This window comes from Eleutherodactylus coqui, chromosome 6, assembly GCF_035609145.1.
Source record: "Eleutherodactylus coqui strain aEleCoq1 chromosome 6, aEleCoq1.hap1, whole genome shotgun sequence".
Lineage (NCBI taxonomy): Eukaryota > Metazoa > Chordata > Amphibia > Anura > Eleutherodactylidae > Eleutherodactylus > Eleutherodactylus coqui.
In genome coordinates, this window is record NC_089842.1 from 31567407 (window position 1) to 31639495 (window position 72089).

Below are 72089 nucleotides of genomic sequence, written 5' to 3' on the forward strand. Positions count from 1 at the left end.
GATAAAAACACTCAAATGTTTACACGTTTCAGATCTAAATTTGGTCCTTACTCATAGCAAACTGTAAAGCCCCATTTACACACAACAATTATCGCTAAAAATTCCTTCAAACGATGGCATATAAGCGATAATCATTGTGTGTAAATGCTACCATCGTTTACTCTTCGGCTGAACGATGATTTTAAGGTGAGCTTAAAATCCATCTTTCAGACAGAGAGTAAATAACACAGACCTTATGCTGAGTACTCAGTGTTGTCCATGGGCTGTAAGTGATTATATTTTATTTAGCTGACAGTCCTGTGCAAGAACAAGGGAGCTGACTGCACAGCTTGTGTTCTGCAAGCAGTTCCTGGAGGCTCATTTACATGCACATTAAGCTGATAAAGCGCTAATAAACATTAGTGTATATTAGCACCTTATGTAAAATGAATCACAGAAAATGGCCGCTACTTACTGACTGAGGAGTGCATATAGATGCATCCTCCTCTCACCATGCAGATAGCTGACTACCAAATGGAGGAGCCAATAACACCTGTGAGGGCACCGATAAAACACCCACTCACACTGCCTCCTAATAATGAGGGGGTGGATGTTTGGTGTACACTCCCACACATAGTGGATACAGGGTGCCAGACCATTCTGATATATGTAGTTCACCATGCAGACCAGCAACCTATTAATGACGCCATGATAATTCGGCGGGTTGCCCTGCATATCCATCAGTGAACCACATTGGTACTGCCACCCTGGGCTCCCCCTGGAGTCTTAATGCCACACTGCATGTGAATGATAGATAATAAATGTCTAAATAGATAGATAGATAGATAGTATATAGATAGATAGTATATAGATAGATGGATGGATAGAAAATATATAGATAGCAGATGGATAGATAGATTGTATATAGATAGCAGATAGATAGAAAATATATAGCACATGGATAGTATATAGATAGCAGAGAGATAGATGAATATATAGTATATAGATATGGGATGGATAGTATATAGATAGATATGAGATAGATATTAGATAGATAGATGAATGAATAGATAGATAGTATATAGATAGATATGAGATGCAGGTTTTTTATGTGTTTTACTTTATTGTGGTTCAAAGGGCAACAAAACCAAGCCCCCCCCCCCCCCTCCCCTAAGGCCACTCTCACACATGTGTTCAGAAAAAGCAGCTTGAAATTGTGGCATTTTTACCGGAATTTCGAGCAGCATTTTCGAACACAGATTACAGCGTTTGACAGCGTTTTTTAATGCACCCCATTGTAATGGGTGATGAGATGTGTTAAAAACCATGAAAATGCAAAAATAGAACAGACAGCTCGCGAAAATCACAGCGTTAGAAACATCGTGTTCAAGCGCAGATTTGAGTAAACTCATTAAAATCAATGGGAGTGTTGTACCGCGGTTAGTACGGCGCTCGGGGCACCGCGCTAATAGCAGTACAAAGCAGTGTGTGTGAGAGTGGCCTGCTGGGCTACAAACACATTTTCAGGTTCAGGAAATGCATCATGTTAGGAAAGATTACGCCAAGGTGCTTGATCATGTATGCAGCACGATCTAGGTATGGGTACGGGGGAGTGTGGGGTGGAGGCCCAGGGGGGGGGGGGGGGGGCCTGAGCTGAACTTTTGCACCCGGGCCCCTGAGCCCTTAGGTACTCCCCTGATTATAGGCCTAGCCATGTGTCCTTTAAGTAGATTAGGGCCAAAATGGGTATGTTTCTGAACACGGGACAAACAGGGGTATCCATTTTGGGGTGAATGTCTAAATTCATTTGTGTGCTGTACAAAAAAAACCTGTTTTTAATTTGATACAACTGCCAAAAAAAATGAAAATTGCAATTTTTCCTACTGCTTTGCTTAGATTTATTCAAAAATTGTAGGGTAAAAATACGCAGTACACCCCTAGATGAATTCGTTAAGGGGTCTAGTTTTCAAAATGCGATCACTTGTTTGGGTTCTCTGTCGTTTGGGCTGCTCAAGGGCTCCACAAGTGGGCAATGGGGCCTAAATCCCCTTCATGCTAAATTTCTGTTCTGAAAGCCACTTACTACTCCTTTCATTTTGGGCCCCGTTGTGCATCCAGACATAAGATCAGGGCCGCAATGGGTATGTCTCTGAACACAGGACAAACAGGGGTATCCATTTTGGGGTGCAAGTCTTCATTCATGTGTGTGCTGTACAAAAAAAGCTGTTTTTAAAATGACAGAATTGCCAAAAAAACAAAAATCACACTTTTTTCCTTTTGCTTTGCTTGAATTCATTCAAAAACTGTGGTGTGAAAATGGGCAGTACACCCCTAGATAAACTCGTTAAGCGGACTAGTTTTCAAAATTGGGTCATTTGTGGGGGTTATCTATGGTTTTGGCCACTCAAGAGTAGAGATGAGCGAGCACCAAAATGCTCGAGTGCTCGTTACTCGAGTCGAACTTTCTGCGATGCTCGAGGGTTCGTTTCGAGTAACGAACCCCATTGAAGTCAATGGGCGACTCGAGCATTTTTGTATATCGCCGATGCTCGCTAAGGTTTTCATTTGTGAAAATCTGGGAAATTCAAGAAAGTGATGGAAACGACACAGAAACGGATAGGGCAGGCGAGGGGCTACATGTTGGGCTGCATCTCAAGTTCTCAGGTCCCACTATTAAGCCACAATAGCGGCAAGAGTGCCCCCCCCCCTCCCAACAATTTTTACTTCAGAAAAACCCTCATTAGCAAGGCATACCTTAGCTAAGCACCACACTACCTCCAACAAAGCGCAATCACTACCTGCATGACACTCCGCTGCCACTTCTCCTGGGTTACATGCTGCCCAACCCCCCCCCCCCCCGCATGACCCAGTGCCCACAGCGCAGACCAAAGTGTCCCTGCACAGCCTTCAACTGCCCTCATGCCACACGCTGGCCTCATAGCCACACTACCCTCATGTCTATTTATAAGTGCGTCTGCCATGAGGAGGAACCTGAGGCACACACTGCAGAGGGTTGGCAGGGCCAGGCAGCGACTCTCTTTAAAAGGGGCGGGGTGATAGCCCACAATGCTGTACAGAAGCAATGAGAAATCCAATCCTGTGCCACCTCCATCAGGAGCTGCACACGTGGGCATAGCAATGGGGAATCCATGTGCCACACACTATTCATTCTGTCAAGGTGTCGCATAGCTCAATGGACACTGCAAGGGGAAAGCCGTCTGCGCTCTGCCCCCTACCCAAGTCAGTCAGTGTCTTTGTGCCAGACAGGTCAAACACCGCGATGGGAGCTAAGTTTGCACCAACAGCATAGGTGGGTCCTAGGAAACCCAAGACCTGAACCAAAAATTGATCTGACCGGCCAAACATGGCAGACTTGCAACGCGCTCACGACATAGGCCTCGGCCCACAGCTTCAGCAATCCTAGGCAGGAAGCGGACTTTCATTGCACCCAGGACATAGGCCTCTGCACAAACCCTCAGCAATCGCGGGCCTACAGCGGACTCCAATGCTAGCGTAGCTGTGCACATCTCATTAGCGCTGTATTGCTCCTGAAGTTTTCCCAATGCAGTGCCCCGGATAGTAGAGCTAACGTCAGATTAAATACAGGTGGGCTTTGGTCCACACTGCATGCCCCAGTCAGACCGGGATTTTTTTTAAATAGTCACAGGCAGGTACAACTCCGCAATGGGAATTCCGTGTGCACCCACAGCATGGGTGGCTCCCTGGAACCCACCGGCGGTACATAAACAAATCCCATTGCAGTGACCGTCACAGCTGAGGTAACGTCAGATTAAATGCAGGTGGGCTTCGGCCCACACTGCATGCCCCAGTCAGACTGGGGTTCTTTATAAGTAGACACATGCAGTTACAACTCCGTGTGGACCGACAGCATAGGTAGGTCCCAGGAAGCCACTGGCGGTACATAAACAAATCCCATTGCAGTGCCCTGGACAGCAGAGCTAACGTCAGATACAATACAGGTGTGCTTCAGCCCACAGTGCATGCCCCAGTCAGACTGGTAATATGTACCTTAACAGTAACCGCGTTGGTGGGAATGTGGTGGCGACTGCGGACCTAGTAGCACGGTTTTATTTAGTTGGTTTTCGGAATGTGGCCAGGATTAAGTGGGCCGTGGCGGGGGGATGGTGGGGATGCTCTCTTGTTGTGTTGGTAAAGGTGAAATTCTTGGACTGCCACCAGACGGACCAATGCAAAGGTATTTGCCAAGAATGTTTTCATTGTTGGAGGAGGAGGGAAATGTTTTTGAGGCACTACGTGTCCTCTCACGTTTCCGTGGTTATATGCACCTTAACAGTAACCGCGTTGGTGGGAATGTGGTGGCGACTGCGGACCTAGTAGCGCGGTTTTATTTAGTTGGTTTTCAGAATGTGGCCAGGATTAAGTGGGCCGTGGCGGGGGGGATGGTGGGGGAGCGCTCTTGTTGTGTCGGTAAAGGTGAAATTCTTAGACTGCCACCAGACGGACCAATGCAAAGGTATTTGCCAAGAATGTTTTCATTGTTGGAGGAGGAGGGGGATGTTTTTGAGGCACTACGTGTCCTCTCCACGTGTCCGTGGTTTTATGCACCTTAACAGTAACCACATTGGTGGGAAATGGCCTTGCCACCATCACGTCTTTGGGAAGCCTCCGTTTCCACACCCCAGTGACATAGCATTAGCAGCGGTATAGTCAGAGCCCAGAATTAGTAACATTTCTGCGGTAGCATTAGGGACAGGCCCCAGTAACATATCACTAGCAGCATTATAGGGGGAGCACAGTATTAGTTCCATTTCAGTAGTAGTAGCAGTCCAGACAGGCCCCAGTAACAATTCCGAAGCAGCAGTATAGGGGGAGCACAGTCTTAGTTCCATTTCAGTAGTAGTAGCAGTCCAGACAGGCCCCAGTAACAATTCCGAAGCAGCAGTATAGGGGGAGCACAGTCTTAGTTCCATTTCAGTAATAGTAGCACTCAAGACAGGCCCCAGTAACAATTCCGAAGCAGCAGTATAGGGGGAGCACAGTTTTAGTTCCATTTCAGTAATAGTAGCAGTCTAGACAGGCCCCAGTTACAATTCCGAAGCAGCAGTATAGGGGGAGCACAGTATTAGTTCCATTTCAGTAGTAGTAGCAGTCAAGACAGGCCACAGTAACCTTCCCGTTGCAGCAGTTTAGGGAGATAACAGTCTCTTTCACATTTCAGTAGTTGCAGTATAGACAAGGCCCAAGTTACATTTATGTAGCAAAAGTGTAGGCCAACCCCACACACCTTGGTGTAGCATGAGTGAAGGCGAAGCCCATAAAAATTACTAGGATTACACTGTTGGCGAGGGCCCCAAAAAATTGGTGTACCAACATTACTAATGTACATCAGAAAAATTGCCCATGCCCAACCAAGAGGGCAGGTGAAACCCATTAATCGCTTTGGTTACTGTGGCTTAATTTGTAACTAGGCCTGGAGGCAGCCCAGTTAAAATAAAAATTGGTTCAGGTGCAAGTTTCAACGCTTTGATGAGAATTGAAATGTATAAACATTGTTTACAAAAGTAATATGAGTGAGCCTTGTAGACCTAAGAAAAATTGCCCGTTCGGCGTGATTACGTGAGGTTTCAAGAGGAAGGGAAGGAGGAGGAGGATGAATATAATACACAGATTGATGAAGCTAAAAGGTCCCCGTTTTTGATGGTGATAGAGAACGATGCTTCCATCCGCGGGTGCAGCCTACGTATTGTTTAGGTACCGCTGCTGTCCGCTGGTGGAGAAGAGAAGTCTGGGGTAATCCAGGCTTTGTTCATCTTGATGAGTGTAAGCCTGTCGGCACTGTCGGTTGACAGGCGGGTACGCTTATCTGTGATGATTCTCCCAGCCACACTAAACACCCTCTCTGACAAGACGCTAGCCGCAGGACAAGCAAACACCTCCAGGGCATACAGTGCGAGTTCAGGCCACGTGTCCAGCTTCGACACCCAGTAGTTGTAGGGGACAGAGGCGTCACAGAGGACGGTCGTGCGATCGGCTACGTACTCCCTCACCATCCTTTTACAGTGCTCCCGCCGACTCAGCCTTGACTGGGGAGCGGTGACACAGTCTTGCTGGGGAACCATAAAGCTGTCAAGGGCCTTAAAGAGTGTTGGCCTGCTGCCTGATCTCCGCGCCTCCCCTGGTACCTGGCCCTCGGAACTGCGCCTTCGGCCACTAGCGCTGTCGGATGGGAATTTTACCATCAGTTTGTCCGCCAGGGTCCTGTGGTATAGCATCACTCTCAAACCCCTTTCCTCTTCGGGTATGAGAGTGGAAAGGTTCTCCTTATACCGTGGGTCAAGCAGTGTGTACACCCAGTAATCCGTAGTGGCCAGAATGCGTGTAACGCGAGGGTCACGAGAAAGGCATCCTAACATGAAGTCAGCCATGTGTGCCAGGGTACCTGTACGCAACACATGGCTGTCCTCACTAGGAAGATCACTTTCAGGATCCTCCTCCTCCTCCTCCTCCTCCTCCTCAGGCCATACATGCTGAAAGGATGAGAGGCAAGCAGCATGTGTACCCTCAGCAGTGGGCCAAGTTGTCTCTTCCCCCTCCTCCTCATCCTCCTCATGATCCTCCTCCTCCTCCTCAACGCGCTGAGATATAGACAGGAGGGTGCTCTGACTATCCAGCGATATACTGTCTTCCCCCGGCTCTGTTTCCAAGCGCAAAGCGTCTGCCTTTATGCTTTGCAGGGAACTTCTCAAGAGGCATAGCAGAGGAATGGTGACGCTAATGATTGCAGCATCGCCGCTCACCATCTGGGTAGACTCCTCAAATTTTCCAAGGACCTGGCAGATGTCTGCCAACCAGGCCCACTCTTCTGTAAAGAATTGAGGAGGCTGACTCCCACTGCGCCGCCCATGTTGGAGTTGGTATTCCACTACAGCTCTACGCTGCTCATAGAGCCTGGCCAACATGTGGAGCGTAGAGTTCCACCGTGTGGGCACGTCGCACAGCAGTCGGTGCACTGGCAGATGAAACCGATGTTGCAGGGTGCGCAGGGTGGCAGCGTCCGTGTGGGACTTGCGGAAATGTGCGCAGAGCCGGCGCATCTTTCCGAGCAGGTCTGTCAAGCGTGGGTAGCTTTTCAGAAAGCGCTGAACCACCAAATTAAAGACATGGGCCAGGCATGGCACGTGCGTGAGGCTGCCGAGCTGCAGAGCCGCTACCAGGTTACGGCCGTTGTCACACACGACCATGCCCGGTTGGAGGCTCAGCGGCGAAAGCCAGCGGTCGGTCTGCTCTGTCAGACCCTGCAGCAGTTCGTGGGCCGTGTGCCTCTTCTCTCCTAAGCTGAGTAGTTTCAGCACGGCCTGCTGACGCTTGCCCACCGCTGTGCTGCCACGCCGCGCGACACCGACTGCTGGCGACGTGCTGCTGCTGACACATCTTGATTGCGAGAAAGAGGTTGCGTTGGAGGAGGAGGAGGAGGAGGAGGAGGGTGCTTTAGTGGAGGAAGCATACACCGCCGCAGATACCACCACCGAGCTGGGGCCCGCAATTCTGGGGGTGGGTAGGACGTGAGCGGTCCCAGGCTCTGACTCTGTCCCAGCCTCCACTAAATTCACCCAATGTGCCGTCAGGGAGATATAGTGGACCTGCCCGCCTGTGCTTGTCCACGTGTCCGTTGTTAAGTGGACCTTGGCAGTAACCGCGTTGGTGAGGGCGCGTACAATGTTGCGGGAGACGTGGTCGTGCAGGGCTGGGACAGCACATCAGGAAAAGTAGTGACGACTGGGAACTGAGTAGCGCGGGGCCGCCGTTTAACGCTTGAGCGTGCGGGTGTGTGGCGGCGTACTTGCGCTTGCGCTCAAACACTTGCGCTAGCGACGGCTGGATGGTGCGCTGACAGACATTGGTGGATGGGGCCGAGGACAGCGGAGGTGAGGGTGTGGGTGCAGGCCAGGAGACGGTAGTGCCTGTTTCCAGAGAGGGGGGTTGGATCTCAGTGGCAGGTTGGGGCACAGGGGGAGAGGCAGCGGTGCAAACCGGAGGCGGTGAACGGCCTTCGTCCCACCTTGTGGGGTGCTTGGTCATCATATGTCTGCGCATGCTGGTGGTGGTGGCTCCCCGGCTGAGCTTTGCGCGACAAAGGTTGCACACCACTGTTCGTCGGTCGTCAGGCATCTCTGTGAAAAACTGCCAGACCTTAGAGCACCTCGGCCTCTGCAGGGTGGCATGGCGCGAGGGGGCGCTTTGGGAAACAGTTGGTGGATTATTCGGTCTGGCCCTGCCTCTACCCCTGGCCACCGCACTGCCTCTTGCAACCTGCCCTGCTGCTGCCCTTGCCTCCCCCTCTGAAGACCTGTCCTCAGTAGGCATAGCAAACCAGGTGGGGTCAGTCACCTCATTGTCCTGCTGCTCTTCCTCCGAATCCTCTGTGCGCTCCTCCCTCGGACTTACTGCCCTTACTACTACCTCACTGATAGGCAACTGTGTCTCATCGTCATCGGCCTCCTCACCCACTGAAAGGTCTTGAGACAGTTGCCGGAAGTCCCCAGCCTCATCCCCCGGACCCCGGGAACTTTCCAATGGTTGGGCATCAGTCACGATAAACTCCTCTGGTGGGAGAGGAACCACTGCTGCCCAATCTGAGCAGGGGCCCGAGAACAGTTCCTGGGAGTCTGCCCGCTCCTCAGAATGTGTCATTGTAATGGAGTGAGGAGGCTGGGAGGAAGGAGGAGCAGCAGACAGAGGATTCTGAGTTGCAGCAGTGGATGGCGCAGAACTGTGGGTGGACGATAGATTGCTGGATGCACTTTCTGCCATCCACGACAGGACGTGCTCACACTGCTCATTTTCTAATAAAGGTCTACCGCGTGGACCAATTAATTTTGCGATGAATGAGGGGACGCCAGAAACGTGCCTCTCTCCTAATCCCGCAGCAGTCGGCTGCGATACACCTGGATCAGGAGCTCGGCCTGTGCCCACACCCTGACTTGGGCCTCCGCATCCTCGGCCGCGTCCACGTCCTCTAGGCCTACCCCTACCCCTCAGCATGGTGTATTACCAGTAGTGCAGAAACAGAACGCTGTAATTAAATGTGCCGCTTATTGGCCTGTGGTTGGAGGCTGACTACGCTTACGGAACGCCAGGAAATAATTTTGCGCAAGCCTGCTGTAACACTTAGCTGGCTGTGTATGAATTAGGAGGACTACTACACGCAGCAGAGACCCAGATCACTGAGGACAGTGACAGGCAGCCCAAATAGATTTTTTTCCCCAAATGTTTTTGCAAAGGCCCACTGCCTATATTCAATCAATATGTCTTCTGTCCCTGCCTCACCGCTACTGGCCCTGGAGTATGTCAAAGAACTGCAGAGTGTTGCACTGTGGACTGCAATACAGCGGTGATTTAACAGCCCAGACAGAGCCAGGAAATAATTTTGCGCAAGCCTGCTGTAACACTTAGCTGGCTGCGTATGAATTTGGAGGACTACTACACCCAGCAGAGACCCAGAACACTGAGGACAGTGACAGGCAGCCCAAATAGATTTTTTTCCCCAAATGTTTTTGCAAAGGCCCACTGCCTATATTCAATCAATATGTCTTCTGTCCCTGCCTAACCACCACTTCTGGCCCTGGAGTATTACTGCAGGGCGCAATGCTCTGCACGGCCGATATACCAAAAAAAAAAAAAGTGCAACACTGCAAAAAGCAGGCTCCACAGTACTGCACACGGTTAGATGTGGCCCTAAGAAGGACCGTTGGGGTTCTTGAAGCCTAAAATACTCCTAACGCTCTCCCTATAGCAGCTCCACCAAGACAGCACTTTGCCTCCTCTATGTCAGAACGCATCTGTGGCGAGCCGCGGGAGGGACCGATTTTTATACTCAGGTGACACCTGATCTCGCCAGCCACTCACTGCAGGGGGGTGGTATAGGGCTTGAACGTCGCAGGGGGAAGTTGTAATGCCTTCCCTGTCTTTGTATTGACCAGAAAAGCACGCTAACGTCTCAGAGATGAAAGTGAAAGTAACTCGAACATCGCATGATACTCGTCACGAGTAATGAGCATCTCGAGCACGCTAATACTCGAACGAGTATCAAGCTTGGACGAGTACGTTCGCTCATCTCTACTACTAATCCCTCCTGCAGGGGACCCCTGGAATTGTTACCTACTGACCGTGCTAAGTGGCTTGCGTGATTTCTTACCTTTATGGACAGGTGCTGGCCTTGATAAACCCTGTCTGGGAGAGAGACGATCCTGTGGTCAATAGCCTAGGTATGTTTGTGGAAATGTTCCGGAGGGTTTTAGATAAGCCCTGTCGTACAACTCTGGCTGCCTCCTCCCTACTGTGTCTACATCAGGACAGTCTCACTGTGGGCCAATATGCCAATCGATTTCGAACCCTGGCCTCAGAAATGAACTAAAACAATGAGGCCCTGGTAGTGGCATTTTGGGAGGGCCTGGCAAGTCGCATTAAGTATGAATTGGTGGGTTGTGAGAGTCCGTCTTCCCTGGACAGCTTGATGTCTTTGGCTAAAAGAATTGATCTTCAATTTCAGGAAAGGATCAAAGAGGTGGCCCAGGAAAAGATATCTATTTGACTGGCACCCAAGTTCCAGGCACCAATTTGTACCTCTCCGATTACCCCCTTGGCTACTGATCCAGAGGCCATGCAGGTCAATAGCCTCAAGCTAACAGAGAGGAAGCATATGCTCAGACATTCCAATAATCTCTGTATGTACTATGGGATATTACATCCGTACCTGTCCTCTTAAGAAATATTCAAGCCTAGGGTCAGTAGGAAAGGCTACCCTAGGTGAAGAGCAGTCCTCTCCAAGATTGAATTTATTTGTGACTTTGTCCATCTTCGGTACTAGGGTCACTGTGTTGGCTTTCCTAAATTGTGGTTCATCAGGAAACTATTTGCATCAGGCTGTGGTAGGCCACTACCAAATTCCTATTTGAGACCTTTTGTGGTGACAACTGTGAATGGAAGTACCCTTTCTGAGACCATTCAGTTTGTCACAGAGCCACTGGGTCTGAAAATAGGCATTCTCCACTCAGAGAAGCTTTCCTTACTGATCCTTCCGAGGTTCACCAATTTCCTGTTGTTCAGTCTACCTTGGCTTTGTCTATATAGTCCCATCTTGAATTGGAGGTCTGGGGAGATTTTACATTGGGGAAAATTCTGTTATTCCAAGTGCATGATTCTAATACAGCTGGTTTGATGCCTTCCGGTGCCTCAGGATCTCCATGGTCTGATGGAAGTCTACTACGTTTTTTATGATTTCTTCAACGAGGAGGCTAAATATCTGCGACCGTATCATCCCTATGACTATTCTGTTGATCTGCTGCCAAGTACCTTACCTCCTCGAGACCCAAGCTATGGCAAAATGCATCAAAGATAATCTTGACAGACGATTCATTCACAAATCTTCGTCTCCTGCTAGGACTGGATTCCTCTTCATTAAAAAGAAAGATTAGTCATCCTGGCTCTGCATAGGCTATCAGGGCTTGGACGCTATTACAATTAAAAAAATATTTGTTACTAGAGATGAGTGAGTATACTCGCTAAGGACAATTGCTCGATCGAGCATTGTCCTTAGCGAGTATCTCCCCGCTCGGGAGAAAAGGTTCGGCTGCCGGTACGGGTGACAGGTGAGTTGTGGCAGTCAGCAGGGGGGAGTGGGGGGGGGAGAGAGCGATCTCCCCTCTGTTCCTCCCCGCTCTCCCCCGCAGCTCCCCGCCCGCCGCCGGCAGCCGAATCTTTGGTCCCGAGCAGGCAGGTACTTGCTAAGGGCAATGCTCGCTTGAGCAATTGCCTTTAGCGAGTATACTCGTTCATCTCTATTCGTTACCCTTAATTTCTGAACTATTTGACCGCTTGGGCGGTGCATGTATCTTCATTAAACTTGACCTATGAGGAGCTTACAAACTAATCTGCAAAGGGGACAAGTGGAAGACTGCCTTTAACACTCTGTATGGGCACTATGAGTATTAAGTAATTCCTTTCAGTCGGAGTAATGCTCTAGTCGTCTTCTAGGAATTTGCGAATGACCTATTTGGATCTTCCCTTTATGCGTGTGGTGTCATGCATCTGGATAATATTCTGAACTTCTCGCTAGATATCCACTCACATCGCAGACACGATCGTACAGTACTCCAGCAATTAAGGGAGAACATATCAAGTTAAAAATGGCCTCCTATAAACTAGCTCCTCTATTTTTCGGACCATTCGAGGTATCCAAAAAGGTGAACCCCCGTATGCTACAAGTTGCCACTTCCTGCCTCCTTGCGCATACCCAATTCCCTCTACGTCTCACTTCTCAAACCTCTGCTTCTTTACAAATATTTAAAATGGATGACCTTACTTCAAGGAGATTCTTTGATATGATTGGCTGTACAAAAAGAAGACTCCAATGCCTTTGCAGTATCTCCTTCATGTCCCTCCATTGAGAATTGAACTGAGAGATATATCTCACCTGCTCCTCTTTAATGCTTTTCTGTTTCTTTATCTGTATTAACCATTCTCTGCATTTCTTTTATTGGGCCCTATTGTAGCCTTTAGTGATGGTTCCATCCCTGTATCCACCATTTCTAAATCTCCAACTCGGCTCTAAAGCTCCTTTTTTCAAAAACATCCTCATTAGAACAGATGCATTTTAATCTTAGAAACTGCTCAACATGAATGTTCTTATTTAAATGTACAGGATGCGAGGAGATAGCGTGCAGAACTGAGTTGACTTTAGTATTCTTTCGAAAGATATCAGACTCAATAAAAAAACCTTCATCATTGGTCCTAACAGATACATCTAAGAAGTCAACATCGGACAGACCATATTTATATGTCAGCCTGATATTGTATGTGTTATTCAAAGTAATCATAAACCAATCCAGTTCTACTTTGGTACCCTGCCATATAAAAAAAATGGCATTGATATAGCGGGTCCACAGGTGGATTCTGTCAATAAAAGGGAAGGGATCTATCAAAAAATGTGTCTTTCCTATAGTCCCAGGAACAGATTTGTATAGGAATATGCACAAGGTCTCCCCATCGCTGCACCCTGGAGCTGTAGGCTGTACCTTTAAAGAAGAAATTATACCCCAGGACAAAATCCAACAAGGACAGGATACAGTGGCCAAATTTTCTATTCAAGTTTGAACACCAGAGAAAAAAACTCTACTGCTTCCAATCCATGTTGATGAGAAATGGAAGTATATAAAGATTCTACATCACATACAACTAGAATCATGCTCGGCTCAATCTGTATGCCTTCCAATTTGTTCAAAAAGTCAGTTGTATCTTTAGTGTATGAGGGAAATGTCCCAAATAGAGGATGAAGAACATGCTCCACCAATTTACCAATAGGTTCACATAGGCCATTTATCCCAGACAATGATCTGTCCTGGTGGATTGGCACTGTCTTTATGTATTTTTGGGAGCACGTTAATGACTGGTACTGTGGGGGAATTCAAGATAAGACCGTTAGCTTCATGTTGATTAATCACAATACTTTTTTTAAATTATTCCCACAAATTCTTGCTTGTAGGAGAGAAGAGATTAAACGTTAGATGCTTATATTTGTTACTGTCTCGTGGCTGTCTAAACATTTCTCTTTCATACATTGTTGTTGGCCACAGAACTAAATTTCCTTCCTTGTCCGCTGGCTTACTGATAACATCATCCATTTTCAGTTGTTTTAAAGCTGCTCTCTGTTTGTGCCTCAAATTACACCGTGCAATACATTTTAAAAAAATTTTCATAAATGAAAGTAATTGATATGTTTCTGTAAAATGAAAACATACTGATTACATCGGTACAACTAAATAATAGCAGCACGTCTCATTTTCAAGTTATTTTACACTTTCGTGACTAAGGGCGCCCACCCACTGGCGTTTGCGATTTTCGTGCGTGAAAAACGCAGCGTTTTCGGCGTGTTTTTGCCGCGTTTTCCGTGCGTTTTTTGCGGCGTTTTTTGCGGCGTTTTCGCGGCTTTTTCGCGCCTTTTCCATTAATTTCCATTGACATTCATGGGTGCATTAGGAGAAAAATAAGGACACATATGCAACTGACAGTTCCTATGTTAAAAATCGCAACGCACCGCAAAAAAAAACGCCAGTGGACAGGAGTACATTCAATTCTAATTGCTCTTGAGAAAAAACGCAAAACGCAAAGAAAAAAAAATCGCCAGTGGGTGGGCGCCCTAAGCCTTTTCTTTTCGTATTAAAAAATCGTAACTCCTTTATTTATCCATCGACGTAGCTATATGAGGGCTTGTTTTTTGTGGGATGGGTTGTATTTTTCAATGTTACTATTTAATGTACCAAATAATGCACTTAAAAGTTTAAAGTGAAGTAAAATGAAACAAAAAAAACCCAAAATTCCAATTGCGTCTTGTTTCTGCGACTCGAGCATTTTTGTATGGGACCGATGCTCCGCATAGCTGATGACTTGTCAGACACTAGAAAACATCAGAAAGTCATGGAAACACCACAGAAACGGATAGGGAAGGGCAGGGGCAGCATTCATGGCTGCATCTGAGTCTCCCAGGTCCCACTATTAAGCCACAATAGGGCCAAGAGTCTGGCGTCACCCCCCTAACAATTTTTACTTCGGACAAACGCTCATTAGCAAGGCACACCTTAGCTAAACACCACACTACCTGCAACCAAGGACAATCACTGCCTGCGGGTGACACCGCTGCCTCTTCTCCTGGGTTACATGTTGGGATTGCTGTCCAACCCCCTCGCACGATCCTGCGTCCACAGCGCACCCAAAAATTTCCCTGTGCAGCATTGATCTGCCCTCATGCCACATGCACGCTTCATAGCCACACCACCCTCATGTCTATTTATAAGCGCATACTAGATGAGGAGGAACCGGAGGCACACACTGCAGAGGGTTGGCAGGGCCAAGCAGCGACGCTCTTTGAAAGTGGGGGCGATAGTCCACAATGCTCGTGTTAATTGATGATAAATTGACATACGATCCTCATTCGATTCCGTGCCACCCCTGTCACAAAATTTTCAGGAGCCGCAAACATGGGCATAAAGGGGACTCAGGTGCCAGCACTTCTACACATCTCCACAATGCAGCAATACTCCGTGTGGGAAGCACATGAGAGGGCCCAGGGTCAGGCTCGGTCCCAGCCTCCATCTTGTGTGACCCAAGGTGCCGCGAGTTATATAGCATTGGAAAATCAATGTATTCCCACATAATTCATTCTGTGTAGGTGTTAGATAGCTCAGCACCGCAATGGAAAGTCTTTGAGTTCCTTGGGCTTGCCTATGCTGTCGGTGCACAAAGATGGTATTACACAAGAAGAAATCAGAGCGCCCAAACATGGCAGAGTTTCACCCCGCCAAGGACATTTCTACCTGAGTCAGTCAGTGTATTTGTGCCAGACAGGTAAAGCAATGCAATGGGAAGTCATTGTGCACTCACAGCATAGGCGAGCCCAAGAAACTCAAGCATGGTATTACATATGAGGAAGTCAGAGTGCCCAAATATGGCAGAGTTTCATCCTGCGAAGGGCCTTGGCCTACTTTTCTGCCCTAATCAGTCAGTGTATTAGTGTCAGACAGGTAAAACACCACAATGGGAAGTCTTTGTGCATTTACAGCATAAGCTAGCCAAAGGAACCCAAGGAAAGTATTAAACATGAAGCAATTACAGTGCCCAAACATGGCAGACTTTCACTCCGCTGAGGACCTCGGCCTCTGCACACACCCTCAGCAATCGTGGGCATAAAGCGGACTCCGATGCTAGTACAGCTGTGAAGGTCTCATTAAATCAGTTACGTTTGCTTTCACCGCTCCAAAGACTGGATTAACCAGGAACAAGTTCCACGGGCCCAACCTGGCGCAGTTGCATTTCCCCCAGGACCTCGACCTCTGCACAGACCCTCAGCAATCGTGGGCATAGAGCGGACTCCGATGCTAGTACAGCTGTGAACGTCTCATGAATGCAGTAACACTCCTTTTGTTTGGCCCAAGCCAGTGCCGTGAATAACTGAGGTAACACGAGAGAAAATACATGTTGCCCAGTGCTGATCCCATGACCCCAAGTAGGAGAAGGAGGTGGCATTATAAGGCCAAGAAACCAGGACCCGCTATAGCCTGTGTGGGAAGTATGTGAGCGGGCCCAGGGTCAGGCTCGGTCCCATCAAACATCTTGTGTGACCCAAGGTGCCACGAGTTACATAGCAATGGAGAAATCCATGTGTCCACACACTATTCATTCTGTGTAGGTGTCGGATACCTCAATCAACACCGCAAGGGAAAAGCCATCTGCACTCTGCACACTACCCAAGTCAGTCAGTGTATTTGTGCCAGATAGGTAAAACACCGCGATGGAAAGTCTTTGTACACCCACAGTATAGGTAAACCCCTGTAACATTCCTGTAGCAGAAGTATAGGCAGACCCCAGTAACATTCCTGTAGCTAAGGTTTAGGCAGACCCCTGTAACATTTCTGTAGCAGAAGTATAGGCAGACCCCAGTAACATTTCTGTAGTAAAAGTAGAGGCGGACCCCAGTAGCATTTCTGTAGTAGACATAGAGGCAGACACCAGTAACATTTCTGTAGCAAAGATTTGGACAGACCTGTGTGCCATTTCTGTAGCAGAAGTAAAAGCAGACCCCAGTAACATTTCTGTAGTTAAAGTATAGGCAGACCCCTGTAACATTTCTGTAGCAGAAGTATAGGCAGACCTCTGTAACATTTCTGTAGCAGAAGTATACGCAGACCCTAGTAACATTTCTGAAGCAAAGGAATAGGCAGACCCCTGTAACATTTCTGTAGCAGAAGTATAGGTAGACCCCAGTAACATTTCTGTAGCAAGAGTATAGGCGAACTCCTGAAACATTGGTGTACCGTGAGTGTAGGCGAAGGCCGGAAAAATTAGTTAGATAAGAGTATAGGCGAGGGCCAGAAAAATTAGTGTACCAAGAGTATAAGTGTACCCCTGAAAAATTGCTCAACCGAGAGGGCAGGTGAAACCCATAAATTTTTTCTTGAAGATACAGCTCGCTGTTGCTTAATTTGTAACAGATCCTGGAGTCAGCCCTGTGGAAAAATTGGTTTATGTTAAAGTATCAATACTTTTGAAACAGAAAAATTGTTAAAAAATTGTAAGCAGAGCCTTGTGGGCCGCAGAAAAATTGGCAGTTCAGTGTGATGACATGATGTTTCAGGAGGAGGAGTAGGAGTACTAATATCCGAGAGGGATTGACAAAGCTAATTCCCCCTTTTTTTACGGTGATAGATAATGCTTTTTCCTGCAGTTGCAGCGTAAAGAATCTTTAGGTTCCGCTGCTCTCCGCCGGTGGAGAAGAGAAGTCTTGGGAAATCCAGGCTTTGTTCATCTTTATGAGTGTAAGCATGTCGGCACTGGCAGTTGACAGGTGGGAATGCTTATCCGTTATGATTCCCCCAGCTGCACTAAACACCCTTTCCGACAAGATGCTAACGGCAGGGCAAGCAAGCACCTCCAGGGCATACAGCGCAATTTCGTGCCACATATCTAGCTTTGACACCAATAGTTGTATGAAGCAGAGGCGTCATGGAGGACAGTGGTACGATCGGCTACATACTCCCTCACCATCTTTTTACAGTGCTCCCTCCGACTCAGCCTTGACTTGGGAGTGGTGATACAGTCTTGCTGGGGAGCCATAAAGCTGGCAAAGGCCTTGGAGAGTGTTTCCCTGCCTGCACTGAACATGCTGCCTAATCTCCGCTCCTCCGCTGCTACCTAGCCCGCAGAACTGCGCCTTCTGCCACTAGCGCTGTCAGATGGGAAGCTTAGCATCACTTTTTCCACCAGGGCCCTGTGGTATTGCATCACTCTCGTACCCCCTTCCTCTTCGGGAGTAAGAGTGGAAAGCTTCTCCTTATACTGTGGGTCGAGAAGGGTGTACACCCAGAAATCCGTAGTGGCCAGAATGCGTCTAACGCAAGGGTCACAAGAAAGGCAGCCTAAGCTGAAGTCAGCCATGTGTGCCAGGGTACCAATATGCAAGACATGGCTGTCCACACTAGGAAGATGACTTTCAGGATCCTCCTCCTCCTCCTGTCCCTCTTCCATAGCCCATACACGCTGAACAGATGAGAGGCAAGCAGCATGGGTACCCTCTGCAGTGTGCCCATCTGTCTCTTCCCCCTCCTCCTCCTGCTCCTCCGCTTCCTCCTCCTCCAAAACGCGCTGAGATATAGACATGAGGGTGGTCTGGCTGTCAAGCGACATACTCTCATCCCCTGTCTCCTGTTCCAACCGCAACTGCACGGAGGCTTGCCGTGAGGGGGTGCTTTGGGAAACAGTTGGCGGATTTTTCGCTCTGGCCCTACCTCCACCCCTGGCCACTCCACTGCCTCTTCCAATGTGTACTGCTGCTGCATTTGCCTCCCCCTCTGAAGCCCTGTCCTCAGTAGGCTTTGCAAACCAGGTGGGGTCAGTCACCTCATCGTCGTCGACCTGCTCTTCCTCCGAATCCTCTGTGTGCTCCTCCTCATCACCCGGACTCTGGGAACTTTCCAAAGGTTGGGCATTGGTCACGACAAACTCCTCAGGTGAGAGAGGAACCAGTTTTTCCCACTCATGGCAGGGACCCGAGAATAGTTCCTGGGAGTCTGCCTGCTCAGAATATGTCATTTTCATGGAGTGTGGAGGCTGGAAGGAAGGAGGAGCAGCAGTCGGAGGATTCAAAGTTGCAGTCCCTAAGCCGGGAGTAGTGGACTGCGTAGAAGACTGGGTGGTCGATACATTGCTGGATGCATTTTCTGCCATCCATGAAAGGAGCTGCTCACACTGCTCTGTTTGTAATAAAGGTCAACGACGTGGACCCATAAATTGTGATATGAAGCTGAGGACCCGAGAAACTTGCCTCTCTCCTAATCCCGCAGCAGCCGGCTGTGATTCACCTGGACCAGTAACTCGGCCTGTACCCACACCCTCAAAAGAAGGAGCTTTGGGGTTTTTGCACGGAGGATACGGACTGTATAGTGAATATTTCTTTCCCTATAGAAGTGGCTGTGCCCCAACAGTCTCAGTCTAATTCACTGCAGACAGAGAACGGTATAAAATTATTACTGAAAGGCTGCAAACAGGCCTAGCTGCATTATAAAAAAATGGAAGCACTACTACTACTTCCACCAGACCCCAAGTAAAGTGCACACGGTCAGATGTAACCCTAAGAAGGAGCTTTGGGGTTTTTGCACGGAGAATACGGACTGTATAGTGTATTTAACTTTCCCTATAGAAGTGGCTGTTGCCCCAGCAGTCTGCGTCTAATTCACTGCAGACAGAGAATGGTATAAATGAGGTAGTTCACAGCAGGCTAGGAATAATTGTAGTGCAATTTCACGAGGAGAATGGTATTGTACGGCACTGCAGCCAGAAAAAAGTATTACTGAATGGCTGCAAACAGGCCTAGCTGCGTTATACAAAAATGGAAGCACTACTAGGACTACTAATCCCACCAGGCCCCAAGTAAAGTGCACACAGTTAGATGTAGTCCTAAGAAGGAGCTTTGGGGTTTTTGCACGGAGGATACGGACTGTATAGTGTATATAACTTTCCCTATAGAAGTGTCTGTTGCCCCAAACACTGCGTCTAATTCACTGCAGACAGAGAACGGTATAAATGTGGTAGTTTGCAGCAGGCTAGTGTGAGACAGTGACTGACAAAGTGCTGGAGGGCAGATACGTGCCACCGAGCGGCCTGGGCTCGGTGGAGGAAGCCAGCATTTGTGTGTCAGTAACACTAAGTTACTGACACGTTTGTAGTTTTGTAAGTGGCTCCAAGCCGCATAGTCCGGGCCGGCTTTTCCTGGAGTGGTCAAAGCGAAGGGTGGGATGGCCACTCCCTCGTACCAGGTGAGGCTGGTACCAGGCCTTATAAAGCCTGGGCCTGCAGGTCTTGAGAGAGTGTCTAGCTGAGAGCCAGGAAAGACAGCTCGGTGGAGCTGCAAGGGCTGCTAGCCCAGGGTCTGGTGCAGACCAAGAAGTCCTGAGGTTTACAGGGAGACGCCCCTAACCTGCACACCTAGGAGAGGTGAGCTGAGACCTTTGCAGGTCTGAGAGCCTGGCTGGCTGTGTGCAGGAACCGTTTGTTTTTTCAAGTGTGTAGACAGGGACGATCCCTGTCTAGTAAGTGCTCAGACGAGCAGGTGTTATTTTGTGTTGGCCTGAAGTTAAGGCCTGTTTTGTTTTCTTTATGCTGCAATAAACCCAGGCGAAGCCTGGACTAAAGAACTTTGTTGCCCGGTGTCACTGTCTCTGGCCGCGGATGCCCCTGCTGCTACCGATCCTAAACGCTAATCCCCACACTAGGAATAATTGGAGTGCATTTTAACGATGAGAGCGGTATTGTACAGCACTGCAGCCGGAAAAAAGTATTACTGAAAGGCTGCAAACAGGCCTAGCTGCGTTATACTAAAATATTGAAGCACTAAAACTCCCATCAGGCCCCAAGTAAAATGCACGCGGTCAGATGTAGCCCAACGAAGGAGCTTTGGGGTTTTTGTACTGAGGATACGTACTGTATAGTGTATATTACTTTCCCTATAGAAGGGGCTGTTGCCCCAAACACTGCGTCTAATTCACTGCAGACAAAGAACGGTATAAATGAGGTAGTTCGCAGCAGGCTAGGAATAATTGGAGTGCACTTTCACAGTGAGAGCGGTATTGTACGGCACTGCAGCCAGAAAAAAAGTATTCCTGAAAGACTGCAAACAGGCCTAGCTGCGTTACACAAAAATCGAAGTACTACTACTCCCACCAGGCCGCAAGTAAAGTGAACACGGTCAGATGTAGCCCTAAGAAGGAGCTTTGGGGTTTTTACACAAAGGATACAGACTGTATAGTGTATATAAGTACGGCACTGCAGCCAGAAAAAACTATTACTGAATGGCTGCAAACAGGCCTAGCTGTGTTATACAAAAATGGAAGCACTACTAGTACTACTACTCCTAGCAGGCCCCAAGTAAAATGCACACGGTCAGATGTAGCCTTAAGAAGGACTGTTGGGGTTCTTGAAGACAGGACCTCTGCTAACACTTTCCCTATGTCAGCAGCAGCACTTTCCCTATACTTTGTATAATAGACTGCAGACTGAGAACGCTATAGCTGAAATGGCCTGCACAGCTGGAGATGAAAAAAAATAAAATTGTGCACTACTGGTCCCAGCCAGCCACAACAGTAATGCACACTATAAAGAGTAGCCCTAAGAAGGACCATTGGGGTTCTTGAAGACAGGACCTACGCTAACACTTTCCCTATATCAGCAGCAGCACTTTCCCTAATCTCTGACAGCGTGTGTCTAAGGCGAGCAGCGGGCGGGACCGCTTTAAGTACTCGGCGGTCACTTGATCTCACCAGCCACTCACTGCTGGGGGGTGGGATAGGGCTGGCACGTCACAGGAGGAAGTGGTAATGCCTTCACCGCATGTCTATTGGCTAGAAAATGGCGCTAAAGATGCGGGGTGGAAATGGAATTGACTCGAGTACCGCGTGGTGCTCGTCTCGAGTAACGAGCCTCTAGAGTTCCCTAATGCTCGAACGAGCATCAAGCTCGGACGAGTGCGCTCGCTCATCTCTATTTATTACCCACCACCAAGCTGAATTCTCATTATGTTTTAAAAACCCATTATTGGTATTTGACCTCTGCTTATTTCTCCTGGATCGCAGGCATTGTGCACTGCATCCTATATATTGCAGGCCACATGAGCATTCTAATAAATGAATAACATAGATTGTGGAACAAGTCATGAAGGATCTAATAGGGAATATTTTGTTTGTTTGGTTACTCTTGGACTCACTCTCTTATTTTTTTCATATTTCAACAGGACTTGCATCTCCCTATTCCGTATCTGTAGGACCCCACTAAATCGGGAATAAATAGAATTGTGTGCTCTAACTGTTTTTTATTACTATTTTTAAACTTGCTGGGGCAAAGAAGTTTTTAGCTTATGTGCTCTCTTGAAAGTTATTCTGGGGTTTTCTGGAATCTTGTCTTTTAAAAAAAGAGTCTTGTAGAAGGACATCTTAATATTTTTTTTTCAGATTTTTCCTGACAATGGAATAGGATGGACTAAATGTAGTGATGAAATTATGATGAAAGATCTGGGAGTCATCTTTTTGCCCTTTTATATGCCCCTTTTACCAGGGATTTAGGATAACCTTAATCTTTTAATCTGGTCTTGATGAAAGAGCTCTGCTTTTGAAAATAGTCTTTACTGCAATTTCATCTTAATCAGTGAAATTGTCTAAACGGAATATTACTTTTTCATTTTTTTATTTTGGGCACTTTTATAGTGCAGTAAGCACTTTTTAGAAAAATGTTTTTATAAAAATTCTGTCATGTTTGTGAGTTAAGGTGAGGTCCAAATAGTCAAGAGGGGATTAAGAATTATGCTCTATGAATGTCAGGTTCCAATGATTCTCAAAACTTTGAGAACTCATCAGAAGATCAAATCCTATATAAATAATTCATCAATGTTCCATTTATACAGGATAATATTTACTTACCACTAGTGTGTGGATATTATATATGTTTTCTTAAATTCACCAAACGTAATTTTGCGAAGTCGCATCCCCGTTGCAGTCCCTTTAATTTATCTGAATAATTGAGAATCAAAACAAAAGTAATTATTAGGGTGGGCTCACACGAGCTTGTTTTTGTGTGTACTTAGGTGCGTACATACGTGTGGACCTAGTACGAGCAAAAACACGCGTAAACACAGCTGCTTGCTTGTTGTCAATGGAGCCGCGACTGCTGCCAGTGGCTCCATTGAAAACAATGCTCTGCTGGCCCACTGAATTCTTTTTCAGGGAAGGGCTTTACATATAAGCCCTTCCCTGAAAAAGAAACATTTTAGTGTATTAAAAAAAAAAAGTAAAAAAAAAAACTTACCTCTCCGCCGTTGCCATGTCCCGCAGGGTTGCAGAACACATCTGCCGTGTGCGGCAGATGTTTCCTGCAAGAACGCAAGGAAAAAGAATTCCCTGCTGCACCTGCCACATCTGTGACAGATGCAGAGAAATTCTAAATCCCTGCGGGGAATAAAGGATTCCCTACTGCAGCTGTCACACATGACAGCTGCAGTGGAGAATCCAGCTGCCAGCACCCCTGAAATGTTTTTTCAGGAAAGGGCTTTAAATATAAGCCCTTACCTGAAAACAAAGAAAAGTGTAAAAAAAAAACTCCCAAAAAAACATACTCACTTTGGCTGCCGGGCTCGGACTTGTCTTCTCCTGGCTGTCCCCGGCTATTTAGATCTCAGCTATCAGCAGGCGGGGATTTAAAAAGTCACTTTATAAGCCCTTCCCTGAAAAGCCTTTTAAAATAGTGTTAAAAGATTTTTAAAAAAAGAATACTCACCTGCTGGAGCTCAGCGGCGACTTCAGCCACTATCCCTGGCTTATATGTAAAGCCCTTTCCTGAAAAAGATGGCAGGGGTGACGGCAGACCATTGTTTTCAATGGAGCCGCCGGCAGCAGCCGCAGGTCCATTGAAAACAATGCGTGCATTCCCTAAAAACACGCTCATGTGAACCCACCCTTAGTCAGGATGAACCTACTGGGGAAACATGGTATATACACATACTGAATATATACAAAAACATATTTAACTAGAGATGAGCGAGCACCAAAATGCTCAAGTGCTCGTTGCTTGAGTCAAACTTTCCGTGATGCTCGAGAGTTCGTTTCGAGTAACGAACACCATTGAAGTTAATGGGAGACTCAAGCATTTTTGTATATGACCCATGCTCCGCTAAGGTTTTCATTTGTGAAAATCTGGAAAACCCAAGAAAGTGATGGAAACGACACAGAAAGGGATAGGGCAGGCAAGGGCAACATGCAGGGCTGCAACTCAGGTCTCACTATTAAGCCACAACAGCGGCAAGAGTGCCCCCCCCCCTAACAATTTTTACTTCAGACAAACCCTCATTAGCAAGGCACACCTTAGCTAAGCACCACACTACCTCCAACCAAGCACAATCACTGCCTGCGGGACACACCGCTGCCTCTTCTCCTGGGTTACATGCTGCCCACCCCACCCCCCCCTCCCCCCACACGACCCTGCGTCCACAGCGCACACAAAAGTGTCCCTGCGCAGCCTTCAGCTGCCCTCATGCCACACGCTGGCTTCATAGCCACACCACCCTCATGTCTATTTATAAGTGCGTCTGCCATGAGGAGGAACCGGATGCACACACTGCAGAGGGTTGGCAGGGCCAGGCAGCGACCCTCTTTGAAAGTGGGGGCGATAGCCCACAATGCTGTTGAGAATTGATAATAGATTGACGTTCGATCTTCATTCCAATCCTGTGCCACCTCCGTCAGGAGCTGCAAACGTGGACATAAAAGGGGCTGAGCGGCCAGCCCAGCACTTCTACACATCTCCACAATGCAGCAATACTCTGTGTGGGAAGTATGTGAGCGGGCCCTGGGTCAGCCTGTGTCCCAGCAAACACCTTGTGTGGCCCAAGGTGCTGCGAGTGACATAGCAATGGGGAATCCATGTGTCCACACACTACTCATTCTGTTTGGGTGTCGGATACATCATCGACAACGCAAGGGGCAAACCAACTGCACTTTGCACCCAACCCAAGTCTGCCAGTGTTTTGGGGACAGACAAGTACAACTCCGCTATGGGAAGTCTGTGTGCACCCACAGCATGGGTGGCTAGCAGGAACCACAGACGGTACATAAAGAAATCCCATTGCAGTGCCCCGGAAAGCTGAGGTTACATGAGAGAAAATACATGTTGGCTTCGGCCCACTCTCCATGCCCTAGTCAGTCTGTTTTTTTTTTAAAGTACCAGGCAGGTACTCATAAAGATGAACAAAGCCTGGATTTCCCCAGACTTCTCTTCTCTATCGGCGGAGAGCAGCGGAACCTAAAGATTCTTTTCGCTGCAACCGCAGATAAAAGCACTCCTCTCTATCACCGGGAAAACAGGGCATTTCTTTTTGTCAATCTGTCTCTGACATTAGTCCTCCACCTGCTACTTCTCCTCCAGAAACAACATTTTTCTGCGGCCCAAAAGGCTCATCTACATCTACCAATGTTTTTACAATTTTTCAAAGTTTCAAAAGTATTGATACTTTAACATGAACCAATTCTTTCAACAGGGCTGCCTACAGGCTCTGTTACAAATTAAGCAACAGTGAGCTGTATCTTTCAAAAAATATTTATGGGTTTCACCTGCCCTCTCGGTTGATACATTTTTCAGAGGTACACTTGTACTCTTGGTACACTTATTTTTCGGGCCCATGCCTACACACTTATCCTACCAAATTTCCCAGCCTTCGCCAACTCTCATGGTACCCCAATGTTTCAGAGGTTGGCCTATACTATTACTACAGAAATTTTACAGTAACCGCGTTGGTGAGGGCACGATTGATGTTGCGGGAGACGTGCTGGTGTAGGGCTGGGACGGCACACCGTGAAAAATAGTGGCGACTCGGGACCGAGTAGCGTGGGACCACCACCGCCATCATGTTTTCGAAAGCCTCCGTTTCCACAAGCCTGTACGGCAGCATCTCCAGGCTGATCAATTTGGCAATGTGCACCTTTAAAGCTTGATCGTGCGGGTGCATGGCGACGTATTTGCGCTTTCGCTCCAACGCTTGCGCTAGCGACAGCTGGACGCTGCGCTGAGAGACATTGCTGGATGGGGCCGAGGACAGCGGAGATGAGGGTGTGGGTGCAGGCCGGGAGGCCCTCGTGCCTGTGTCCTGAGAGGGAGATTGGATCTGAGTGGCAGGTTGAGGCACAGGGGGAGAGACAGTGGTGCGACCCGGAGGCGGTGAACGGCCCTCGTCCCACCTTGTGGGGTGCTTGGCCATCATATGCCTGCGCATGCTGGTGGTGGTGGTGAGGCTGGTAGTGGTGGCTCCCCGGCTGATCTTCGCGCGACACAGGTTGCACATCACTGTTCGTCAGTCATCCGCGCTCTCACTGAAAAACATCCACACCTTTGAACACCTTGGCCTCTGCACGGTGGCTTGGCGCGAGGGGTGCTTTGGGAAACAGTTGGGGGATTCTTCGCTCTGGCCCTGCCTCTACCCCTAGCCACCCCACTGCCTCTTCCAACCTGTCCTGCTGCTGCATTTGCCTCCCCCTCTGAAGACCTGTCCTCAGTTGGCTTAGCAAACCAGGTGGGGTCAGTCACTTCATCGTCCAGCGGCTCTTCCTCCGAATCCTCTGCGCGCTCCTTCCTCAGACTTACTGCCCTTACTACTACCTCACTGACAGACAACTTTGTCTCATCATCATCTTCCTCCTCACCCACTGAAAGCTCTTGGCACAGTTGCCAGAAGTCCCCAGCCTCATCACCCGGACCCCGGGAACTTTCCAAAGGTTGGGCATCAGTCACGACAAACTCCTCAGGTGAGCGAGGAACCATTTTTTCCCAATCAAAGCAGGGGCACGAGAACAATTCCGAGGAGTCTGTCTGCTCATCAGAATGTGACATTTTCATGGAGTGAGGAGGCTGGGAGAAAGGAGGAACAGCAGCGAGAGGATTCAGAGTTGCAGCAGTGGACGGCGTAGAAGACAGGGTGGTCAATACATTGCTGGATGCAGTTTCTGCCATCCACGACAGTGCCTGCTCACACTGTTTTGTTTGTAATAAAGGTCTACCACGTGGACCCATAAATTGTGATATGAAGCTGGGGACCCCAGAAACTTGCCTCTCTCCTAATCCCGCGATTCGCCTGGACCAGGAACTCGGCCTGTGCCCACACCCTAACTTAGACATCCGCGTCCTCGCCTGCGTCCACGTCCACGTCCTGGAGCCCTACCCCTACCCCTCAGCATGGTGGATTACGAATAGAGCAGACACAGAGCGGTGTAAATAATTCTGAAATTATTGGCGTACAGTTGAAGGCTGACAGCGGTTTTGTAACACTAACTCCAGGCAGAAGCAAAAAATACGGAAGGCTGCAAAGTAGCCTAGCTGTGCAATACTGATGCACTGCAACTCCCACAAGACACCCAGTCAATTTCAGATGGTCAGGGGTAGCCCAACGAAGGAGCTTTTCTTGTAATGTTTTTGAAAAAGAATGCAGGCTATATAGCGTGTATATGACTTTCACTCTATCAGGGGCTGTCGCCGTACGCTGTGCGAGAAGTCGACGGCAGGCACAGAGCGGTGTAAATAATTATGGAATTATTGGCGTACAGTTGGAGGCTGACAGCGGTTATGTAACGTAAACTGCAGCCAGAAAAAAATTATACAGAAGGCTGGAAAATGGTCTGACTCTGCAATAGTGATGCACTACAACTCCCACCAGACAACCTGTAAAATGCACACGGTCAGGGGTAGCCCAACCAAGGAGCTTTTATTGTAATTTTTTGTAAAAAGAATACAGGCTATATAGCGTGTATATGACTTTCCCTCTATCAGTGGCTGTCGCCGTACGCTGTGCCTGAAGGTGACGGCAGACACAGAGCGGTGTAAAAAATTAGGTAATTATTAGCGTACAGTTGGAGGCTGACAGCTGTTATGTAACGCAAACTGCAGCCAGAAAAAATATATACGCAAGGCTGCAAAAAGGCCCAGCTGCGTAATAGTGAAGCACTACAACTCCCAGCAGTGACGCAGTAAAATGCAGACGGTCACAGGTAGCCCTAAGAAGGACCGTTGGGGCTCTTGTAGACAGAATTCTATACTACCACTGTCCCTGCCTCACCAGTACTGCCCCTATACTCTGTATAATTGACTGCAGACTGAGAACACTATAGCTGTAATAGCCTGCAGAGCCCGAGATGAAAAAAAAAAAATTGGTGCAAAACTGCTCCCAGCAGCCACAACAGTAATGCACATGGTCAGATGTGGCCCTAAGAAGGATCGTTGGGGTTCTTGAAGATGCTAACACTATTCCTGAATGAGCAACAGCACCTTCCCTAATCAATGCCAGCGTGTGTCTGAGGCGAGCTGCGGGCGGGACCGCTTTAAGTACTCGGCTGTCACTTGATCTCACCAGCCACTCACTGCAGGGGGGTGGGATAGGGCTGGAATGTCACAGGAGGAAGTGGTAATGCCTTCCCTGCATGTCTATGGGCCAGAAAATGGCGCTAAACATGCAGGGAAGGAAATGGAATTGACTTGAGTACTGCGTGGTGCTCGTCTCGAGTAACGAGCATCTCGAACACCCTAATACTCGAACGAGCATCAAGCTCGGACGAGTATGCTCGCTCATCTCTAATTTTAACCATTTAAGTCATGAAACTGAGATTATTAACTTGTATGTCACTGCATACATTTTGCCTTGTATCTCTTAAAAATCTCCTAATAAAAAATTATTGTTCAAAAAACAAAACAAATACACACATATACTGTGTATCACACATAATATATACATCTTGTACATAGAGTGGTTAGATATATCAATGACAAGAGGTAAATCAGATCTATATAGCAACGTAATACTCATTGAGGGACAATTAAGAGCATGCATTTGTCATAGCAGAAAACCTCGTGGCATAATTTGAGTAAAGCCATGCCTTCCAACCATCTTGAAATCCACAGAACAGTATGGGGATTTTAGAGCTGTCCTGCTGTGTTGGGAGGCATAAGAAATGTATTGCCCTGCACTATGCTCTATCACCAGCCCTTCACCCAGCTGGCAGTAACCATCTTCTTTCTTCATCTCTCAGGACTCAGCTGTCACACAGTACTATTGTCAGGACTCGAACCGGGAACCTTCTGTACTCCAAGCAGTAGCCTATCTACAAAAGATTTATCAAGGACTTCTCAAAAGTCATCTTTCCCATCACCTTCCTAACAAACAAAGCACATGTTTTTCTGATCCCCGGAGGCACAAAATTCTTTGTAGTAACTTAAGACTCTGTTTACTACAGCACTGGTACTGATCCACCCAAGACCACAATTGCCTTATTTCGTGGAGGTGGATGCTTCCGACTCCGCTGTGGGAGCTATCCTATTACAATGAATCAGAGATAAGATGCAACTGCATGCTTGTGCATTTCTATCCAACATCTTATCACCCAAGGATAAAAATTATGATGTTGGGAACAAGGAGCCTCTGGCCTTTCCTAAGTCATTCTTCTATAGACGTGAAACTCTCTTTCAACAGTGGACTTTGGAGGCAAGAACACCAACTTTATGATCCCAAGGCTGGTCGACTCTTAAGTCCTCAAACTGGTCCACATTTTCAAGCTGACCAGTCACATTGAGGTCACAAGGAATTTGAAACTCCTGCTTTGTTCCTTCTGGTGGCCTCACTGCTGGAAGAATTTGAAGAGATATGTAACCTCTTGTGAGGTATGTGCTCAGAACAAGACAACACAAGCTCGACCTCTGGGTTTTCCATCCATGCCATAGGGATCTATATTGATATACTTTATAGTTGACATGCCCCCCCTAGAAAGGAATGACTACCATCTTGGTTGTTGTGGAATGACAGATGGCTCACTTCATCCCCATAAATAAGATTCCTGCTGCCAAGCACACAGTTGATGACCTGGGAAGTTTTTTGACTACATGGAATTCTTGATGATATCATCTCGGACAGAGGAATTCAGTTTTCTCGAAGTTCTGGAAACACTTTTGCATGGCCCTGTGAATCTATCCTTTCATACTTAGTCCAACTGCCAGGCCGAGAGAACTAACCAGACCCTGGAGCAGTATCTCCGCTGCTTCACCTCCCATCTTCAGAATGACTGGGTGGATTATCTACCAACAGCGGAGTTCATGTATAACAATGCCTAACATAGTTCTACCACCCATAGCTAATTCTATGCAACTACAGAAGGCACCCCGTTTTCATCCCTAGCCTTCCTGCCAACACTCCTATCCTGATGGTCCACCACAAATTGGCAGCATTGGCAGATACTTATAAGTAATTAAAGGAGGCCTTGTGGGAAGCTCAGGAGGCCTACAAAGAAGTGGCAGACTGACATCGTCAAGCGGCTCCCCTTTTCTGGGTTGGAGAGAAGGTATGGTTATCCAACTGAAATCTGAAAACCCACTTACCTTCCACCAAATTTGGGCAAAGGTTTATTGGACCTTTTCCAATTACAGAGAGGGTCGACCAGATGGCTTTCTACTTGAAGTTCCCGGGCAGCCTGAAAATCCACCCAGTTTTCCATGTGTCCCTACTGAGGCCTTTCCAGCAGACAGCAACTGCCTCCCCCTCCTGTGAAGGTCCAAGGGCATGACTACGTCATTGAAAGGAATTTGGACTCCTGAACATACCACGGAAAACTGCAGTACGTTGTGCAGTGGAAGAAATATGGGCCAGAGGAAAACTCGTGGTAGCCAGAAGAAAACATACTTGCACCTCGGCTCACAGTGGACTTCCACTGAAGGTACCAGGGAATGCCAGCCGCTGGGATATCTTGAACAGTAGCCCTTCTTATTGAGCCATCAGCTCTTTGGACAGTTCCCCTGCATACCTGTTGCCTTTTTCCCAGATTCTGTTAACCCAGCCCATGTCCTAGCTCCATTCAGTTCTTGATTAGACATCCTATAAAAGCCTGGCCCTGCCGCTGTATCAGCACATGATTAATATTCTTGACAGCACAGTCTAATCCAGCTCCATGTTACCAGCTTCTCCACTATTTCTGCAATACCTCCTGATACTGACTTCTGGCTTCCTCTCTGACCACGTTACCCGCCTGATGCCTCTGTACTGCAAACCGAGGCCTCCCATTGCTGACCTTTGGCTTTCCATTTGACTATATTATGCACCTCCTTCCCTTCCCGATAACGATTCCTGGCTATCCTGACTACTAATCTGTGGCTTCTATCCAGTGCTGGTAAGATGTAAGTCATTCTGTGCATGGTACTTACACAGCATTACTTGATTCTGCCCCCTCCTGACTGCTGAGTTTTCCTCTGGACTCCTGTGTCCTGCTCCAGGTGAAGATCCCTTTTATAAGGGCTGATAAATCATTCAGATTCCCACATCCAGTAGAAATTTTAATGATGATCATTCAGTATAAATGCATGCCCTGACTGAATGAAAATTTGTTCGCTTCTTGTTCATCGTTTATGCATGCAGAAAACTGAATGACAGATTGGCCTGTATAAAAAGGCAGTCATTCCTTCTGGCAGGCCAGAGCCACCCCCAGCCAGCTCTGCGTCTATTCACTGGGTGATGATCGTTACTATGTAAATGCCCAGGAACAATTATGGCTGCGACAACCTGTTGGGCATCTACGCCAGACAGGTCGTTCTGTGTAAAGGGGTTTTTAGATGTCTCTTAGTTTTTATTTGTATAATAGAGAACCAGTATAAGATTTACTGGAGATACATTCTTTATTATCAAGATAACGGCATGATGGGAGATAACTTGTAACTTTCCTATACCAGTGAGCAAGTTTTCATTTCTTTGAAACTACTAAGCTCTTCCTGTGTCCCACCCCGAAAAAAACAGATAAATCAGGAGGCTCACCCAAGGTTTTCATTTCTCGAGAAAATCTATGCTGAACGATGATTTCTCTGATTGGATTTCTGAGCCTCTTCTCGGCTCTTACAGCAACAAGTAGGTTGAATTATTTGCCTTTGTATTTGCTCTATTTCTGTGGATTTCTCAATCACACTCCCATTAGTGCTGCGGGTCATAATTCCACCTCTGTTCCTTTTTTGGAGTAATGTAATTAAATTTGAAACAAGCATGTTTGTTTTTCCTCAGTGTTTTCAATGCATTTAAAGAAAAAAAGCAGAAAGAAAACTGAAAGTTTTTAGTCCGCTTCTACTCTATTAGGTTTCCGTGTTTCAATGGAACAAATGGCACAATATGAACTAATAGAAAGGAAGAAAACTGAAAGCCTTACGTATTTTTTGAAAACCCCTTGAAAACAATGGAGAAAAAACAAATGTTTATTTCCATTTTAATTCTGTACCTCTGCTCCAAAAAATCGAACAAAGAGATGGAATTACAACTGATAAATGGAAGTGTAACTACACCCTTAGGGTACACGCACACGGGCATTAAAAAAGTTGTGGCTAAGATTCTCTAGTACAACTCTGATCAGACATCCCGTCCGTGTGCTGTCTGATGTGTGGGACAATGATATTCTCATCTGAAAATCAGACAATATTAGGACATGCTGCATATACACATTCAAATGAATGGACGCTCTTCCTGTCCCATTTTCGGACTGCTTTTTGGATCCGAAAATCTTCCAGAAATATCCGTGTGCACATACCTTTAATAATGATAGAAAATAATAAATAGCAGGAATTGTGGTGGTAATAAGACATATTAATACATCCACTGTAGCAGTATAAGTCTGTGTGACAGATGTTACCTCTCCTCCTTTCATACTGGGAGATGAGCTTTTAGACTTCTGTCTCCGATGCCGCTGATCTCTGTTACTTTGCAGCAGAAAACAAGAGTGTAATAAGTGATAAATGTGCTGACTGTGTGCTGTGTGACATCTCTCTAGGTTCAGCTCTCTTGTGTACAAAGTGCACATCTACATCCACGACATGCTCAGGCAGCAGCATAACTTGTCCGGATGGATTTATGTGTGGGTCTGAATATACAGTCCTTGGCGGTGAGTTATATGACTAACGCTTTCATGACCAGGGCTATTTTGGGTCTGGGTGATGAGAGTAAAATTTCACACACTGGAATGCCGAATTCTATATAGAACTTTTAATAGAGTTTCTTAGTCTACAAATCTCTCACTATATACATATATGGACACTAAGTACTTTCTAGTTTTTCAAAACTGGAGTAGTTATCTTGTTATTCTGTAGGTTATCCGTAATTATAAACAGAAAATACAAAAGTATAGAGAAAATACTTTATTGTGCCAACACATCAATTAAAAGCACTTAACCCCTTAGTGATGAAGCCTGTTTGCACCTTAATGACCAGCTAATTTTTCAATTCTTTTCATCGTTGGATTCCTAGAGCCAGAACTTTTTAAATTCTCCTCTGATATAGCCACAAGTTGTATTTAATGTATTGTATAACATTTATTCATTGTTTAGGGGGAATTGGGGAAAAAAATGAAATTTCATTTTTAAGGCCTTCAGTGTGCAAAATACATAAAGATATAGCATTATTCTCTGGTCGGCACGATTTCGGCAAAAACACGTTTATACAGTTTTTTTTTTATGATTTGCTATTTTTATATAGAAAAAGAAAACATTTTTTGCCTTTCTGTCGCCGCATTCCAAGAGCCATAGCATTTTTATTTTTTCGTTGACAGAACTCTATGAGGGCTTGCCTTTTGCTGGATGAACTCTAGTCTTTATTTATCCGATTTTTGGGAACATATAACATTGTATTTGCTGTTTATTCCATTTTTGCTAGAGAATATGATAACAAAATCTGCAATTTCGACATACTTTTTATTTTTAACAGCATTGATCATGGAGTATAAATAATACTTATGTGGGTCACTACAATTATGCCATTACCAAATTGATATAGCTTTTCTTTCACTTTTTCCCACTTAAAATATATATCTTTTTATCGCTGGAATTAACCCCTTAAGAACTCAGCCTTTTATTTTTTTACCATTTTCGTTTTTTCCTAGCCCCTTCATAACTCTTATTTATTTATCTGAAAGTAGAGGAGAAAACCCCTGCGCCCAGAGTGTCCCAAACTATATTACAGCCCCAAGGCAAGGTAAAGTGTAGACCGGGTTGCTATGAGAGGTACCAGAACTTGAGGACAAAATTGGAAACTTATAGATGAAATAAATAATAGTTTATTAAACGTATACAAGACAGAGTGCAACGCGTTTCGAGCCCGTATGCTCCTTTGTCAAGTACTAAACTACAATCTAGTGAAGCAAGGAATGAAACATAAATAAACAATAAAAGAGAAGACAGCAGAAACATGAAAATAAAAATGAAGTATGCCGTTAGCAATAGATATGACAGGATAGTCACGCTAAAAATACTGAAAAAAAAGAAGAGTTAGAATATATACATCGTAAGGGCAGCTTCAGACAAACGTATATCGGCTGGGTTTTCATGCCCAGCCAATATACATTGTCCCTCTGTGCAGGGGGAGGAGGCTGGAAGAGGCGGGAGCAGTGCTCTGAGCTCCCACCCCCTGCCACTATTTGCAATGGGAGGGGGCGGGACAGGGCGGAGCTAAGTCCCAGACTTTGCTCCTCCCCCCTCCTATTGCAAATAGTGATGAGGGGTGGAAAGGGGACGGGAGCTCAGCGCACCATATAGCCGAAAATGATGTCCATCATTGGCACATAGGCTAAGATACTGATCTGAAGACAAAAACAATTGCAGTGCCTGACAGACTGATTGAAAGTGACATAATTACAAACACGCGGAAGGAAATGATAATGGTTACAATTATATAGTGAACACCCAACAGTGAAAGAGCTTCTTTAGTTGAATCCATCTTCTGGATAGGCCAGACGTTGTCAGTAGCAAATGGGGGGGGGGGGGACGTGGGGGCGCTGGCTTCACTCCCACTGAATTAATGGGAGCACCATGCTTCTATTGCACTTCCTGTTTCTCGTTTTGGACAAGACTGGATATCTGGCTTGATCAGTAACAAGAGCAGGAAGTGTAAATAGTACCACAGCGCTCCCATTGATTTCAATGGGACTGAAGACAATGCTCCCACTTCCTCTACTGTCTAAAGGATAGGTCATCAGTTGGAAAAATGGCAAAAAAAACCCCTAAGGACACTCTTTTGAAGTGTTTTGAAAGGGGTGTAGTTATGTATCAAAGTTTTTAATCTTTGCATAAAGTTTTTTTTATTTATTCTTTGTTTATTGAAAGAAGCCAAATATGAACAACAATTATGAAATTACAGATATTAAGGAGTTGCATACAATCTTAGTTGAACAATATCCAAGAAACAAAATCGGTTTTCCTTTTTTTTTTTGATTTAACAAGAAAAATAAAAATTTTTAGGGGGGGTGGGGTGGGGTGGGGGTGGGGGATTGGGGTGTGACAAAGAGGAAGGGGGGGGGGGAGTAGGGATGAGTACTTCTTGCATCTCCGGCGGAGTTGAACTTATAGGAAGAAGAAGGTATGAAACGTGTCAGTGATTTGCTTACTTCCCAATCGGCTAATTCAACATAATAAATTAGGTGTTTCTAAATGCTTCAGCGGTGTCTAAGAAATTAGTTCTTAATGCATTGTGGTCGCCTGGGTAGGCTCAGAACTATCTCCAGTCCAGGGGCCCCAAGTTTCCTCGAATTGTGTATGTGTTCTATTTGCCCAACTCGACAACTCCTCAAATCTACGGATTTCATTGACCTTTGCCAGCCACTGTGAGAAGGTGGGAGCTTGAGGTTGGAGTCAGTGTAAGGGAATAAGAGTTTTTGCTGCTGCTAGAAGGTGCGTAATCAGGTTGACTTTGGATGGCCTGAAGTTTACTGACGGTTTAGCGAGGAAAATGTGTTCCGGGAGAAGACTGAAGTTGTTATTGGTCATGTCTCGTATCTTAGATTCGACTTGGTCCCAGAAGGGTTTTATTCGTGGGCAGGACCACCAGATGTGCACCAGAGAGCCTATGTGTTCGTTACACCGCCAGCATGAATTAGAGTTCGCGGGTTTGTAGGCAAAAAGCCATTCTGGGGTTTTGTACCAGCGTGTTAATAGCTTGTAATGGTTTTCTTGCAATCTGGTGCACCTGGAGTGTCCGTGAGCGTTTTCTAAGATAGATTTTACCTCCTTGTCTGACAAGTTAATCTTGAGCTCTGCTTCCCAGGATCTAATAAATGTGGGTCTGGTAATGTCCTGCTGGTCAATGAATTTCTTTTTGAGAGTTGAGAGTTTCCTGTTTTGTGTCTGTCTGGCTGTGGCAGCTCTCTCAAAGTCCGTCAACGGGCGAGAAGATGTAAATGTTCTATTGAATTTATCAAGGGTTTTTGATAGATGTAAGGTTTGTAGATGGTCGAGAGGGGGGTGCAAGACCAAAGCTAATAGCTTTTCAGTGAGCTGTGTTTCTTTGGATAGCCGATGAAACCATAGGTCATTTATGGTGAGTTTGTCTAGGAGGGCCCATAGTTGTTCTGTATGCTTATCTAGCCTTATATTTAGTAGCTCCGGAACAAGGGTCAAGGGTGCCATGGGGGAGGGGGAGGGAGCCAATTCTCTTTGCAGGAGGTCCCAGGTCTCACAAGCGCCGCTTATAAGTGGGTCGTTTGAGTCTTTTTTGTAAATTTTGCTCGAGGGGCACCATAGGTCCCTCAAGAAGGTTGTCCCATATGAAGCATGTGCTAGAGAGCTTACGACTGGGTTTTTAGAGGGATTCACTAATTCGAGCCATCTGTTGAGTTGAATAGCTTTATAGTATTGTTCTATATCTGGGAGGTTTATTCCTCCTCTCTCCCTTCTCTGCGTTAGTAATTTGTGTGATAAGCGAGGGCGCTTATTGTTCCAAAGGAATTTGGAGAAATTTGATTTGATGCATTTGAAAAATGAGTTTGGTAAGCGGATTGGGATCATTTGAAGCTTGTACAGAATTTTCGGTACAATATACGTTTGAATCAGGTTTTTCCTACCAAACCAAGTTAAAAATGGCAAGTTGTATGTTTTAAGTAATGTTAACACTTCTTCCAGAAGGGGAGCGAAGTTTTTGTTATACAAATTCTCTAGGTTTTTTGTGATTTGTATCCCTAAATAGTCAATGTGAGTTTTGGCCCAGCTGAAGGGTGAGGATGTCTGAAGAGTTTTTACAGATGTTGCAGGGAGAGTGATATTTAATACGGTGGATTTAGCGGCGTTTATTTTGAAATTTGAGACTGTACCGTACATTTGTAGTATTTCGTTAATTTTGTTTAAGCTCTTTTCAGGGTTAGTTAGTATAAATAGTATGTCGTCTGCAAAAGCTAGGGTTTTTATTTGATGTTGGTTTAGTTTTTGTCCTTGTACTTCATTGTTTTGTCTCACCATCTGCAGCAAGATTTCTATTGAGAGAATGAAAAGAGTAGGGGATAGGGGGCAGCCTTGCCTTGTTCCATTTGAGATTGTAAAAGGTAGGGAGAATGTGTCATTGACTTTTATTTTTGCATGCGGGTTTGAGTATAATGAGAAGATAGCTTGCGTGAGGGCGGGAGGGAAATTAAATTTGTCTAATACAGCTCGCATAAAGGTCCAATTTACTCTATCAAATGCTTTTTCAGCATCAATACCTAGCAGGGCTAGGGGTATTTTTTTGTTCTTAGCATATCTTATTATGTGAAGAAGGCGCGCAGAGTTGTCTTTCCCCTCTCGACCAGCCACAAACCCAGATTGTTCTTCGTTAACTAGTCTCGGTATTAATTTATTAATTCTTCTGGAGATTAATTTGGCCCATATTTTGACGTCTAAGTTTAGGAGCGAGATGGGCCGGTAGCTACTACATAAAAGGGGGTCTTTACCCTCCTTATGTATAAGGGTTACGTAAGCTTCTTGGGCTTGTTTTGGTAGTTGTGCTCCCTCTAGTAGAGCGTTAAATGAAGATACTCATTGGGGTAGTAAAATTCCCTGATATTTTTTATAATAAGCCAGCGGGAGGCCGTCAGGCCCGGGACTTTTATGTTGCGCGAAGCTATTTAGAACAGATGTGAGTTCCTCTGGAGTTACTGGCTTTGTTAAATCAGAGGCCTCTTCCTCTTTCAGGTTGGGAAGAGCTAATGGGGCAAGTAGGTCCTCAATTTTTTTCTTTTTATCCTCTAGTTCCGTGTTGTCTGATTTGTTTAAATTATATAGGTCTGTATAGAACTCCCGAAAAGCCTGAGCTACTTTTATGGAACTGTGATGTAAGTTTCCTGCTCCGTCTGTAATTGCGGAGATATATGTTTTACTCCTGGCTTTCTTTATGAATGAGGTCATGAGTCTACCTCCCTTATTGCCGTGTGCGTACAATTGGTGTTTGAAGTAAAGTAGAGATTTTGCGAATTTATTATTTAAAATGTCCTTGAGTTTTTCTCTGAGTGCTGTTAATTTGAATTGGGCTTCTTGGGCTTTTTTTTGTTTTGCTATCCGTTCTAGTGTAGAAATCTGTAAAAGTATGTCGTCAATCTCCCTCTGATTGCGCTTATTCTGAGTTGCTCCTAGAGCTATGAATACACCTCTGATCACCGCTTTGTGGGTTTCCCAAACCAGCGGTTGTTTATCTTGGGTTTGGGCGTTCTCCTTGAAGAAGAGTTCCAAATTTTTAGCTATTTTTTCCGTTATCTCCTGATTCTCCAATAGAGATTCATTTAGTCTCCATGACCAGTTTTTGCTCACTGAACTCGGTTTGGTAAGGGAAACTGTTACAGGGGCGTGATCAGAGATTGTTATGTTTCCTATATTCAGATTTTTTATTTGGTGTATTGCGGCTGAGGAGATGAAAATATAATCAATTCTTTGATGCGAATTGTGTACTTGGGAATAGAATGAATAGTCTTTGACTGTCGGGTTAAGGGTTCTCCAAACATCTATGACTTGAAGGTTTTGGAATGTGCTAATTAGTTTCTTCCGCGCTTTCTGAGGTATCTGGGATTTTCCTGACGATGAATCTAGGAGAGGATTTATAGTTAGGTTAAGATCGGCTCCTATTATTATCTTGCCCTCTGCAAATAATTTGAGTTTGTTTAAGGCATCCAGCAGCCATGTGATCTGGTTTTGATTGGGGGTATAGAGGTTTACTAAAGTATATGTTTCGGAGTGTATTTTGCCCTTTAGGAAGAGCATTCTCCCTTCTGTATCCGTTAATTTTTTCTCTAGAACGAACGGAACCGAGGAGTGAAGAGCTATAGCAACTCCTTTGGACGCACTTGAGGGGTGGTTGTTAAAGTGCCATTTATCGAATTGTTTTTTGGGAAGTTTTGGGGTGTTCTCACCTCTGATGTGAGTCTCCTGTAAGAAGACTATTGATGATTTTAGTTTTTTAAGAAGCCACGTTATTCTACTTCTCTTTTGAGGTGTGTTCATACCCTTTACGTTTAGGGTAGTGATTGTAAATTCTTCCGCCATTGGGGGTTGAGGTGCAGGTATGTACGCTGACGTTAAAATCACCAGAGGTAATTAAAAGTATTATTTTGGTGGGGTTAGGTATGGGTTTCGGGTTTGGCAATAGAAGGGGGGGGGGGGGAGGAAAGGGTAAGCAAACAAAAAGAAGTTCTATGAGAGTGTTCCCGGTGGAGTCCGGGGGTAGGTAACAATCCTTCTCAAAGTGGCGAAAAGGATCGTAAATCTAAGTGTATAAAGTGTTGTAGGTGTAATGTGCCCTACTTAACGCATAGAGGTGTTAATTAACAACTTGTAATTTTCCTTAGCATACTGAATTCTTGTGTAACTATATCTGAGCATAAGAAAAAAAAAAAGCATCGTGTCCAGTTTTGATAAATAACCAACCAACATTATAGGCGCGCGTGTGACCACCTCCCGGCCCCCCCAGCCGAACAAGGCGGGAAGGGGGCGGGGGGGAAGCCAGACGCACCCCACCAACGTGTACAAGACATCAACAAGACATCGACAAGCCAACCTCCCCAAGAGGTCGCCGGGGGGGGGCCTCGGCGGGTCGGCACCGCTGCGGAGGCAGAAAGCCCCAACGCAGGCCCAAGCCGCGGCCCGCCCCGACAGACCAAACAGAAAGTGTCGCATTTCAGAGACCCGACAATAACCGCCGCCAACATATTACAGTATAGCCCTGCATTGTTTAGTCTCTGAATAGGTGTTACAATAAGTGGAATTGTTAAACAGGTGATAGTGCATGGCGGTACTTATCGGCAGTAGATCGAGTCTCTTATTCTATCTGTGTCTTCACTCCAAGGCGAACCTGGGCTCGTTGAAGGCATAGTTCAGGCGGGTCCTCTGCTGAGTGTGGAAGAGTTGGGAGCAACAAAAAGGTAGAAGAGAAAAAAAAAAGAGAACCGGAGAAGTGAAAATAAATCTAAGTTAGTTTGAGCCGTTCATTCTTTACAGATGGTAATTCCGGTGGTCGACAGGATGAAACCAGTTAGGGAAGGTCTCATCTTTAACTTCCGCTCTGTCCCTACGGAGTCTCCTACCCATCTTGCGGTGTGGGGGTCTCAGAGAGTCGTGCCTGCTGGAAGTCAAGTCTGGCTCTGGATCTTCTGTTTCTAGGGGATTTGGAGCGTGAGGCATTTTTCCAAGGGGTCTGTTTCTCTGGTTTCTTGGCTCCCTCCCTCTCCCTCAGAGGCATCCACGAAGTGATCTGTATTGGCGAGATTTCCAATATGCTCCATGCTTTCTCTAGGTCAGCTGGGGTGTGTATGGTAATCCGTTTACCATCTTTTTGAATCGCCAGTCCGAAAGGGAAAAGCCATGAAGCCATGAATACTGCAAGTTCTTGGCTCTAAGTGCCTCAAGGAGGGGTTTTAATTGCCTTCTCTTTGCGAGGGTGGAGGGCGCCAGGTCCTGGTAAAGTTGGATGCCGGCGTCCTGATATTTTATTTGGTTTCTGTCTCTAGAGGCTGTTAATATTGCATGTGTGTCATTGAAGGAGAGTAGACCGCAAATTATGTCTCTCGGTGGGTCTCCGGTTCTTGGTTTGGGTCTGAGGGCTCTGTGAATTCTTTCGATGATAATTTGACTGGCTCGCTCTTCACCTACAAGATCGGTAAATATAGTTGCGGCCATACTTCTCAGGGATTCAGGTGGGATAGACTCTGGGAGACCTTTAAGTCTGATGTTTCGTCTGCGGCTTCTATTTTCTTGGTCCTCAATTAGGACTAGGGCTCTGTCGATCTGATCTCTTTGTGTATCTACATGGTCGGTCAGGTCGTTTGTTTTTGCAATGAGATCGGTGTACGTATTCTCCAGATCTTCAACTCTGTTACCTATTTGGTGAATTTCTGTTTTTATTTCTGTCAGTTCTTTCAGTATAGGGTGTAGCGCCTGCGCTAGCGCTTTTTTAAGAAAGTTCTTGGTTATACTCGATCTATGTGCACTGCTAACTTCTGCATCATTATCGCTGTCTATATCAGATGCCGATATGTTTTCGTCTTCTGCTACTGGCGGTGGATTTTTCTTGGAGGGACCAGCAGGGGAGTGGGCGCTACGTTTTTTTAAGTAACGCTGTAGATCGGGTTGGTTTTTGGAATTCATCTGCTGTCCGGGCGTAGAGACTGCTTTATCTTTTGCTGTCTTTACCATTTTGAAGATAGCCAAGGGCTAGGGCTCTTGCGTAGGGCACTATATAGTGTGAGTTTTAGAACATGGTCGTTCTGCGGGTTTCCCCTTATTTCCCCTTTTCCTCTCTTCCTCCCTCCTTTTTTTTTTTTTTTTTGAAAGGGAGGGAAGGGCTTGAGTCACACTGTTGTTCTTTTAATAGAAGTAGGGGCACAGAGGGGGTAGGTGGGTTTCTTTTTTTTTTCTTTTTGTTTTTTTAAAGAGTAGGGGATGTGGGCCACCTCTTCAGGTTGGGAGAGTCCGTGCAGGTCAGTACTGCCTCTGAGAAGCACTGCGAGTGCTGTGCAATGTGCTCACTAGATGTAGTTGTCAGCTGGATGTCTGTTTCTGATCTGGTCTGAAAACCTGCTGTGCTTAAAGGTGAGCACTTTCTCCTCCTGTAGAAGGCACCGGCCTCCTTTGCTGGGAGCGGAGAGGTGAGCGGGGGCCTCTGTCTCTTTGGGAGCTCGTGAGGGTCAGCTTTGTATATTCAATAGGTGCCAGCTTACCGTTTCAAGTCCCGCTCCCGCCGCCGTTCCGGAGCTCCTCGGTTCTTTTATTTATCAGCTCCGGCTCCCCGGGTGTATGTGGCAGAGCACGGAGGCTTCCCTTATCTTGTGGTGTGCCCCGGTAACCTCCGCTCGGTAGCGCGTAAGCCGCGGCCTCTTGCGGCCGGAAATCTAGTCCCCGGCTTCTGCCTGTCAGCTAGGCCTCAGCTGCTGCAGCTTTATTCAGCTTCTGAGGGGCCTCCGCTCCGGTCTCGTCGCTCCCGACGTCTCCTGGAGGTCTTCTTATAGCTTGAGGAGCTTTGGATGAGTGGAGAGGGTGTCAGAAAAGCCCTGTATTTTAGGGATTCTCCACGAGCTCTCTCTCGGTGCGACTTCTCAGTCTGGTGGTTAGGCCACGCCCCCCCATCTTTGCATAAAGTTTAACAACTTTCTAATAGACTTTGGAACAGAAATATTAAGACCGGAGCTCCATGTTGCCTGTCTTAATTGGCAGATCAGTGCAGGAAGATGCACCAAATGTATTAAGAGGCACAAGCAGTCTTGAACACAGAGGATCCTGGGCCATCCATGAGTCCCAAATTGACATCTATGCTAGGTCATAGGTGGAGCACATTTCTGCTATAATTTACACCATTTTTAATTATTATAAAAATAAAAAATATGAAGTTAGAAAATCCTTCTTCCAGTAAGTAATTAAAATATCATATACTACATGGTTAACGCCATCAAAAATTGTGCCTTTTTTGTCACTTTGTCTCCAAGAAAAAAATATAATTAAAAGTTATTAAAAAATCCTATGTACTCTAAATTGATACCAATGCAAACTACAGATCACGCTGATGTTAGTCACAGTGGCATGGCTGCTCCTCTCCTATGGAAGAATGTTGCCTGGCTCGTGCGTTGCACAATGGTAAATTTAGCAGCTCTTATTTGGTGCTACCTGCGGAGTCAGACAGGGTACAGTGGTGAAAAATAAGTTACAAAAAGTGGACAACTGAACAAAAATAAGGGTAGAAACTCTTTACCATGGGAGCATGTGGTGTGCTACTTCAGTGCAGATCTTATGTTGGTGGGAAGGGACTCCAGTATTCAGGTTGTAACATAAACCATAACCAAATTTATTTTCAGTGAGAAGAGATTGGATTGCAGATTAACGTGCTTCAAACACTTTGCATAATATGATTTTAGAATCAACAGTTACAGTTGCAGACATTGATTAATTATGAATGTTTTTCAGGAGATTGGTACAAATAAACATCATCTATAGACTTTGTTTTTTCTTTCACCTTTTCTCCCTGGCTGTGCCTATGACTGGCTGACTCCTCCTTCCTTGGCTTGGAATTCCTTTTTCTCTCCTCTCTCACTCCTCTTCTGACTTTACTAACAATTCTTGTTAATGAGTACTCACACTTTAGCTATTTTCTCCTTCCCTCCACACTGGCTGATCCTAGATGTTGTCTCTTGACTCTTCTCGACTCTGCCATAGACCAGAATCAGCCCTAGACTGACTGTCGCTCAGCGCACTCCTCCTATTTATACTGTCACTCTAACTCAACTTGTATAAGGGCCTATTCTACCAATTCCAGGCTATCTTCTCTTGCTAAACCTGGCTAACCACTCCCTAGACTGTTCCTAAGTGACCTAAACTCACTAAAGGCTGGAGAACCTTGTCAATATGCAATGTGCGACAAGAAGGAGGAAGTCTGCAATCTCTGAGTGTTTCTAAGGGGTGGCTTAGGAGTCGAGTCATGGTGATGATGAGTGCAGCGCGCTCTATGTAATTTTGAAGGTAGACCACAGGATAAAGACAACCAATAGAATTAGGCGCAATTGCCTGAATTAAAAGATCTTGGTAGAGAGTAAGACTAACATAAACATGTGAGTAAACTGAAGGCACACCAGTTAATGTTAAACATGGCAGTCTGCAAGAATAATAAACAGTAGAACTTGCATGTACACAGTTTAAACCTTCATACAATGATAAACAAGCCCAAAGGGAGGCAGCACCCGAAGTAAGGGAAAGCTATAGAGAAACTTACTAGGACGGAAAGCAAAACCCCTATCAACCCGACTACCAGCAGTTGCCATCCTGAAACACGAGCTATAATTTTCCAGTACTAACTCAGTAGGACTGTCTGGAGGATGTCTGATCTCTGCAGCTTGCAATTTTGTGTCTGTATTGACTGTTTGGTGGAAGCAGGGATGGAAGCCACAGCTTGGAAGGATTTCAGGTATTGAAGACAAGCGGAGCTTCTCTCAGCAGAGTGGGTGATTAGCTGTGCAAGTGGTTTCTTAAAGTTGTAAGTAAGCTTTTCTAGTTACAGGACAGGGGAAAAGCCAATGAGACGGCTTCACCTGGCTGCTGACATTCTCCTCACCCCTCCTTCTGCCTCTCTGTTTCACTCTCTCTCCACATTGACCCTCTTGTTTCCCCCTCTCAACACTTTTATTATTATCTACTGTGCCACAGATCAGGGAACAGGAAATTTCCAGCCAACTCCACTCAGTTAACTTGTTTGAGCGTCGCTGCGATTAGCTCTTCCACCCAATCAGGGAGCTTCTTTCTTCTGCTGGGTCAGGTCATCTGACAGTCCTGTCTGCTACATACAGAGTGTTTTCCCCAGGTCCTTCAGCCATTGTTTTACAGTGAAATGATCAAGTTAAATTAACTATTTGGTTCCCAAATCTGACCTCATCTTCTTATTAAACAAAATCCAACATCACTACCCTTTACTAAATGGGCTGTAGTTAGAACAGTTGCTCTTGAGTTGCAATTATGTATTTTTACTGTTGTGTCACACTGCAGTTTACTACAGATTCTCCCTTACTAAAATAGTAGCTGTCCTTGATGTTTCCTCTACGAGTCTGACGGTCGGTTCAGGTTGACAGTTTAATCTGGCAGCTTGATATTAAAGAATGAATTAATTCATTTTTCCCAAGACAATAGATTACCCTTTCCAATCCAATTTCTATCCTGGTTTTCCAAGGGGCCTTACTCTTTTTCTGTCATTATACAACAACGCTATATGCTGGCTAAAGCCAGTACTGCATGAGGTGACACATTGGATAGGCTCCGACAGCAGAGCAGCTGGCAAAATACAGTAAGAGAGCCCTGATGAACGTCTTCCAACATCAGAGCTGTACAACCTTAATTCATAATGTCTTCAGAGGTCAGACAGTGGATTGGAAAGGGTTAAGCTAAGGTGGAACCTTAGACCTCAAATTGATATGGGGTCTATACATGTTACTTCTCCCCAAAAGCTAAGTTACACAATTACATTTTCCGGATAAAAAACAATAAACATAATAAACAAACTGTCTGCTGTACAAACTGGAAAGGAGTGAAAATGAGTCAAGTTATGAATCACAACTGAAATTACTGTGTCCATGAATGCTGCTGATGAAGCATCCAGAAAGAGATAATTAGTTAAGACAACGAGCAAGCAAAAAGGATAATCAACAATTAAACTGAAAAACTTCTCCACGCAGTCTCTTGTGGTACAAATTTTAGAAATGTTATCGTCAAGTAGTCTCTTGGGGTGTAAAGCTTAGGAACGTTACCTAAACTGGAATGGGTATTCACAATAATTTAAACATGGTAGTGTGACCTTTAGTCTCTGTAGCGGACAGGTATTTGTCTGAGGCTGAATTTTTCTTCGGAATTGCTGAAGTTTGGACGATTTTCTGGAACTCTGTGGATGGGCTATGGCATGCTTGAAGCAAATGGGACAGACTGGTGAAGTGGTACAATAAAGCTGGGTATCAGATACCAGGTCATTGGATCATCAGAGTCAAAGACTGAATAATAACAATAAAAATCATCTTTATTTGTAGAGCGCCAACTTATTCCGCAGTGCTTTTGAGGCAGAGTGGAGCACAGACAATACAACTACATGTAGGAATTAATAGTAGTTAGTGAGGTTGATGATTTGTTCAGGAGATTTAATATGCTTCTTTAAAGAGTTGCGTTTTTAAGACACGTCACTGAAGGGACTGGATTGTCTGTATCCAAAGTAAGGTCAAGTTGTGGATTGGCCACATCGGGTTCACTGTCAAAGTCTTTTGGAGGTGGGGGTTGCAAAGAACAAAGTTTAAGTGTATCCCGATTGATGAGATTCGGCTGCCGATTCTTATGCCCAATATAATATACTTCTTTATCAGCAGAGGGTTTGGACAAAATGGTGTAATGCAGTAGCTCCCCTATAGAGTCTAATTTTCCAGTCGGTGGATGTTTCTTTAGCCAGACTTGATCATTAACGTTTAACGAGATAGCTTTAGCATTTTTTGTCAAAGTCACTTTGCTGCTTCAGAGGAACTTTCTTCATGCAGGTATTAACAATTTTCTGGGATTCTTAAAGTTTCAGTTGATACTCTTGTACCCAATCAGTGGTTGGCAAAGAGTTAACTTCATCTGTGAGTTGTATTCCCAGGGCTAGATCTGCAGGTAACTTGCCTGTCTTTCAACCTGTGCTTGAACAGGATCTTGAACACCTCCTCCAAATATTTCAGATGTTCATTGTAAGTTTTGGAGAAGATGGTGACATCATCTAAGTACAGTAGAGAGGTTTCAAAATTCTTATGGTCCAAACATCATTCTATAAGTCTCATTTTTCTTAAATAACACTAAGGAAGCAACCCATGGACTTTAGTTATCCCTGATCACATTAGTATCTTTCATGTCTTGAATCATCCATTTCACTGTGTGGTACGAAGAAGGGGTCAGGGGTTGATATATGTCTTTGATGGGAGGATGGCAATTCGTGGAGATAATATGAGAGATGGGCTTCACTTGACTGAAGTCAGTGACATGCTTGCTGAAGGCTGTGTGGTTTTAGCAAGCTACATCCTGTACTCCTTGTTGTTTCTTGGGGGGTTTAGGAGTGCCCACATGAAGGTTAGACCACCAGGGTGCTTCAGTGGAAGAAGATGCCTTTTTCACCTACTGGGATGATTGTAGAAGTGTCAAAGTCTAGGACATAATCTGGCTGGAGCAAGGACACTTGAGCTACACTGCAATATTTCTTTAGAGTGATGGCAGTGTCACCTGTATTGAGGACTCTAAACAGGCACTTGACCCACGGAGACAGTTGCCAAACTTGTGGTCGCTCTAAAAAATGGGTACTCTTCAGTTTATATGAATTCAATAAGAGCCTGGTAGTCTTCCCCTTGCAGACTGGGTCTGGTCTGGGACTACAAAATCATCTCTGTGCCAGGAGGTATGATGAAGGGTCTAACATCTTTGATCCTTGCTCTTCCAACTCTTTCCCTGGAGTTTGCGAATTTCTGTTGGGCGGGAAGAATCTTAATGGTCTTCCTCAGCACTTTCTGTTGGGCTTTTGAAGCAGAGGAGGCTTGACTCTGGAGAGCTTCCAGCATTTTTCCAAAACAATTTCTGAGCATGTACATCCTCAGGATCATGGATGGGGTATTTCTCTCTGCCACATCAATCACCAGTACACCTTGTGTCAGGACAGGGTCCAGGATACTGGGAGTCCTTGAGAAATCCACAACCCCTGTCCCTGCCTACCTGCCCCCCTGGGCTAAACCCCAGGGCAACAACTGGGCGACAGTCCCTATACTTAACTAGGGAAGTGGGACATGGGAATGACAAACAGTCACTGGAGACAAACAAACAGTAGAATGGTCAGACTATCTGGGTCAGCAATAGGAGGGTATGCGGTACAAAGGGGTCAGGCAAAACAAAGTCAAGTCCAGAAAGCAGAAAATCAGAAAGCTGTGGTCGCAACAGGGAGTCAAACAATACACGAGTGCAGCTGGAAGATCAAACTAACACTGGCAACCATTTGCACACACAGACAGGTTTAAATCCTGTCAGAGCTCCCGCCCCAGCAGCTGATTGGGGCGGGGAGTCTGACAGCCACCGGGCACACCTAGCCCTGCTGGGGACCCCAGCCCCGCTGGAGGTGGAGAAGAAACTGAGTGTCGAGTTGCCATGGAGCTGAGGACGCGACGCAGGGCGCCCCCCGATGCATCCCTAGCAACCCCGGTGGCCAGGGGAGATGACAAGGACTGGGGGTCCCCTGCACCGCACGGCAGCTGCCTGTGTGACAGGACCGGCGGCGGTGGAATGGACCCACGAGCCGCCAGTCCTGACAGTACCTGTCTTTTACGGGGGGACACCAGACCCCCACAGCCCGGAGCGGGCTTAAGGGGAAAAGCTCTGTGGAAACGTGGTGCATGAACATCCCTATCGGAAATCCACGTTCGGTCCTCTGGGCCAAAACCCCTCCAATGCACCAAATATTGCAAAGCACCCCTCACTCGCCGGGAATCCACCAATCTCTCTAACTCGTATTCCAGTTCCCCCTGTACTAGTGTAGGAGAGGGTGGGTTCCGGGCAGGCAGAACTGGGGTCACGTATCTCTTTAACAAACTCTTATGAAAAACATCATGAATTTTCCAAGATTCGGGTTGTTACAATGTGTACGCCACAGGTTAACGACCTGAGCAGGGTAAATAGCCCAATAAATCAGGGAGCCAGCTTCAGGGACGGGAACTTCAATTTCAAATGTCCAAGTCCATGGACAGATGTGACCAAGGGCTGGATGGGATGGGCAAGGATAAACAGTTTGCCTTCCGGAAGGTTTTCAGGGGCAGACTGCTGAGCAGCGGGAATCTGAGGTGAGAGGTCAGAGGAGATGGCAGCGAGAACCACCCCAGGGGGAAGGATGGTTTCAGGCTCCGACTCAGTAAATTCTGGGATACCAAAACACCTAGATAAAGCGTCAGCTTAGTGTTTTTTGAGCCGGGTCGGTAAGTAACTAGGAAATTAAGACGGGAAATGAACAAGCGGGCCTGCCGGGAATTCAACCTCTTTGCAGAGTCTAAGTAAATGAGATTCTTATGGTCAGTAAGCACCGTGATGTGATGGTGAACTTCTTCCAAAAAATGCCTCCACTCCTCAAAAGCCCACTTAATAGCCAATAATTCCTGGTTGCCTATATCGTAGTTCTGTTCAGTAGACGAGAACTTTCTAGAAAAATAGGCACATGGTCTAAGGTTCGCGAGTGTGGAGGGACCTTGAGACAGTACCGCTCCCACACCAAACTCCGAGGCATCTACCTCCAGCACAAATGAGCAGGAAAGGTCCGGTTGCACAAGGACAGGCGCTGAAGAGAAAGCCACCTTTAGGGTATCAAAGGCAGTAAGGGCGTCAGAAGACCAGGTACTCACATCTGCTCCCTTTCTGGTGAGATCCGTTAAAGGTTTAGCAACCACGGAGAAGTTTTTAATGAAATTATGATAATAATTAGCAAAGCCGAGGAAGCGTTGAAGAGCTTTCAAGGTACCTGGCCGGGTCCACGCCGTGATGGCTTTCACCTTCCCAGGATTTATCTGGATATCACTCGGGGTGATGATATAGAATGTCATCTAGATATACAACGACAAACATCCCTAAGATATCCTGAAACACGGAATTCATGTACCCCTGAAAAATGGCTGGGGCGTTACATAACCCAAAGGGAGGCATATTAAAAGCTGTCTTCCACTCATCCCCTTCCCGAATGCAAATGAGATTGTAAGCATCCCTGAGGTCAAGCTTAGAAAACCACTGGGCACCGGCAACCTGGTTGAAAAGGTCGGGTATGAGTGGAAGAGCGTACTGGTTTCTGACCGTGATCTTATTTAGATCTCTATAGACAATACAGGGCCGGAGACCCCCAACCTTTTTCTCGACAAAGGACAACCCGGCACCCACTGGGGATTCTGAGGGACAGATGTGCCTCTTGGCCAAGCTTTCCTGGATATAGTTTTTCATGGACTCTCTGTCTCGAATGGTAACATTATAGATGCGGCCTTTAGGGAGTTTGGCCCCAAGAACCAAATCAATTTTATAATCCCATTCCGTATAAGGGGCAAGGCTTCAGACAAGTGCTTAGAGAAGACGTCCAAAAGCTCGGAGAGGTAATCTGGTAGGGCAATCGCCTCGCAGGTGGAGATATTCACCTCCACCGGACACAAGTGATTGTCACAGCGGGACCCCCACTCTACCAGTTCCAATGTGTCCCAATTAACTACAGAATTGTGCTCCTGTAGCCAGGGTAGACCTAAGATGACGTCCACAGACCAGTCTCTCATCACAAGAAATGTGCAGGACTCAATATGTAGGGCTCCCAGCATAAATCTTACCTCCGGGGTAACCAGATTAACAAGACAACCTGGAGGAGCCAGGCGGCCAGGGGAGATGACAAGGACTAAGGCTCCCCTGCCCGCATGGCAGCAGCCTGTGTGACAGGACCGGTGGCGAGAGAACGGACAAGGTCACAGAAGTATCGAACTCTGCAACATACGACAAATGGGAAGAAGCCTGCACTCTCTGAATGGTTTCTATGGGATGGCTGAGGAGCCGTGTCACAGTTGCGATGAGTGCAGTGCATTCTATGTAATTTTGCACAGTAACAAAGTGCATTTATTTTCAGTATTCTTTGCTTGGTTCTAGTGCCTTGTTTTAGTCTGGTTTGTTCTAGTCAGTTGATTTGTTCCTATGGTTGTCTAGACCCATCTTGTTCCTAGTTTTTTGGCCTTTTGTCTGTTCATTCCCTGTTTGATTCTGTCTCCCCTTGGTTTAATATTTTTCTTGCTTGTTTGGTTTCTTACCTGGTTCCTAGTGCCCTCTTGCTTTCATGAACAGCATTTCAGATAGGGATAGCTGAGGGCTACCTAGGGACAGGGGTGTCTGGTCTTAGGGACAGTATCAGGAAAAGATTAGGGAAGATATGAGGAGAGATACCATTAGGAAACAAACTTCTCTGTTTTTTTCTATTCAATACTATCTGTCTCAGTCTCCTTTGTCAGTTTCAATTTAATCATAATAATAATAATCTTTATTCATATAGCGCCAACATATTCCACAGTGCTTACAAGACAGGGGGAACAGAAACAAAACCACGGTTGGTTTAGGAGATATGTTATGCCTTCCTGAATAGGTGTGTTTTTAGAGCATGCCTGAAGATTTTGTGCGGGGAATTGCCCGGATAGTTTGAGGTAGTGCATTCTAGAGGACTGGCGCTGCACTGCAGAAGTCTTGAATCTTCATATTTATCCTCCTCATCTGGTTACTTACATCTTATGTCCTGTAATCTAACAGGGAATTAGATCTCGCGCTATCCCCAGGACGTAAGTTTATGCCCTGTTGCGGGAAGTACCCGGCAGTCAGGACGTAAGCTTACGCCCTGGAGCTGGAAGGGGTTAATGCATCTTTTATGACAAATTACACTTTGACACAAAATTGCATGAAGGCACCTGTGTACTATATACAAGAGTGGCATTTTGATAATGCACCAGGTGTTTACTCTCAGAATATATATAGGTACAGGGGGTCGGTATGATTTTTTTATTTAAAAATCTAGGTTTTAGCTGTACATGTCAAAAATCTGAAAGTTGTCCTGAATACTGGAGGTGCAAAATGCACAGATGCCTCCGGCAAAAGAAGGGTGATATTTTAAAAATAAAAAAAACATGTTTGATCTTTCTATTTGTAGAGGGAGAGAGGACTGAACATCTGATCAGGAAATGCACACCTTCATCTGAATGCAACTTCAGTGGCTCCATGACCATGACAGAAGAACGATTTGCGCTTGGCATTTCATGCTGCAGCACTGACAACTGTACTCCTACTCTTCCAACTGGTAAGTCATCCATTTCTGCTTGTTCTACATACAAATGAGATTTGGTTGATTCTTCATAGACTTTACTGCTCCTAGTTTAATAACAGAGCTTAATTTCCATTCTGTATAATTACGGATGCCATCGGTAATGTGGCACACTTTCTCTCAGGTCTGCACAGTATTCGGTTAGTTACAATAGACCAAAATTTTGTACTCTTCTTTCAGTATCCCTCACGGCTCCCATGCCAATGGTTTGTTCATTCCCCACCCATCTGTTTACTCCACTCCAGAAGTCATGCTTCATTTTGACATGTCACCACCGCAGCCAATCACTGGCCACAATGGTGACATGTCAATCTGTTATTAGCATAATCTGGTTATTAGCTAAAGAAAAATGTACAAGCAGGCACAATTAAACTATATGAAAGAAAAATACCAAAATTAGTACCAAATTTTATTATCAGCACATATAAACAATGACAGACTAATTAAAAATATGTGAAAATCATAAGATCATAAGTAAAATTACTCTCCTGTAATAAACAGTGACCCCATAAACTTTATCCCTTTACTTGGGATCACCTGTGGTTTGGGATCACATTTAATGCACACAGAATGGCTCCTTTATTAGAGTCCTCAGTCCTCTCACGATTGGAGCGTCCTTGTACGGATATTAGACATGGGACCCCAGAGTGCAGCATAAAATCAAGTAACAAATTATCTGAATATCAGAATCCTCTGTTTGTTTTTAGTTGTTGTCACTCAGTTTCCGCCTGCATAAAAATCACTGCATGGAATATGAAGCACTTAACGAAACGTGCGCACGAAGGTAGCAATTTTCAGCCATGATCTACCTATCTAAACATTCTGCATGAGCGCAAACAACTAGCGGTGATGTCAATTGTGCGCTCATTTAAACAAGCGTCGTCCCGTGCAAATGGGACATAAGCGACTTCTAAAAAGGCCTGGTCATTGGTGCTAGACTACTCGAGGGTCACATCTCCTTCATACGTGAACTAGTGAACTACAAACTGGACTCGCTAGCAGACATGGCACAATGACTGACAAACACCCCAAACACTTACCAGACATACCTGCACGCATAAGCACATGGAAATACTATGGTATGAGGTATTCATATTTTGGCCAATATACTTAAGTCCACTAGCCCATGACAAGGGTCCTCATTGTCTAGCGGGTCCCTACTCTCACTAGACAACTTACCCTATGAGTCTTGCATGCAAGCGGGGTGATTGTCCTAATAGGGATGGCCCTATGCTGGAACCTAAGGACCTGGCTCGCATTAGATGGTAAACGATCCAAGCAGCACAGGACACGATTCACACCAACATGCAAATGAATACACACCACACAGAACAGGACTGTTTAGACCACATTTTGTTCACACCAATTCACACTGAACAGGACTGTTCACTTCAAGTCTGGCTACCTGCTCAGACACACAGAACATGCCACTATTCACACCTACAGACAAACATGCATAAATACAAGCACAAGGGTACTGGGAGGAAAATGAGGAAACCAGCAACCTCTACCCGTGTGGCAGGTATTTATGTGCGGTGGTGATTGGCTTGCTGGAGAAATCTATACCCAGCCAACACAATTATCCCACACCTGTGGCAGTGTATTCCTGGAAAGCCACAAAACTACGGGTCCTAGGAGCACACGATGACAGTATTTCACTGCCAACCTTGTGGGTTTTTTTGTATAACACAGTTGCTGAGTATACCGAGAATGAAGAGATTGGGTAAATACTTCCTGTTAACAAAAACAACTCATTGCTAAAAGGGGTCAGAAGAGGATGGCATGAATCATCCTAATGAACAGGTGCAGCACTGACAAGGGCAGCCCAAAACAATACTGGTGCTCCAACGAACTTGTACAAATGTGCAACTCACTGTTCCTTAGCATAAATATATTATGACAGCAGATGAGCAGTTCCAGTACCATTCCGTCTAAGAGAAACAGAAAAGTGAGTCTCCAGGGCATATATGAGTAGAAAATTGTATCACCGAGCAGTGGAAAAACATCATTTGGTCAAATGAATCCAGATTTCTGTTGCACCATGCTGAGAGGTCAGAATTTTCTGCAAACAGCATGAATCAATGAACCTTTCCTGTCAGCTATTCAGAGCCCATCAGTACCTCTATCTAATTTGTGGCAGCTCCAAGAAGCTTTCTGTCTGCATTGGCCAATATTCCTGTAGAATGATTTAGGTGCCATGTGGAATCTACATCGTAAGAAATTTCTGTGGTTTAGAAGGTCAAAGAAGGTCCAAAGCATTACTAGATGGGTCTCTAAGAGAGATGAGCGAGCATACTCGATAAGGCAAACTACTCAAGCGAGTAGTGCCTTATTCGAGTACCTGCCTGATCCAGGGGGCGGGGAGCGGTGGGGAGGAACGGAGGGGAGATCTCTCTCTCCCCCCCCCCCCCCCCCCCGCCGCAACTCACCTCTCACCGGCGCCGGCAGCCGAATCTTTAGAGACGAGCGGGCAGGTACTTGAATAAGGCACTACTCGCTCAAGTAGTTTGCCCTATCGAGTATGCTGGCTCATCCCTAGTCTCTAATAAAGGGGACATTCAGTGTATATTATTGATGTGAATGATTTAAATGGGACTTCTACCCTGGAGAACATCTTTCCATAATTGCCCAGTGGGAATGTATAGGTAACACTGGTGGTTCATCTAGTAAAACATCTCTCTGTTGGTAGGTCAGAGACCGCTTGTATTGAGTTGATCTCGCTATGAAGAACCACTGGTGTCTGTGTATTGCATGGTAGATCACTGTCTTCTTTCTACTGTATAGAGAATAATATGTTAGAGGCTCTAACAGAGGGACAACCGCTTCACCACTTAGAAGGGTGGATGATGAAGGTTCTTCATAGGTTCATACATTATGGTTTTTGTGCTATGAATACAAGTCATCTTTTTATTTCTTTCTCCTGTTCTTCTAGTTCCAACAAAAGGCCATAACCCCAATGGAGTAATCTGCCGATCTTGCGTTTCTGCCCAATCTACCTCGTGTTACACCTCAGATACTATCCAATGTACAGCGGATGAGAATATGTGTCTTCTCCAGACAATAGAAATAACAGGTTTCAATAACTAATTTTTGTACTTCACTTTATTGAGAACCTTGGACTATGATTGATCTCTACATAAGATTTCATACCAACACTAAACTAGTGAACTAAATAGTCCTCGACTGCCCATTTAGGGGCCAGTAAAAGCATTTGCTGTTCCTAGTATGGCCAACTGAAGAAAAAAGTTTTCCATTTTCACATGCAAACATCCTAAAGCTTATTGGGTTTTTTAAGTGGAGTAGAAAACATACTAAATAAACCTCATTTTTGGAAGACATCAATCAGAAAAAAATCTGTTCAATTGCAGCAAAGCTTTTATTTCCAGGATAATTTATGAAAAAGTTGTATTTTGCTTGGTTGTTATGGTCTTTAAGGACAGTGTTTGTTTGACCATCTTCCTTTATGAGGCCTTATATTGTGGTATATGAAATCTTTGTGTATCTTTGCAGGATCAGCCTCATCAGCCATGCGAGGATGCGCAACAAAGTCCTACTGTGATCTTGGTAGCCAGTCTTATACTGCTGGAGGATCAACAATCAAAGCTACATTTATCTGCACTAGTGGTGCAATAAGTGCCCATAAAGTCATCCTGACTCCAGCCATTGTGTGTCTTCTAGTGCTGAAATTGTTTCTCTAACAGTTGTAAAGGATCCTGAAAGAAGAGAAGTTTACAGGATGGAATATTTTATAGGGTTCCTTTACGTTGTCAGGTTTTTGTTTCTAATAACCCTTGGCTGACAAATATCTTTAATACATAAATAAACTCTTTTGCTGTATTTATTGTTTTTTTTATTCTTTAATTTTATTATTTCTTCTAAAAGGCCTTCCATTGATAATTCAATAATAATTTGTGAAAGTGGTATTGAGAGAGGGGAGTGGGAAAGAGAAGTGGCATGGAAAGAGAGATTGTAAGACATGAGTGGAGAGTGATAGAGAAGCAGCATAGAGAGAGATGGAGGGGGGAGAGGGAGAGAGAAGTATCATGGAGAGAAGCGGCATGGAGAGAGAAAGAGAGAGAAGTAGCATGGAGAGAGAGAGGGTGAGCAGGGGAGAGGGGGGAAAAAGGAGAGAAAAGAAGCATGGAGAGGGAGAGAGGTTGAGATAAGGAGAAAGAGAGGAGGGAGAGAGGAGGGAGAGGGAGAAGAGAGAGAGAAGTGGCATGGAGAGAGAGGGAGAGGGGGGCAGAGAAAGACAGGGAGAAGAGAGAGAGAAGTGGCATGGAGAGAGAGGGAGAGGGGGCAGAGAAAGACATTGGGAGAGAGAAGCAGCATGGAAAAAAGAGAGAGGGGAAGGGGTAAAGACATGGAGAGAGGGGGGAGAGGGAGAGAGAAAATACATGGAGAGAGAGAAGCTGCATGGAGAGGGGGGAAGGGAGAGAGAAGCAGCATTGAGAGGGGGAGTGGGAGAGGAAGAAAAGTGGCATGGGAAGGGGCTAAGTGAGGAAGAAGCTGCAGATAAGGAACAGTTGAAGTGGAGAGTCAGCATTGAAGGAGAGGAACAGTTGAAATGAAGGGTCAGCGCTGAAGAAGAAAAAACAGTTGAAGCAGAGGTTCAGCGAGAGAGACTGTGAGAGGGAGGAGTGGGAGAGAGAAGTGGCATGGAGAGGGCAAGAGGGAGAGAGAAGCAGCATTGAGAGGGCAAGAGGGAGACTGAATCGGCATGGAGAGGGCAAGGGGGAGAGAGAAGCAGCATGGAGAGGGTAAGTGGGAGAGAGAAACAGCATGGAAAAAGAAGGAGAAAGAGAGGAGAGGAAAGAGAGAGAGAAGCAGAATAGAGAGCGAGGGAGAAAGAGAGAAGGGGAGAGAGAGAGAAACAGCATGGAAAGAGATGAAGGGGTAGAGGGAGAGAGAAATGGCATGGAGAGAGAGGGAGAGGGGGGAGAGAAGTGGCATCGAAAGAAATGGAGAGGTCGATTTGGATTTAGTCTGAGAAAGTTTTTCATAATCCTTTTCACATGGACATCAGCAGCTGGAACCCATGTCCTCTACTCAAGTGCATAACCACGCCAATGTACTAAATACTGTAAGGATCTCCTAACTTGACGAGAGTCCACTATGCGACTTATCTCAAATTGAATAATCCACCAAAACTGGGGCTGATGGAGATGAAGCATTTCATGAATCAACAAACTTCTTTAAGAGATATTTGTGAAACACATTAGATATTTTCATAGAACTAGGAATCTCCAAACGAAACGATACAGGATAAATGTTTTCAATGATTATGAAAGAGCCGATAAATTGTGGGTCTAACTTGAAGAACTGTTGTTTGAGTTTTACGTTCTTAGTTGATAACCACACCAAGTCTCCCACCAAGAAATTAGTCCCCTTAGAACGCCTATTATCCACTACCCGCTTGAAATTTTGAACCATCCTCTGAAGGTTCTTCTATATAACTTCCCACAGTGCCTCAATATTAGAGGAAAACACATTTTCCTATGGCACATCTGACACCCTCTTGGAAAAGGGACCAACACATGGATGAAAGCCATAACTACAAACGAAAGGCGATACCCTTATAGATTCAAACAATCTATTGTTAAGTGCAAGTTCAGCCAAAGGCAAATACCTGACCATTCGTCCTGCTTCTCTGGAACATAACACAGTAAATATTGTTCCAGACTCTGGTAACATCTCTTAGTTTGTCCATTAGTCTCTGGGTGATATGCTGAGGAAAAAAAGAGCTGAATTCCCAACTGAGAGCAAACAAAACACCAGAACCTGGAAACAAACTGGACCTCACGATCGGAGACAATATTTGCTGGTAGGTCGTGCAATCTCACAATATGAATAATGCACAATCTGGACAAGGTTTTAGCATTGGTAAGACTGGGAAGAGCCACAAAATGACACATCTTGCTAAAACGATCTACCACAACCCAGATGACAGTATTACCTTCAGAAAGCAGCAAATCTGTAATAAAGTCCATTGAAAAATGAGTGCAAGGTCTCACTGGTATCGGCAAAGACATCAAACTCTCAGCAGGGGCAGCTCGAGGCAATTTTGTTCTGGCACAAACCTCACAAGAAGAGACAAAACTGAAAACATCTCATCATAATGATGGCCACCAAAAAGTTCTTGTTAGTAATTTTCGGGTTACCAGCCAACTTGAAACTATATACTTCAGACAGCACCTGCAGCCTCAAATGAACAGTGACAAAACACTTTCCCAGCAGAAGGCTTGCTAGGGCTAAATCCTGTGCCTTACGAACCTGTTCCTCCAAATCTGGTGAAACTGCTGACACTACAACCCCCTCAGAAAGAATGGACACAGGGGGTACATCTGAAACCATCGGGACAAAGCTCTTGGAAAGCACATTGGCCTTAATACTTTTAATGCCAGGACAATATGTAACCATAAAAAAGTGACCACCATGCCTGTCGTGAGTTAAATCTTTCGGCTGACTCTTAAATAGATCAGGATCTTGTGGTCCATATAAACTGTCACCTTAGGCCAAGCCCCTTTTAAGAGGTGCCGCCACTCCTCAAAAGCCCACTTAGACTGCAACTTCTGTCCCCTCCTGATGTTGCCAACTAATGAACCCAGTTGCATGGGTTTCTCCCCAGCAGTAGGCATGAAAGATGAAATAGCGGACAGCTCACTTTGCCTTTCTCTAATCCGACGGCCAGCTTTGATGACCAAGAACATGGCATCATCAAGGCTGCGAGGCATCAGATAGGCAACCAATAGGTCTTTAATATTGTTTGCCAGACCACAGTAAAACCGGCTTCGCAAAGCAGGGTCATTCCGCTGAGTCTCTGTCTCTCAACGGCGGAATTTGGTACAGAAATCCTAAACAGGAGAGTCTCCCTGATGCAAACCTCTGATCTTTCCTTCTGCCACGGACACCCTATCGGGATCGTCAAAGATTAAATTTAGGGCACAGAAAAAACTATTTACAGAGGATAAGACCTCAGAGGAGGGAGGCCAGGAAAAAGTCATGCCTGAGGAGCCCCCTGCAGCCTGGAAATCATGATGCCAACCCTCTACGACTGGTCACCCGTGGAAACAGGACCTAACTAGAGATGAGCGAGCACCAAAATGCTCAGGTGCTCGTTACTCGAGACAAATTTTTTGCGATGCTCGATGGTTCGTTTCGAGTAACGAACCCCATTGAAGTCAATGAGCGACTCGAGCATTTTTGTATATCGCCGATGCTCGCTAAGGTTTTCAGTTGTGAAAATCTGGGCAATTCAAGAAAGTGATGGGAACGACACAGCAACGGATCGGGCAGGCGAGGGGCTACATGTTGGGCTGCATCTCAAGTTCTCAGGTCCCACTTTTAAGCCACAATAGCGGCAAGAGTGCCCCCCCCCCCAACAATTTTTACTTCTAAAAAAACCCTCATTAGTAAGGCATACCTTCGCAAAGCACCACACTACCTCCAACAAAGCACAATCATTGCCTGCATGACACTCCGCTGCCACTTCTCCTGGGTTACATGCTGCCCAACCCCCCCCCCCCCCCCCGCACGGCCCAGTGTCCGCAGCGCACACCAAAGTGTCCCTGCGCAGCCTTCAGCTGCCCTCATGCCACACCACCCTCATGTCTATTTATAAGTGTGTCTGCCATGAGGAGGAACCGCAGGCACACACTGCAGAGGGTTGGCACGGCCAGGCAGCGACCCTCTTTAAAAGGGGTGGGGCGATAGCCAACAATGCTGTACAGAAGCAATGAGAAATCCAATCATGTGCCACCTCCATCAGGAGCTGCACATGTGGGCATAGCAATGGGGAACCTATGTGCCACATACTATTCATTCTGTCAAGGTGTCTGCATGCCCCAGTCAGACCAGGGTTTTTTATAAATAGTCACAGGCAGGTACAACTTCGCAATGGGAATTCCGTGTGCACCCACAGCATGGGTGGCTCCCTGGAACCCACCGGCTGTACATAAATGTATCCCATTGCAGTGCCCTGGACAGCAGAGCTAACGTCAGATTAAATGCAGGTGGGCTTCGGGCCACACTGCATGCCCCAGTCAGACTGGGGTTTTTTATAAGTAGACACAGGCAGGTACAACTCCCTATTGTGAAGTCCATGTGGACCGACAGCATGGGTGGGTGCCAGGAAGCCACCGGCGGTACATAAATATATCCCATTGCAGTGCCCAGCACAGCTGAGGTAACGTCAGGTTTAATGCAGGTGGGCTTCGGCCCACACTGCATACCTCAGTCAGACTGGGGTTCTTTAGAAGTGGACACATGCAGTTACAACTCTGTGTGGACCCACAGCATGGGTGGGTCCCAGGAAGCCACCGGCGGTACATAAATATATCCCATTGCAGTGCCCAGCACAGCTGAGGTAACGTCAGGTTTAATGCAGGTGGGCTAAAAATTAGTAGGATTACACTGTAGGCGAGGGCCCAAAAAAATTGGTGTACCAACAGTACTAATGTACCTCAGAAAAATTGCCCATGCCCAACCAAGAGGACAGGTGAAACCCATTAATCGCTTTGGTTAATGTGGCTTAATTTGTAACTAGGCCTGTAGGCAGCCCAGTTAAAATAAAAATTGGTTCAGGTGCAAGTTTCAATGCTTTAATGAGAATTGAAACGTATAAACATTGTTTACAAAAGCAATATGACTGAGCCTTGTGGGCCTAAGAAAAATTGCCCGTTCGGCGTGATTATGTGAGGTATCAGGAGGAGGAGCAGGAGGAGGAGGAGGAATATAATACACAGATTGATGAAGCTATTAATGGTTGAAGATTGATGTTGATAGAGAACGATGCTTCCATCCGCGGGTGCAGCCTACGTATTGTTTAGGTACCGCTGCTGTCCGCTGGTGGAGAAGAGAAGTCTGGGGAAATCCAGGCTTTGTTCATCTTTATGAGTGTAAGCCTGTCGGCACTGTCGGTTGACAGGCGGGTATGCTTATCCGTGATGATTCCCCCAGCCGCACTAAACACCCTCTCTGACAAGACGCTAGCCGCAGGACAAGCAAGCACCTCCAGGGCATAGAGCGCGAGTTCAGGCCACGTGTCCAGCTTCGATGCCCAGTAGTTGTAGGGGGCAGAGGCGTCACGGATGACGGTCGTGCGATCAGCTACGTACTCCCTCACCATCCTTTTACAGTGATCCCACCGACTCAGCCTTGACTGGGGAGCGGTGACACAGTCTTGCTGGGGAGCCATAAAGCTGTCAAAGGCCTTGGAGAGTGTTCTCCTGCCTGTGCTGTACATGCTGCCTGATCTCCGCGCCTCCCCTGCTACCTGGCCCTCGGAACTGTGCCTTCTGCCACTAGCGCTGTCGGATGGAAATTTTACCATCAGTTTGTCCGCCAGGGTCCTGTGGTATAGCATCACTCTCAAAGCCCTTTCTTCTTCGGGTATGAGAGTGGAAAGGTTCTCTTTATACCGTGGGTCGAGCAGTGTGTACACCTAGTAATCCGTAGTGGTCATAATGCGTGTAACGCGAGGGTCATGAGAAAGGCATCCTAACATGAAGTCAGCCATGCGTGCCAGGGTACCTGAAGGCAACACATGGCTGTCCTCACTAGGAAGATCACTTTCAGGATCCTCCTCCTCCTCCTCCTCCTCAGGCCATACACGCTGAAAGGATGACAGGCAAGCAGCATAGGTACCCTCAGCAGTGGGCCAAGCTGTCTCTTCCCCCACCTCCTCATGCTCCTCCCCCTCCTCCTCCTCCTCCAAAACGCACTGAGATATAGACAGGAGGGTGCTCTGACTATCCAGCGACATACTGTCTTCCCCCGCCTCCGTTTCCGAGCGCAAAGCGTCTGCCTTTATGCTTTGCAGGGAACTTCTCAAGAGTCATAGCAGAGGAATGGTGACGCTAATGATTGCAGCATCGCCGCTCACCATCTGGATAGACTCCTCAAAGTTTCCAAGGACCTGGCAGATGTCTGCCAACCAGGCCCATTCTTCTGTAAAGAATTGAGGAGGCTGACTCCCACTACGCCGCCCATGTTGGAGTTGGTATTCCACTATAGCTCTACGCTGCTCATAGTGCTTGGCCAACATGTGGAGCGTAGAGTTCCACCGTGTGGGCACGTCGCACAGCAGTCAGTGCACTGGCAGATTAAACCGATGTTGCAGGGTCCGCTGGGTGGCAGCATCCGTCTTGGACTTGCGGAAATGTGCGCTGAGCCAGCGCACCTTCCCGAGCAGGTCTGACAAGCATGGGTAGCTTTTCAGAAAGCGCTGAACCACCAAATGAAAGACGTGGGCCAGGCATGGCACGTGCGTGAGGCTGCCGAGCTGCAGAGCCGCCACCAGGTTACGGCCGTTGTCACGCACGACCATGCCCGGTTGGAGGCTCAGCGGCGCAAGCCAGCGGTCGGTCTGCTCTGTCAGACCCTGCAGCAGTTCGTGGACCGTGTGCCTCTTCTCTCCTAAGCTGACTAGTTTCAGCACAGCCTGCTGACGCTTGCCAACCGCTGTGCTGCCACGTCGCGCGACACCGACTGCTGGCGACGTGCTGCTGCTGACACATCTTGATTGCGAGACAGAGGTTGCGTAGGAGGATGGTGGTTTAGTGGAGGAAGCATACACCGCCGCAGATACCAGCACCGAGCTGGGGCCCGCAATTCTGGGGTTGGGTAGGACGTGAGCGGTCCCAGGCTCTGACTCGGTCCCAGCCTCCACTAAATTCACCCAATGTGCCGTCAGGGAGATATAGTGGCCCTGCTCGCCTGTGCTTGTCCACGTGTCCGTTGTTAAGTGGACCTTGGCAGTAATCGCGTTGGTGAGGGCTCGTACAATGCTGGGGAAGTCGTCGTGCAGGGCTGGGACAGCACATCGGGAAAAGTAGTGGCGACTGGGAACCGAGTAGTGCGGGGCCGCCGCCGCCATCATGTTTTTGAAAGCCTCCGTTTCCAGAAGCCTATATGGCAGCATCTCCAGGCTGATCAATTTGGCTATGTGCACGTTTAACGCTTGAGCGTGCGGGTGCGTGGTGGGGTACTTGCGCTTGCGCTCAAACAGCTGCGCTAGCGACGGCTGGATGGTGCGCTGAGAGACATTGGTGGATGGGGCCGAGGACAGCGGAGGTGAGGGTGTGGGTGCAGGCCGGGAGACGGTCGTGCCTGTGTCCTGAGAGGGGGGTTGGATCTCAGTGGCAGGTTGGGGCACAGGGGGAGAGGCAGTGGTGCAAACCGGAGGCGGTGAACGGCCTTCGTCCCACCTTGTGGGGTGCTTGGCCATCATATGTCTGCGCATGCTGGTGGTGGTGAGGCTGGTGGTGGTGGCTCCACGGCTGATCTTGGCGTGACAAATCTTGCACACCACAGTTCGTCGGTCGTCTGCACTCTCAGTGAAAAACTGCCACACCTTTGAGCACCTCGGCCTCTGCAGGGTGGCATGGCACGAGGGGGTGCTTTGGGAAACAGTTGGTGGATTATTCGGTCTGACCCGGCCTCTACCCCTGGCCACCGCACTGCCTCTTCCAACCTGCCCTGCTGCTGCACTTGCCTCCCCCTCTGAAGACCTGTCCTCAGTAGGCTTAGCAAACCAGGTGGGGTCAGTCACCTCATCGTCCAGCTGCTCTTCCTCCGAATCCTCTGTGCGCTCCTCCCTCGGACTTACTGCAATTACTACTACCTGAGCGATAGACAACTGTGTCTCATCGTCATCGTCCTCCTCACCCACTGAAAGCTCTTGAGACAGTTGGCGGAAGTCCCCAGCCTCATCCCCCGGACCCCGGGAACTTTCCAAAGGTTGGGCATCGGTCACGACAAACTCCTCCGGTGGGAGAGGAACCATTGCTGCCCATTCTGGGCAGGGGCCCGAGAACAGTTCCTGGGAGTCTTCCCGCTCCTCAGAATGTGTCATTGTAATGGAGTGAGGAGGCTGGGAGGAAGGAGGAGCAGCAGCCAGAGGATTCAGAGTTGTAGCAGTGGACGGCGTAGAACTGTGGCTGGTCGATAGATTGCTGGATGCACTTTCTGCCATCCATGACAGGACCTGCTCACACTGCTCATTTTCTAATAAAGGTCTACCGCGTGGACCCATTAATTGTGAGATTAATCTGGGGACACCAGAAACGTGCCTCTCTCCTAATCCCGCAGCAGTCGGCTGCGATACACCTGGTCCAGGAGCTCAACCTGTGCCCACACCCTGACTTGGGCCTCCGCGTCCTCGCCCGCGTGCACGTCCTCTAGGCCTACCCCTACCCCTCAGCATGGTGTATTACGAATAGAGCAGAAACAGAACGCTGTAATTAAATGTGCCGCTTATTGGCCCGTGGTTGGAGGCTGACTTCGCTTACGGAACGCACAGCAGAGCCAGGAAAGAATTTTGCACAAGCCTCTAGTGAGACGTAGGTACGTATGACTCAGCTAGTGGAATACACAGCGCAGAAGCAGTCAAGTGGCCAGACGCCACTAGTAGGCCTTAAGTATTTTGCTTCTATTTTTTTAAAGGCTGAGCTGAGACAGCAGACAGATACTGTAGGCAGCGTATATATGTATACTGTTTCCCTCTGGACGGGATGACGGCGGTGATGTAACGGGCAACGCAGAGCCAGCAAACAATTTTGCGCAAGCCTGCTGTAACACTTAGCTGCGTATTAATTAGGACTACTACCCCCAGCAGACACGCAGTACACTGAAGACAGTCACAGACAGCCCAAATATAGTATTTTTCCCAAATTTGTTTGAAAAAGCCCACTGCCTATATAGACAATATATCTCTTTCACCTTTCCCACTGTCCCTGCCTCACCAGTACTGGCCCTATACTATGTAAAATTACTGCAGACTGAGGACGCAATGCTCTGCACGCCCGATATACAAAAAAAAATTGTGCAACACTGCTAAAAGCAGCCTCAACAGTACTGCACACGGTCAGATGTGGCCCTAAGAAGGACCGTTGGGGTTCTTGAAGCCTAATGTTACACCTAACACTATCCCTATAGCAGCAGCAGCATCAGCAGCACTTTCCCTGATCTCTGTCAGAATGCATCTGTGGCGAGCCGCGGGCGGGGCAGATTTAAATACTCGGGTGACACCTGATCTCCCCAGCCACTCACTGCAGGGGGGTGGTATAGGGCTGGAACGTCACAGGAGGAAGTTGCAATACCTTCTATGTCTTTCTATTGGACAGAAAAGCGAGCAAATGTCTCAGAGATGAAAGTGAAAGTAACTTGAACATCGCGTGGTGCTTGTCTCGAGTAACGAGCATCTCGAACACCCTAATACTCGAACGAGCATCAAGCTCGGACGAGTACGCTCGCTCATCTCTAGACGTAACCCTTAAAAAAAGCCTGCAAGATTCTCTAAAGGAAACTAATTCCTGCCTGTTTCCACAGAATCTGTCAGGTAGCTCAATTTTAATCTCCTTGCCTGGAGATGCAAAGTCAGATGCCACTGTTTAGGCTCAGCGACCTCGATTGTCAGCGCCTTTAGCTGACCTGACAAAACCAAGATGGGATCCATCTCCGATGTAAACACAGATCCCACCGAGAAAGTATGGGCCATTGAATATGTCACCTCTTGCCTACCATCAAGGCCTGAGGCGCTATCTGTTTTTTGTTTTCTCTCTCTCTCTCCCTGAAACTGGACAGACAGCTGGGGGCTTGGTTCAGGGCTACTATCTAGCAGACATTGCCTATTAACCCCTAGCTCTCATGGGAGCTGTGAGGCAGCACTCTTTTATATTCTGTAGCATGGGATACTTATAAAAATACCTGTGGGGTTGTACACCCTGAGCTATCAATATATCGAACTGCTGCGATACTGGTGTACTGATAGTAGGCTGCTGCTGCCTAGACATGTAGGAACACTAGTGAACAACATTTATTATGCTCCCAACTGGTGTTTAGCCCATAACCCAGAATGTTCAACTGAACCTAGGTGGATTGTATACCCGGCAACTGTTATGTTGAATTAGAGGCTCTGTATTTCAGTTTCATAGGGGTAGAAGGTTCAAAATTTTTTCCTTTGGAGCAACATAGCTAGAAAGGTTCCTGATGAACTATTACTATCAACAGAGTAATGTGTCAATCCTGTACTGCTGTTGGTCTTGAACCAAAAAATTGTGTTATTGCTCCGTTAACCTTGAACATTGCAAATAGCTTTTCACTTTTATGCCCACCCTGGTTGGATGGTTGTTGCCATTGCATGCACTGTTGTCAGGGAAATTCTGTGTACAGCACCAATCAGGCCCACCCCAATGCCCCGCTGCCGGCGGTAAAGAAGAGACACCACACACGGAGGTCTGGTATAGTTCCTCACACAGGGACATGACTGCGCGCTTTATTACAGATTACATGGGGTCTTATACCCTTTGGTCACATCACTAGGAATAGGTAATGGTCTCATTGGCTCAAATTCACCGCATAACCATATATGTAAAGCCTGCATTTCCGCCTTAGACAGTGATAATCATATACGTAGTTGAACAGTCGTTATCTAGATACGGCGCTTCTGGGAAAACAGCCAAGCACGCGGCCTTCGTATGCGGTTCTTCCTTGCTGTGTTTAAGATACATTTTGTCTTCGCCTTGCAAGGCCTTTGGAATATCTGATGTAAGGCGACGTATTAAGTTTTTCTCCTTTTAGAATTGAATAGAACTTGCATACAGGTATAAAAGCATAAAAAACATATGGCAATATATACATATACCCTCATAAACCCCCCAAAAAACTTAATATGGAGATCAAGCACCAGACCTTGCACTCTTCCTTGGTCGCCTCTCCCTTGCGTCAGGGTTTCCCCACTGCACGTAAGGCCCTACTCCTAGGAGGGGGGATCCCTACCTCACCTCAGAACGAGGCCATGGATTCCCTGGGCTCATTTCCGGGCATCCATACCCTCTATCTGTACAAGTTAACACTACGAAGAGTGCGCCCTCGCCGGAACCTAAGGTCTTCTGCACTATCCCTAGGCAAATGGGAAGTCCACTGACAATCCATCTTAGGAGATCGGGGCAGGCGCAGTACTAGTACATTTCTCCATTCTTCTGGTAACGTACGTGGTTGGTATTATCGGAACTGGCTCTTCATCTTTTTCAAACAAGGGCAATGTCGGTGTCACATTGTCCAGTCCCTTACTCATACTCTTTTTGATCAAAGGGATAATACACGTACAGGAAGTTACATACCCCACCTCTTTCTGCTAAAATCATATCCAGGGCCACTCTATTTTGGAACGCCATGGATGCAGTGGGCCCTAACTGGTCAGCTAACCCTTGCAAAGCATCCCTGGTGTAGTTTACAAACCTCTGCTGATTGTAATAGATATAATTCATCCAATCTACATTATTATTAACAGTGACAATAGCAAATAAGGACTCAAAACCTGCTTTAACCTGATCTCTAGAATTAAATTCATCTGGCACCCCCCTTGGCACTCCTATTGCATCTATGTATACATGTGGATCAAAGCTACCACCTGGAGCGTCAACTTCTCTCTCTAAGCACGATGCAGTGTTGGATTCTCACCTTCAGTGTAGTCTTCATATTGCACATTTGATTGTATTAATTTTTTCTGATCCCTGAAACAGGGAGCTAGTGTACAATAGTCAAAGGTGTATGTGGCTATGGGTGTTAGAGGAATTGTACCACAATGTCACTTCCCCTTCATATTCTCCGGACCAGGGGTTCCACTTTCCCTCCTTTCCTGCCCCTGAACGTGTGACAGCCACTTCCACCCAGGTATTTGTCTTTTTCTTCCTTTCTGGCTTGTAACTGTAAAGTCTTTAGCATATGAAAGTCCAAAGTTTTTATCAAAGTCCAAAGTTTTTATCAAAGTCCAAAGTTATTATCAAAGTCCAAGTTTTTATCAATGTCCAAAGTTTAGTAAAAGTCCAAAATATTGTTAAATTCTTCTTTTCTTCCACGGCTTGAGGGCCGCTGCCTTTGCTGTGTGGTCTGTGATGGCGTTGCCTCTTGTTTCTCCGGTGTAGGAATTGGTGTGAGCTTTCCACTTTGTTAGGTAGAAGTGGGGCCTCCAAGAGACACTGCACCGCTGGACCATTCTTATTTGGCTGTCCTGTTGAGGTAAAAAACTGTCTGGCCTTCCAAGTTGGGCCGTAATCATGAGCTATGCCAAATGCATACCGGGAGTCAGTGTAAATGTTTGCCGTCTTACCTTCTGCCATTCTACACGCCTCAGTGAGGGCCTTCAGTTCCGCTTCTTGTGCTGAGACATGCGGAGGCATTCTGCTTTTAGGACATCTTGTTGTGTGACCACTGCATATCCAGTGTGGAGTCATCAATCCCTCTGGGACCATCTATAAAAAACAACTCAAAATATGCATTGTTAACAAGGGTTTCAGTAACTTTTTAAAACTTAAATTTTCTTGTTGCATCAATGCTAGACAATCATGCTGATATTCTATTTCAAAAAGATCAGAATCTTGTTGCAAAAAAATTAAAAATGGCTGATTTGCTGTTCCTAGATCACCTATGCCTTCTCCTCCCCCCTTTGAACCAGGGTACTCAATTGAAAGAAGAGTAGCCGGGTTCAAGGTAGTACAACATAGGAAAAAAAATTGATGGATGCAGATAAGGCCTGTAAGATGTTAGCACCAATAACAGAGACATGAGTTACATCAGGGCAGAATATTCTACAAACATCTATTAATATTTGAAATGTGATATTATTTAAACAAATTCATTATTAATCTGATCCTGCCTGCAATGTCTTATCAAATTTGAGAGATAGAAAAAAAAAAAAAACTTTTATTAGCTGCTCAAGATTCTCACCCCCTCCCTTGTGGACAAGAGGGATGATCCATTACGTAGTTTTAGATCATCTAGCTCCACCCCCTCGATACTGGCCGCTTGCGTCTATTTTCACACTTTCATTTAAGCTTTACAGTCTGCACGTCCACATCACAACCAAGTAAAGTCTTATGCAAGGGGTGGGGGGGAACTTTTATCCCCAGTCAATATCTGCATCACACATTTTACATTAATTACAGCCTGAACACTGGTCATTAACTCTCATCCATCCATGCACTCAAGTCTGCCCTGTCACCCCCACATTTGAAGGTGTACCAGTACATACAGATGCACAGGAAAAAAAATTTGACAAACAAACATGCATCAGTTGAAAACATTGAGGTGAGTGCTATAATGTTATAAAGTACATGATTCTATTGAGATGAGATTGTGAATGAGCGCTATTTTTGACAAATTATATGAAAAAGTGACATTCTATATTTCTTATTTACTGAAGCTATTATATGTTATATTAAACGCTGATATATTTTAGAATGCGTGGGTATCTTTCAGCCCCCCTTGTCTTTCCTTCTGTCTGTGACCCTGAGCTTAGAGTAAAGTCTGAAAGCCCCCACCTTTGCAAAATAACTGTTATCTCTCTGCGAATATGCATTCACCGACTGAACAAAGTTGTTTTAGTTTAACTATCCCCTGCATTTGAACTCATAAATAACACATATGCTGGGACTTTCTGACAGTGCAACATGTTCTGCATTTTCAACCCCTGTATTCTTAAAAGCCCCCACAGGATGTGAGTGGGGTATAACTTTCTTACACTTGTATGAAAGAGACCAAGATGTGTCCATTTGTGACTTCAGAACCAGTAAGAATATACCTTAGAAATTGCTATCTTTCCTGCCTTCTAAGACAGTATAATTCATTAGATTCATTACAAGCTTCTATTCTATTTAACCCCTTAATGACATGGCCTATTTTGGCGTTGAGGACCAAGCGATTTTTGGTATTTTTCCATCTCCATTTTTCAAAAGCCATAACTTTTTTCTTTTTCCGTTGACGCGGCCGTATAAGGGCTTGTTTTTTGCGTGGCGAACTGTAGTTTTTATTGGTGCCACTTTTGGGTACATAGACTATAGCGTAAAACTTTTATAATTTTTTTTATGATAACAGGAAGAGAAAACGTATCAATTCTGCCATAAATTTATTTATTTTTTTTACAGCGTTAATCATGCAGCATAAATGACATACTAAATTTTTTCTGCGGGTCGGTACGGTTACAACGATACCAAAATTCTTAATTTTTTTTAGGTTTTTACACTTTTTTTGCAATAAAAACCCTTTTTCTTGGAATTTTTTTTTTCTCTATAGCTGCATTCAAAGTTCTGTAACTTTTTTATTTTTCTATGTATGGAGCTCTATAAGGGCTTATTTTTTGCAAAACGAGCTGTAATTTTTGTTGGTTCCATTTTGGGGAATGTACGGCTTTTTTGATCACTTTTATTGCATTTTTTGTGAGGCAAAATGCTAAAAATTAGCATTTTGCCTCTGTTTTTTAGTGTTTTTTTTTTTTTTACTCAATAAGTTTTTATTGAAACAATTGGTAGAAATGTAAGTACATCCATTGTTACATCAAATAGTGAAGAAACAAGACGTAATGCATATGGATCTATTATGAGAGGTAGAAATAGAATTTTGTACAATATATTCATAAAAGCATGAAGGTACAAATATAAGAAACAATAAATGAAGAGAAAAAAAATATAACAGAAAAGTGACATCACGACAGGAACATTTTGTTCCAGCTGCTCCACATCAGCTCGTATTTACCTAAGCTATCATTTTTTATAGCAAAGATTTTCTCGTAAATGCTGTGTTCTGAAATCATGTGAATCATAAGGTCTAGTATTTCAGGGGCCACATTAGTTCTCCACCTTCTAGCAAGCAACACTTTGGCGCTCATCAGAATATGGGCAATCATTTTTCTGTGACTTGCTCTTACCTCCTCTAGATTTAGGAGCAAGAGGGCCACTGTTGGGTTTCTTGGAATTGGGTAACATAGTAATTTATTTAACAGAGTAAACACCTCTCTCCAAAATTTTAAAATTAAGGGACATGACCAGAAGATGTGTACTAGTGTTCCTTCTTGCCCACATCCTCTCCAACAAGAGGCGTCAGGGGATATATGTCTTATCTTAAGTTGTAGAGGGGTGAGGTACTACCTAGTCAATACTTTCAGATGAACCTCTAACAGATTAGCCGATTTCGAGGCTTGTTTTGCCCATCTGAAGGAGTTAAGCCATTTATTGGATGTGAATTTGGAAGACAGCTCCTTCTCCCAGTTTAGGAGATGGCATTTTTTTCCTTCTTTCATGTCACCTGTTATCATATTATAGGTGGTCTTTGTTTCAAAGTTTTTGTTTTGTGTGGTGTTGTTTAAACTTGCAGCTATTATTTTAGGAAATTTGATTAAATTGATGGGATTTTTCTGGAGAAAAGAGCGTATCTGGAGGTACTTAAATACTTCCGAGATTGTTAGGTTATAATTCTGGGCTAAGGTCTCGAAAGATCTTAGAGTATCATTGTCATATAAATCTGAAATGAATTTAATTCCTGCGTTGGACCATGTGGTGGTTCGTAAACCATGGATGAAAACTTCTAAGGTTTCCAAGGGGATTTGTTTTAAATGGCAGGATATTTTATTGTCCGCTGATTTTAAGAGGTCACCCCAGGCCTCTATTGTTGCTACCATCGGTAAAGATGAAGATTTAGTTGACGTATCTGTAACCATGGAAAGTTTAGTGCTTATTAGTTTTGTGTATATCAAGTAAGATAGGGAACGCACCTCTCCTATTTCTGATTCTAAGGTGGGCCAGCTGATCCCCGGGCCACGGGAAAGCCAGGGTAAAGACTGTTTTATAAGTATCGCGTTGCGGTATGCTTCTAAGTTAGGTAGATCTACTCCTCCTTGAGTCTTATGAAGGAACAGAATTGAATGAGCTACTCTGGGCGGCTTTCCTAACCAAATGTAATTTGTTAGTTGTTTCTGAAATCTTGCAAGAATGGCGTGAGGGACTGGTATCGGTAAGGTATGGAAATAATATAATATTTTGGGAAGTATAAGCATTTTGTATAATATTATACGGCCTAGCCACGAATTTTGTTGTTGTTTGAGAGTGTCAAGTTCTTTTTGTAGTTCTTCTAATAGCAGAAGAAAGTTGTTAGGGACTAATTCTGAGAGGGGGAAGCGAAGGTTTATCCCCAGATAGGGAATGCTTTTTATTTGCCAATGGAAAGGAAATTCTCGTTGAATCTCATCTCTCTGCTCTTTATTGACAAATATACCCAAAATTTGCGATTTTGATACATTTAGTTTGTAGTATGAGATTGCAGAAAATTGAGATATCAAAGAACAAACATTACGGAGAGACACTAGGGGGTTTGTTAAAGTAAGTAGAATGTCGTCCGCAAATAAACTTATTTTATGGGTTCTTTTACTGGCATGTACACCATATATTGTAGGGTGTTGTCTGATATATTCTGCTAGAGGTTCCATTATTAAGGTGAATATTAATGGAGATAATGGGCAGCCCTGGCGGGTTCCATTTGAGATTTGAAATGGGTCAGAGAGAGTACCATCTACTAGAACCCTTGCTGAAGGGGAAGAGTACAGCGCTCTAATTGCTTTAAGTATGTTTCCACCGAAACTGAATTTTTGCAAGACCGAAAAGGCATATCCCCAATGGAGCCTATCAAAGGCTTTTTCAGCATCTAGGGCTAGGAGAATGGCGGATGTATGTGAGGATTCTAGCTTTGATAAAAGATTTAAGACCCTTCTAGTACCATCTGGTGCCTGCCTCCCCTTGGTAAATCCTACTTGGTCTGAATGGATAATGTCAGGTAAGATTTTTAGCAATCGTTGGGCCAGAATTTTTGAATAAAGTTTTGTATCACAATTTAGTAGGGAAATGGGTCGATAATTAGATATGGTAGAGGGGTCCTTACCTGGCTTGGGTATAGTAATTATTGTTGCTTCCAGCATTTCTGATGGTAAATTACTTTGTGCTATGATTTGGTTAAATGCTAGGGACAAGTGGGGAGTCAGGGTTTCTGCAAAGTGTTTGTAATACTCGTTTGAGAATCCATCTGGACCCAGGGGTTTTTGAGATTTTAG

At 45.8% G+C, this 72089-nt stretch overlaps 1 protein-coding gene across 1 annotated transcript; it reads left to right on the forward strand.

Moving 5' to 3' along the window:
* Positions 1 to 31404: 31404 nt before the first annotated feature.
* On the forward strand, positions 31405 to 55051 carry LOC136572032 (phospholipase A2 inhibitor and Ly6/PLAUR domain-containing protein-like). The gene is made up of 5 exons (XM_066572651.1): positions 31405 to 31468; positions 32376 to 32486; positions 51044 to 51190; positions 54147 to 54287; positions 54725 to 55051. Exons 1-5 carry the CDS (start codon positions 31417 to 31419, stop codon positions 54910 to 54912), a joined length of 639 nt encoding a protein of 212 aa, XP_066428748.1. The 5' UTR covers positions 31405 to 31416; the 3' UTR covers positions 54913 to 55051.
* The last annotated feature ends 17038 nt before the right edge of the window (positions 55052 to 72089 follow it).

Coding starts and splice junctions, on each gene's coding strand:
- LOC136572032 (XM_066572651.1), top strand. CDS start 31,417: ATGATTTCTCTGATTGGATTTCTGAGCCTCTTCTCGGCTCTTACAGCA. Junction 32,487..51,043: donor TGAATATACAGTCCTTGGCG/GTGAGTTATATG, acceptor TTCTATTTGTAG/AGGGAGAGAGGACTGAACAT. Junction 51,191..54,146: donor TACTCCTACTCTTCCAACTG/GTAAGTCATCCA, acceptor CTGTTCTTCTAG/TTCCAACAAAAGGCCATAAC.